A 65,530-nucleotide genomic window follows, 5' to 3' on the forward strand; every position below is an offset into this window, starting at 1 on the left:
GTATAAGTCTATTTATCTATATGTGGTTTTTTCCCTATTTGTTTATTTGGCCATGTTATATGTTGTATTAATTTTAGAGTTATTGCCTAAATTCCCACATTCATGAACTCATCCTGAAAATACTGTTATATGCATATATACTCCTTTACTGACAAAAGTGGTGAATCATCACAAAAATTGTCAAATAAGTTGTTATATGAAAAATAAATATAAGTACACACACCTCTCTCTTTCTCTGTCCAATACAAAAATAAAATAAAATAAAATAAAATACACAATCATTTTCTGTCTTGAACCAATGTGCACACAAACACATACGCACATGCCCAGCTAGAGCAACTAACATTTTGTGAACAACTAACACAACTAACATTTTGAATATCTAAAAGTATCTGTCAGCTTACTCTATATGTGTGTGTGTGTGTGTGTGTTTGTGTGCGTGTGCATGTGCATTTTGCACATGTGATGCGTTCACTAACTACTGCAGTCGTGCAGCAGTTAGAGGGAAGATGCATGCTTGCTTCCCGCCTGCTTTTCTAACCTCTGCCATTAACTGTTCAAACTGGCGGCAGATCTGCCACAGAGGTAGTATAGAACAGCTAGAAATGGAAAGGGATGTGAAAAAAAACAACGACAGAAAAGACTAAGGAGACACACAACCATGGCTGCCCCTATCATATGCCCAGCGCGCAATAAAACGTGTGGCTCAAGAATTCGACTCTACGGTCATCAAAGAACACGCCGTTAACGAGGAGGGACGTCACCATCGGACTCCACTGAACACCAGCGAGCGTGTGTGGTTCCCAGCAGGACTGCGCTGGGATTGGGATTCCTTGAGCCAAGGCCGGATCCAACGCAAATCTCGCAGCAGTGGCTGGTTTTAACGTCGCAGCTGGCAGTCAAATAAATAAACGAATAAATAAATAAACAAATAAATAAACCGCGGGTCCCGGGGTCTAGCTAGCGCTGACCAGAAGAATGGAGTCAACAAATGAAGTTGAAAAGAAGATCGAAACAGGGCATTACAATACAAAAGAAAAGCAAGGCATGTCTGACATTTGAAGAAATGTCTCTCAGTTGTTGCTGACAAAGATGGACACGAGCTGGACTTTGTTAGTTGCGACAGATGTGCTATATAAAGTACATTGTTGACATAGTTCAACACGTTGTCAGTGTAGCCGCTCCGCTATATATGGCACATGTGATGTAAAAGATGTTCCGAGTAGGGTTATTGCCCCTATTCAGTGCATTAAAAGACACAGGGAAATGAAACTAAATAAAACAAACCTCGGCAAAATAAACAACCACAGCTAACAACAAATGTTCTAAAAGTAAAATAAATATATACAATGTATTTTTGCCTTAGAATAGGTGTACTTATTGCACTAGAATAACTGTGATTGTTGCACTAGAATAACTGTGATTGTTGCACTAGAATAACTGTGATTATTGCACTAGAATAACTGTGATTATTGCACTATAATAACTGTGATTATTGCACTATTACAAATATAATGATGCACAAGGGCGTAATTTCGCTACGTTAACACTGACAGGTATGCATCTCTTTCTTAATGCTACACAGTAAAATAGCGTGTTTCCCCTGCGGGACGGACGAAGACACTGCATCAGTGACCTCTGTTGGGTGGGCATGGATGGTCAGGATGTTTACGGGTGCGGTCGGGAGGGGACACACATTGCAGAACGGGATTAAGAAAACAGTCCACGCAGGGCTCTAGGTCACAGTATAATTGTCCAGTTCCTTATAGTATTTGTCCTTTGACAAGACCAGAACAATGTCCAATACCAAAATCAACTAGAAGAGTGCACTCGGTTGAGTGCAGATCTCCACCAGGTGTATCGCCCCTTCTCCGGTGCCCGGATTTAGAGGAAAAAGCAGCTGAGGAGTTTGCGCTCGATTGTGGTACAAAACAGGTTTTTCAAAGGTTTTGAATCACCGCAACCACGAGAGGTCCTTGATCATACATTCATAACTGTGCACAAATAGCATTAGGCTGACAGGCCCAGTAGCATGCCAGGTTAGCGGCGGACAGATACAGGCACACATGGACAGAATGGGGAGGAAAGTGTTTTTCCTGCCACTATAAGACTTTTTGCAGTGGCCAAGTCGATTGAACGGGAAATATGCATAAAGTCTTTAATATGCAGTGCTCAAGCTAAACAAATCTGCCTAATAAAACGGTTTTGCCTGTCAGTCTGTGGATTTGCAGCCTCCTAGGTGGACTCTCCCACAAATGCGACAAAGTCTAACATGAACTTGCACTTTCCAAAAAAAAGAGCAGGTTTGCTAAGTGACCATTTTTGTCTGACCCTTTCCCCGGAAAAAAAAAATAAAAAAAGACAGAGGTTATTATTTTTGTTCATTCAGTGCGCCTCCAGTTGTCCTGTGCTTAGATTAGCAGTGAATGATTTGCTGCCCTTGCAGCAACACTCACACCCAAACACATGTAGTATTGACGCTGTCGCTGCCGGTCAACCGTATATGTGAGTTGCGCATGCGCACGGTTGACTCGGCGGGCAGCAGCAGAGAGCAGCGCTGGTCGAGCGAGCTAGAGTGAAGGGAGAGAGGGAGCGGCGATAGCAAAAAAAAAAAAAAATCAATCACCACAACCAGGAGAGGTTCTTCATCATACAGTCATAACTGGGCACACATTTTTAGAATGATAGGTCCAGTGGTTTGCGAGATTAACCGCGGACAGACACACACACACACACACACACACACACACACACACGCACACACACACATGCACGTGACCATACACATAATGCCCCACGCCTGGGGGCATAATAATGATTGAGTATTTTATAGCCACATAACAGACCTTCAGTGACCATAATATTATCTTTATTAGCTTTACTATCTTTACTCTCTCTCTCCCTCTCTCTCTCTCTCTCTCTCTCTCTCCCTCTCTCTCTCTCTCTCTCTCTCTCTCTCTCTCTCTCTCTCTCTCTCTCTCTCTCTCTCTCTCTCTCTCTCTCCCTCTCTCTCTCTCTCTCTCTCCCCCCTCTCTCCCTCTCACCCGGATTCCTTTCAACTCTCTTTCTCCGGACCCTCTCTCCTTGTCACACCTAGTTTCCACACTTCTTCCCTCACCCCTCTTTCCTCTACCACTTCCATATCCCCTTGTTTTTTTCCAACAAATGAAAAAATGATTATAAAACTAAAGCTAAACCTCCCCAGACATTTATAGCCCCCCCCCCACCCATTCTTACGCTCTTACCATAACCAACACAGAACTGGGTGTTTTTTATTTTTGTTCGTGATCCCAGAGTTACATCAGTCGTGTATACGCTGAGTGAGCAAAATATATGGTACGGCTGCCGGCTACGTGAGATATAACAGGTGGATGAGGGTGAAGGACATAAGTCTTTATTTTGAATAATTAAATCCTCCTTATTAATGAGGAGCAGATGGAGATTAAGAGCAGCAGTTTGTTAAAGCCCTGTAATAACAGAGACGTTGTGCTAAAGAATGTGTGACTCAACAAGCTCATGAGCAAAGAATTATTAATGTTTTCAGTACTCGGCAAAATATTCCTTGCATCTCTTGTACGCCCCAAAGACTATAGTTCTTCTAGGTAGACCCTCTCTCTCTTTTATTAAACAGTCTACCACTCTTTCTCTCTTTATGTACCTCTGCTCCTTTTCTAGCTTTATATAATGCATATTATTTATTCTAGCCTAATTGTCATCTAGAGTGCTTAACTAGCTTCTCTTCAGTTCCCCCTTGGAAAAAAAATGAATGCCCTTCTCACGATGTTTTTTTTTCCATTATGCATTAACTACTTTTGTTTCACAAACATGGTTTGTGGCGTTTGCAAGCTAATTAAAGGGATATTTTGGATTAATTGACATAAGATGGTTTGAGTTAATCACTAGTATTGATATCGATGCATGGACATCACCTTGTTCAGTGACCACTATGGTCCGAGATATGGCTGTTAGTTCCAGTTAGCAGGCACAAAAATGAACAGCTGTAAATGACGACAGCTAGTAGAGACATTGCAAAAATACCCTGTTTACCATCCACAAAACAATGCAACCTCTTTTGTGCATATCTCGTGTTCGATTCTCCTCTCAGACCACTCTATAGTGTGGAACTTCCTATTGCTGTCAAAGAACGCTGGTGTATCAATACTCATTACTACTACTACTACTATTACTACTACTACTACTACTACTTTTGGCTTCTCCTGTAAGGGGTCACCACAGCGGATCATCTGTTTCCATCTCTTCCTGGCGTCTGCATCTTCCTCTGTCACACCAGCCACCTGCATGTCCTCCCACACCACATCCATAAACCTCCTCTTTGGCCTTCCTCTTTTCCTCTTCCCTGGCAACTCCATATTCAGCATCAATATGCACCGGACCCATTTAAAATGCTTATCAAGCTGCCTATCAGTTGTTTCAAATAGAATGAACTGCTGCTCTTCATTTGGTGCTCACACTCTGTGAGTAGCAGCCAGATCGCTAACCCAGGGAGACACTGACCAGGGTAACATCCATGCATTGCTATCACTATGAGTTAGGAAATCATACCACCTTATGACAGTAAATCTTAACTATCGCTTTCACAGCATCTCCCCATTCTGCATTCTTATAGTTCCCTCCATTGCCACCAGGGAGCTTACTTCAACCACAATCTTACCACCACTGAGAGAACTGAATCCACATAAGTAGTTGTTTTGCCCAAGGGCACCCTTTCGATGATTATTTAGGAAGGGAAGATTGTTAATTGTTCACCCTTCCCATCCACATAGTACATCCCTGTGCTTACTACAAGACAACTTGGCCTTTTTTCTATGTAAGCACAATGGGCGTACATGATTGAAGCTCTAAATATAGTACAGCTAATACGGTAGTTCCTTCTTCTGATCATCTTCATTTTCTTCATCCTCTTCTGCAACACAATCATTATCATCATCATCATCTGTCCTCGCCATGCCATGCACCCTATTCTTCTTCCCCATGCTCTTCTACTGACCTCAACACATAATCGGCAGTAGGCTTCCCCTCCTCACAAAACATGCGAAGTTAACCAAGCTAACTTAATAGAGCTATATTTTCTTCCTCAGCATCCCTTTGGCAAAGGTCGCTGCCACTCGTCATCCTTATACAACGTAAGAACTCGGTTATTATGCGAGTCCCCCGGGCTTCAATACCGCATTGCACCTGCTTATCTTTGTCTCGCCTCATCTTCTTATCTTCCCATTTCCTCACCTCCCACTCTTTCCCATCATGTGTCCATAGGCAATGTACAGGTGACATAGAGTTTTATGTGCATCCCCACAGCTATAATAGTACCTCTTCCTTCCATTTTTTTTCCTCCACTTCCTCAAACAAACAGAGAAAACATTGCACATGCTTATCTCTCTCCTTGCGAAACCTACCAGAGGTATACGTCTCTTGCATGTCCCAAGGGTTGCAATAACACAGTGTGTGCCTCCACTCCGTCAGGATAACGTCATATTATTATTGACCATCAGAGAGATGACTAGTGTTGGATAATTATCTACATGTTTCACAGCCTCTACTGAGCCTGACTGCTTCCCCAGCTAGGGGACCACTCATAAAACTATGCTCCATAATGAACAACCAGATGATCTGCAGAAAGTGAGGATTTAATGACCTGGTGAATATAGAGACAGACCATTCTCAGGCACATAGGGGTAAATTCAATACAATGACCATCAAGGGAAAATGTAGGAAGTATATTTCATGTTACAAAACAGCAGATGGATTGATCACGGAAATAAGTTGTGTTGGCTATGCCGCTGACTATTCCATCCACTAAGGTGTTTGTTGATGCCAAGAGCAATGAAAAAAAATCCCAATTTCTAAGAGTTTTGTCGTACCGAAAGACTGGCACTTTTAGTAATGCAGGGTTTGGTTGCAAGACAATAGATGAGCAATAATAAGCAAAACGTGCACATGTCCACAAACAGACAGGCAGATACAAACTGTTTCTGGGAATGTCGGCTGGGAAGAGGAACTTGGTAAGAATAAGTACAAAGGTAAACAAAGCACTTCATGGAGAGTGAAACAACTTTTTTTTTTTTTTTTTTTTGTCATGTCAATAACTCAGATTCTCCACAGTTTTTCCTCAGAAATAAAATAATCGGACACTATAGTTCCTCTGCTGGGGTGTCGGACGAGAAAAATCTATCTCTTTTCCCGCATCTCCTTAGATCCCCCCTCTAAATCTCATCTGGTGTCGTCATAAAAATGGCAGGCTGCCTTGCTAAGGCGCAGGGCTTATATCAGCATGGGGCCTGGATGGGACAGAGACAAAGGCAGGACAAACAGGAACAGCACGTAGCTCTCTGACATTACATTTTGTCATAGCAGTAAACTTAAATCTTCCACAAAGTCAGTTTCTCAGGAGCTGATAAAACAAAAAAGAAAGAAAACAGCCACTTTTCCCCAATGACATTTTACAATCTATGATTAATGCTTTAACTTGGTTTCACACAGATGCTGGTCAAATAGCATTTGAAATAGATATAGAAAAATAAAGAAAATCATTACACCTTTTTATGTACCCAAGGTGCCAACCAGATGGATAGGGTGTGTGACATAACTCTATATTAGTTTCAGAAAGCCATTTGAAAGTCATTTTAGTGTACTGTAACATATACAATGTGCAATAATGGGATTATTGACAGTGGCTGCAGTTATTAAGGCAAAAGTGAATGTCTGAGTTAAGTATATGTTGACACACTTCACTCAGACATTGTTTTAGACGAAATGCATGGCCTTATGCATGCATGCATGCATGCATGTATGCATGCATGTCTGTCTATCTATCTATCTATCTATCTATCTATCTATCTATCTGTCTGTCTGTCTGTCTGTCTGTCTGTCTGTCTGTCTGTCTGTCTGTCTGTCTGTCTGTCTGTCTGTCTGTCTGTCTGTCTGTCTGTCTGTCTGTCTGTCTGTCTGTCTGTCTGTCTGTCTGTCTATCTATCTATCTATCTATCTATAATTTCTCAGTCTCCCTATGCCCCTTTATTAATGTCCATCCATCCATTATCTGAACCGCTTATCCTGGTTTCAGGGTCGCAGGGATGCTGGAGCCTATCCCAGCAGTCATTGGGTGGCAGGCGGGAAGACACTGGACAGGTCGCCAGACCTTCACACAGTGGCGACATACACATACGCACACATTCACACCTAGTGACGATTTAGTACAGCCGATTCACCTGACCTACATGTCTTTGGACTGTGGGAGGAAACCGGAGCACCTGGAGGGAACCCAAGCAGACACGGGGAGAGCATGCTCCCTCCACACAGAGGACGACCCGGGACGACCCCTCAAGGTTCGGCTACCCTGGGGCTCGAACCCAGGGCCTTCTTGCTGTGAGGCGACTGCGCCACCGTGCCGCCCTTTATTAATGTGATACTTCATTGATTTATTCTTCTCGAACTTTTTATTAAAGAACATTCCCTCTCAACCGTTGACAACCATTTTATGAGCATTATGCTTATTTGTGTTGACGCGATGCAGAGCATCGTGAGTAATATACCTGCCCCTGTATGAGGCTGGTCCAAAATCAAACCAAAGAAACCAGTTGCATGGGAAAATCATTGTGTTGCAGGCGGGTAGCAAGTCGTATAGATGAAACATGCTGCTCAGCTGTGGGGAACCAGTAACTTCCCCTACAGTAATCACATTTATTGGTGAGACAAACAAAAGTATTCCACTGAGTAATGCACTCCAGCAATGTGCTCTCATTTACCACCGCAGTACTTTTCATTAAGGACTTACAAGATTAAGACTACATTTTTTTTTTCAATCATTAAACTTCTCTTCTTTTAGGGGAATCTCAGCGAATTAAAATCTTGTAAAGCGTCCTAATAGACACACACTGATACGCGAGCACGCACATACAACCGGTTCATGCACATAAAAATGTAATTTGGGGTAGGTAAAATAAGACTGCTTGGTTTAACTGTGACACGATATCACTGTCAAGAGTTATATTTACAAGCAGCACGTAAGACTGAACATAAAAGTTGGAACCTGGAAGTGTCCTCATTTCAGTGGTGCAGACAGGGCTGCATTCACAAGCACGTTCTGCATTGTTTTACAAGCGAGTACTTGGAGATATTCCAGCTTAGATACAAACCTCTATTTTTAAACATGCACATTTATGAAAGGTGACTTTGTCTGAGTATGAGTCCGTGTCTGTCTGTGTGACTATGTGTGTCTGGGTGAGATTCAAGTCCCTTTTACTGCATTATGCGGAATGGGGCCTAACCTTCCCAAGATGATATTTCATGTCTTTTTTCTTCCTCTCTTGAATCTCGTACTGTTCTCTGACTACGTAGATATACACTCACTGGCCACTTTATTAGGTACACCTTGCTAGTACCGGGTTGGACCCCCTTTTGCCTTCAGAACTGCCTTAATCCTTCGTGGCATAGATTCAACAAGGTACTGGAAACATTCCTCAGAGAGCTTGGTCCATATTGACATGATAGCATCACGCAGTTGCTGCAGATTTGTCCGCTGCACATCCATGATGCGAATCTCCCGGTCCACCACATCCCAAAGGTGCTCTATTGGATTGAGATCTGGTGACTGTGGAGGCCATTTGAGTACAGTGAACTCATTGTCATGTTCAAGAAACCAGTCTGAGATGATTCGAGCTTTATGACATGGCGCGTTATCCTGCTGGAAGTAGCCATCAGAAGATGGGAACACTGTGGTCATAAAGGGATGGACATGGTCAGCAACAATACTCAGGTAGGCTGTGGCGTTGACACGATGCTCAATTGGTACTAAGGGGCCCACAGTGTGCCGAGAAAATATCCCCCACACCATTACACCACCACCACCAGCCTGAACCGTTGATACAAGGCAGGATGGATCCATGCTTTCATGTTGTTGACGCCAAATTCTGACCCTACCATCCAAATGTCGCAGCAGAAATCGAGACTCATCAGACCAGGCAACGTTTTTCCAATCTTCTATTGTCCAATTTTGGTGAGCCTGTGCGAATTGTAGCCTCAGTTTCCTGTTCTTAGCTGACAGGAGTGGCACCCGGTGTGGTCTTCTGCTGCTGTAGCCCATCTGCCTCAAGATTCGACGTGTTGTGCGTTCAGAGATGCTCTTCTGCATACCCCGGTTGTAATGAGTGGTTATTTGAGTTACTGTTGCCTTTCTATCAGCTCGAACCAGTCTGGCCATTCTCCTCTGACCTCTGGCATCAACAAGGCATTTTCGCCCACAGAACTGCCGCTCACTGGATATTTTCTCTTTTTCGGACCATTCTCTGTAAACCCTAGAGATGGTTGTGCGTGAAAATCCCAGTAGATCAGCAGTTTCTGAAATACCCAGACCAGCCCGTCTGGCACCAACAACCATGCCACGTTCAAAGTCACTTAAATCACCTTTCTTCCCAATTCTGATGCTCGGTTTGAACTGCAGCAGATCGTCTTGACCATGTCTACATGCCTAAATGCATTGAGTTGCTGCCATGTGATTGGCTGATTAGAAATTTGCGTTACCGAGCAGTTGGACAGGTGTGCCTAATAAAGTGGCCAGGGAGTGTATTTTTCTGTCTGTCTCTCTCTCGCTCTAAATACACATATCGTCAACGAAGAGCCGACCGATTCTGCAAAAGGTAGACATGCAAGGAGAGCGGACAAGAGGTGAAGGGAGACGACAGAGAAAGATAGAAAAATGAAGGTTGGGGATACAAAAGGAAAAAAAAAAGTTGACTGACATGCAGAGCTCCGGTTTTCCTTTCTCTCTATTTTCCCTGCCACCCCTCTTCAGCACCACATCCTCTCCATCCTCTGCCCTTCCAAGTGGGGTCAGTCATGCCTGTGTGCGTTTACATTTTTGATCCCCATTTCAGTGTTTCATTCTACACGTGTGACATTTAAAAGTCTGTGTATTTCTGTGTGTGCACGCGTCAAAGCTCAAACGTGACTCTTACTGTCTGCTGTGTCTTGTGTGCTTAGCAGACAGTGACCATCTGAGGATGACCTGGCTATAATGCTCCTTCACTGAGCAGTCCCAGTCTGGACTTATCTCACTGGAGACATCTCACTGGAGATAGAAACAGAGTCGGCGGTTGGGTAGGTGGGCAGGTGGGTGGGGATCGTCAGATGGAGGGAAGGGAGAGAGGGGACAGAGACCGAGGAAGACAGTCTTTTTCAGGGGAGTCAGTTCCCTGAAGCTGCCATACAGTGACCTCTCCGCTCCCCCCATCTCTCACACCTTCTCTCTCTCTCTGTCTGCTATTGTCTGTTGCTTGCTTTCTTTTTCACACGCTGTCTGCTATGTGCTCACTTTCATTTTTCACCCTCTCTTTCTCTGCCTGCCCATCGCCTTATCTCCCCAGCAACCTTATTGACTTCAGACTGACTGCAAAAATGTGTTTCTAAGCACTGGTGATGGCAGCCCCGGACTGACAGCCAGGGCTATTGCATTTAATCCCCCGCTGCTTTGCATTTTAAACCAAGGGCAAGGGAGCAAGAGACAGAGAAAAACAGTGTATTAGTCGTGTGTGTGTGTGTGTGTAACACTACTGCTAAATACTGAGTGTCTGGCCTTAGAAGTCTCTCTCACACACACACACACACACACACACACACACAATTTTACACTCACAATGACATGCAGAAATGTCATAATTTTTCTATTGTAAGTATTCTCTGCACACAATCCTGTAAACAGACACTCTTTGTTTTTCCGTCATACACACATACATAGATGCACAAAAATATGTAATTTAAAAGTATGTCTGAACAACAGACAATTGTAACTGATGCCATTCTGCAAATGAAATCGATCAGAGAAAAAAAGGCTTACAGTCTGTATAGTTACAGACATACAGTGAACAGAATATTGATTGTTGTAATACCTGAGCTTCAGCTGAAGAGATGGATCACCCTGAGCTAGCCAAGACTCTGTGTCCACGCTCGCACACTGGCTATCTAAGTACAAACGAAGTACTTCTCTCTATCTAGTTACTCAGCATGAGAACATGTGAATGACTTGCCGAAATAATGTATGGCTATAGAATACTTTCGTGCTCCCAGTTTCAATGTCCATGTCCATGCCAAAGTATTGTCAATGATACGTATGTATGTATGTATGTATGTATGTATGTATGTATGTATGTATGTATGTATGTATGTATGTATGTATGTATGTATGTATGTATGTATGTATGTATGTGTGTGTGTGTGTATGTGTGTATGTGTGTATGTATGTGTGTGTGTGTGTGTGTGTGTGTGTGTGTGTGTGTGTGTGTGTGTGTGTGTGTGTGTGTGTGTGTACATACACACAGGGTGTTGTGATGCGTCTAGTGCAGCAGCGTGTAGTTGGAGGGAAGGTGCATGTGTTCTTCCAACCCGCTTGTGTCCCTCCTGCCCTTAGCTTGCTGCCGCTGGCTAGCCTTTGTGGCGAATAGGGAAGCATCCTAGCGTGTAAGCCTTCCCTTGCCAGTACATAGCCTCTCCTTCACCAAGACTCCTGCCAGGCCTCCCCGTGGCCACACATGGTAACTGGGGTCTTGCGGCCCCAGGCTAACTTGGCAGGGGATCTCGGAGCAGCAGTGGGCCCCAGAGATATGGTGTGCAGGCCCACCCTGGTGGACACGCCCTGGCACCTATCAACCACTGCCCTGCTGCCTTGTGGGTGAGTCTGGAAGACATAAGGCTAAGGGAGCTTACCCCAACAGAAAAGCAAGCTGTGGCGGCATGCTTCGAGGCGGTTTCCGAAAAACTGGATTTCCGGCAGCCCCCTGCAGTTGTGTGGAGGTGCCGGTCGTCTAGGGATCCCCCTTGCCATTGGAACCATCTCCTCTACAATCAAGTCATGTGGTGTTGGGAGAAGTGCATCCCCCATGCCACTTTAAAAACCATCTCTGCGCAGGTATCTTCTGCTATCTGAGTCCCCAACCTCACAAAGTCTGGCGGCGATGGAGTATCCAATGACGGGAGCAGGTCTGAATGAGCTGGGAGCTCTTAGTTGGAACTCTGCACGCCAGCGGCACAGGGCAACGGTCGTTAGCAGCTGGGATTGAGTGGCAGCTGTTTCCGGCAGACCCCTGTGCGTCTGAGCAGCCCTATTTAGGGACCGCACTGCTCACCCCTTTCAGGGAACGGCCTAGAAAATTGCCCACTCAACACTGCGCCTGGGCAGGAAACCGCACCTGCCGAGCCATTCCACTATGCGGTCGAAAAACAAATATTATACCACTAAGATTTGCAGCATGGAACATAAGAACACTCCTGGACGTCAGCCATGGTACGGACAGACCTCAACGCAGAACAGCACTTATTGCTAGCGAGCTGAGGCACTATTGTGTGGATGTGGCGGCACTCAGTGAGACCAGGCTCCTTGAAGAGGGCTCGCTCAATGAAGTAGGAGAGGGCTATACCTTCTTTTGGAAAGGATACCCCCTAGGAGGTCAACACATCCATGGAGTTGGTTTTGCAATTAAGAACAGTCTCTTACCCAAACTCGAAGAAATACCACTGGGCATTAATGAGCGGCTTATGACTCTCCATATACCCCTTGCAAAATGTCGATACATCACCTTGATAAGTGCCTATGCTCCAACTTTACCATCTCATGATGAAGAGAAAGTTCGCTTCTACCAGGCACTCGGTGATGTACTCATCAACATCCCAAGGAGCGACAAAGTCATTTTGCTTGGTGATTTTAATGCCCGAGTTGGGAAGAATATGCAAAATTGGAATGGAGTGATTGGCGCCCACGGCATTGGAAAAGTCAACCCCAATGGCATAAGACTTCTTAGTCTGTGCTCGGAACATGACCTCACCATCACAAACACCATTTTCCAACAAAAGAATAAATACAAGGCATCCTGGATGCATCCCAGATCCAAACACTGGCACCTGCTTGATTATGCTATCGTGAGGCGGGTTGATCTTAAAGACGTGCTCCTTACAAGAGCTATGCGAGGAGCAGACTGCTGGACAGACCACCGTACGATCCTGACAAAAGTCAGAGTACATGTCCGACCCTTGAGACGCCAATCTGGGCCAAAAAAGAAACCACTCCACTGCACCAGACTATCCAACAGCGACACCCGAAACACCTTCCGTCGTTCTCTAGCCGACAACTTGGTTGACATTGAACAGCTGATCAACTCAGAGTCTGGGATGGATGAAAAGTGGATCTCTCTGAGCACCACCCTCTTTGACAATGCAGCCCAATCCATTGGCTTCAAAACCAAGAAACATCAGGACTGGTTTGATGACAATGCCGGAACGATCTCCACCCTCCTGGACAACATGCATAAGGCACACAGAGCTGCCCTCAGCAACCCACTATCCCAACCTCTCAAGAAAAAATGGCAAGACCTCCGCTCTGAGGCCCAAGCAACTCTGCGGAAACTGCAAAATGAGTGGTGGATTTTGAAAGCCAACGAAATCCAGGCTCATGCAGACAGGAACGACATGCGTGGTTTCTATGATGCAGTTAAGGCCATCTATGGCCCCAGAAACTGCTCCCTGACACCCGTTAGGTCTGCTGATGGAACAACTCTCATCAAGGATCAGGCCCTGTTAGTGGAGCGGTGGGCTGAGCATTTTAACACCCTGCTCAACCAGCCCACCCCAGTGGACTCAACTGTACTGGCAGAACTCCCTCAACAGCCTACCTTGCAAGACCTAGACCTCCCACCATCTTTTAAAGAAATCCTAGATGCAGTCAAGACCCTGAAAAACAACAAAACCCCTGGACCTGATAATATTCCAGCTGAAATCCTCAAGGAAGGAGGCTACCTCTGTACGAGGACACTGTAACTCTATATCCTTGAGGTGTGGAGTCGCGAGTGTGTCCCCCAACAGTGGAAAGATGCCAACATTGTGGCCATTTATAAAAACAAAGGAGACAAATCCATCTGCTCCAACAGTAGGGGTATTTCACTGCTGGCCATTGCAGGAAAGGTTCTAGCCAAGATCATGCTCCGCAGACTAACACTTGCATTAGCCGAACAGGTCATACCAGAGTCACAATGCGGCTTCCGAAAGGATAGAGGGACCATTGACATGATCTTTGTGACACGCCAGCTCCAGGAGAAATGTAGAGAACAGCACAAGGATCTATACATAGCATTCATAGACCTCTCAAAGGCATTTGATACAGTTAACCGGGCCCTGCTGTGGCAAGTCCTGAAGAAATTTGGATGTCCACCCAAGTTTCTTACCATTCTCGGACAGTTTCACTCAGGAATGATGGCCCGAATGGTAGTGGGGAACCGCAGTTCTGAGCCCTTTGGTGTGCAGACTGGAGTCAGACAAGGCTGTGTGCTAGCCCCAGTCCTGTTCAATATCTTCTTAGTCTCTGTTACAACACTGTTACGAAGGAGGCTGGAGAACCAGGCTGGAGTTACCATTGACTTCAGGCTTGATGGTAACCTATTCAACATCAGGAGGTTTCAGGCAACCACCAAGTTGACCTCTGAGACCATTATTGAGCTACAGTATGCCGACGATTGTGCCCTGGTAGCTCACACACCAGAAGCTCTACAAAACACTCTGTCGGCAGTTGTAACTGCATCCAAGAGAATGGGACTGATTATTAACACCCAAAAGACAGAGGTAATCTGTCAGTTGACTGCCGGCCTCCCAAACCACCCAACAACCTTCACAGCAGAAGGGCAACAACTGGCCACTGTTCCTGCCTTCAAATATCTGGGAAGTATGCTATCCGACACCTGCAAAATAGACGGTGAGATTCAGCACCGCCTCAAACAAGCCTCAACATCTTTTGGCCGTCTAAGGAGAAGGGTTTTCCAAAACAGCAACCTCAATCTCCACACTAAAGTGCTTGTTTACAGAGCAGTGTGCATCTCCACACTACTATATGGATGTGAGGCATGGACCATCTACAGCCACCATCTCAGAAGCCTGGAGGCCTTCCATGTAAAATGTCTCCAGAGGATCCTTGGCATTACTTGGGAGGACAGAGTGCCACACGCAGAGGTGTTGGAGCGGGCAGGCAGCTGCAGCGTGGAGTCTACCCTAAAACACCATCAACTCAGGTGGCTTGGGCATGTTATTCGCATGCCCAGCGAACAACTCCCACGAAAAGTCCTCTACGGCCAACTACGCCTTGGTCAATGCACTGCTGGTGGGCAAAAGAAGCGGTTCAAAGACCAAATGAAGACCACATTAAAAAGATGTCAGATCAACCCCTCTTCTTTGGAGGAACTTGCTTTCTGCCGCACAACCTGGCGCTCTCACATCTCAGAGGGAGTGAAGTACATGGAAAACCAGCGCACACAACACCGTGTAGCAAAGCGTGCAAAGAGGCATGCTCGCAAAGCTACCACTACCCCCTCCAGCACCACTTTTACATGCCCGGTCTGCAACTGCAACTGTGCATCCAGGATCGGACTATTCAAGCACCAAAGGACCCACAAATAGAAGAAGATGATCATCATCGGGCACGATGGACAACCAGCAAGCATGTGTGTGTGTGTGTGTGTGTGTGTATATTTATGTATTTGTGTGTATGTGTGTCTGTATGTATGCATGCATGTATGTATGTATGTATGTATGTATGTATGTATGTATGTATGTATGTATGTATGTGTGTGTGTGTGTGTGTGTGTGTGTGTGTTTATTTATTTATTTATTTATTTATTTATGTGTGCGTGTGTGTGTATGTATGTATGTGTATGTGTGTATGTGTATGTGCATGTGTATGTGTATGCATGTATGTATATATGTTTGTATGTATGCATATATGTATGTATGTGTGTATTTATTTATGCATGTGTGTGTATGTGTGTATGTGTGTATGTTTATATGCAGGGTAGAAGTTGTGGCAAAGGGTCAAAGCAAGAAGAGCAGCTGGGCATATGTAACACAACAACGCTAGTGCACCCACTTGATAATAGTTACATGCACACATTCCCTATGCAACATAGTCATTCACTCATCACCTGTTTAACGTAACTGCTCTAATTGTCTGTGTTTATTGGGCTTTCTTTGTTTTATTTTGTTTGGTCTGATTGCTGAGAAGCCATCAATTAAAGAAGGGGCAGATGTAGGTCAGTAGCCTGGGTGGGCCACTGGAGGTTGACACTGCGCTGTCTATTCCCCTGAGAGTTCAGCAATTGTCGCTGTTTGTCCCTTACAGGACACTGTATTCTGATATGCGTTCCATGTGGGGCAGCATGTTGCATTAGTTTGTTTTACTACCTCGTAAGTTAAGTATGGTGGCCCACAGCATCCCTGAGATATTTAAATTAAAACACCCATCCAGTCCATCTGTTCAGCTGGTTTGATAATTTAGATGTCGAACTAGACTTTGGTGTGATTTTGAGAAGTGGGCGCTTGTGATTTCTATGTGAATATTGGCCGTAATGTTTGCTAGCTTGCAGTGTACCAGTGTAGCACCCACTCAGTGGAAATGGTGCAGGATAAAGAGTTAGCTTTTCAGTTGTCTTATGTCATGTTATTTGCTTTTATACTAGATCATATGTTATGGGTCTCATATTTAATTTAAACATTCAGTTATTTGTTATTTTCTGCGTTAGATTACTGTTTTGCACCATATACATTTGCAAAAGAACATGTTTTCTAAACTTGGAGTTTGTTTGACTGCCTCGTAAGGTTGTGGACCGGCAGCTGTTGTGAGTAAATAAAGTGCCACCCGGTCTCAACCACAATTCAGAACCCCCATGTCCGGTGCTTCCCTCTCTCCGCACAATACCCCACTAAACACAAGGAAACACAATGCAGAGTCCCAGGGTGTGTAGACAGGCTCCAGCACCAGTGGGTTTCCTCTTAGGTTTACACCAGTGGATTGCATCATACATGGATACATGTATGTATGTATGTACACTATACCGACAAAAGTATTGGGACACCTGGCCATTACACCTACAGGAGCTTTTACAACATCCCATTCTAAATCCATAGGCAGTAATATGGAGTTGGTTCCCCCTTTGCAGCTATAACAGCTTCCACTCTTCTGGGAAGGCTTTCCATAAGATTTTTGAGTTTTTCTGTGGGAAATGTTGCCCATTCATCCAGAAGAGCATTTATGAGGTCAGGCACTGATGTTGGACAAGAATACTTGGCTCACAAGCTCCGTTCTAGTTCACCCCAAAGGTGTTCAATGGGGTTGAGGTCAGGGCTCTGTCTGGGCCAGTCAAGTTCTTCCACACCAAACTCACCCAACCATGTCTTAGTGGACCTTGCTTTGTGCACTGGGGCACAGTCATGTTTGAACAGAAAAGGGCCCTCTCCAAACTGTTCCAACAAAGTTGGAAGCATAGAATTGTCCAAAATGGCTTTGTATGCTGAAGCATTAAGATTTCCCTTCACTGGAACTAAGGGGCCTAGCCCAACCCCTGATAAACAACCCCGTACCATTATCCCTCCTCCACCAAACCTTATAGTTGGCACAATGCAGTCAGGCAGGTAACGTTCTCTTGGCATTCGCCAAACCCAGACTCGTCCATCAGACTGCCAGACAGAGAAGCGTGATTCGTCACTCCACAGAACACATTCCCACTGCTCCAGGGTCCAGTGGCAGTGTGCTTTACACCACTCCATCCTACGCTTGGCATTGTGCTTGGTGATGTAAGGCTTGCATGCAGCTGCTCGGCCATGGAAACCTATTCCATGAAGCTCCCGCCGCACAGTTTTTGTGCTGATGTTAATGCCAGAGGAAGTTTGGAACTCTGCAGTTATTGAGTCAACAGAGCGTTGGCGACTTTTACACACATATGCACCTCAGCACTCGTTGACCCTGCTGTGTGACTTTCCATGGTCTGCCACTTTGTGGCTGAGCTGCTGTTGTTCCTAAACGCTTCCACTTTTCAATAATACCACTTACAGTTGACCGTGGAATATCTAGCAGGGAAGAAATTTCATGAACTGACTTAGTGCAAAGGTGGTATCCTGGGAGAGTACCACACTTGAATTCAGCGAGCTCTTCAGAACGACCCATTCTTTCAAAAATGTTTGTAAATTCAGGCCGCATGGCTAGCTGCGGGATTTTATACACCTGTGGCAATGGGTCTGAATGAAACACCTGCATACAATGATTAAGAGGTGTGTCCCAATACTTTTGTCCATATAGTGTATGTACGAACTTAGGTGCATACGTATGTATGTATGTATGTATGTATGTATGTATGTATGTATGTATGTGTGTGTGTGTGTGTGTGTGTGTGTGTGTGTGTGTATGTATGTATGTATGTACGTATGTACATATGTACATATGCACATACACACGTTTGCATGTATGCATATGTGTATGTGGGTAGGTAGGTAATTTGGTACATACATACGTAGGTACATATGTATGTATACGTGTGTGTGTGTGTGTGTGTGTGTGTGTGTGTGAATGCATGTATGTATGTGTGCCTGCATGTATGTACATACATACATACACTACCGTTCAAAAGTTTGGGATCACCCAAACAATTTTGTGTTTTCCATGAAAAGTCACACTTATTCACCACCATATGTTGTGAAATGAATAGAAAATAGAGTCAAGACATTGACAAGGTTAGAAATAATGATTTGTATTTGAAATAAGATTTTTTTTACATCAAACTTTGCTTTCGTCAAAGAATCCTCCATTTGCAGCAATTACAGCATTGCAGACCTTTGGCATTCTAGCTGTTAATTTGTTGAGGTAATCTGGAGAAATTGCACCCCACGCTTCCAGAAGCAGCTCCCACAAGTTGGATTGGTTGGATGGGCACTTTTTGCGTACCATACGGTCAAGCTGCTCCCACAACAGCTCAATGGGGTTCAGATCTGGTGACTGCGCTGGCCACTCCATTACCGATAGAATACCAGCTGCCTGCTTCTGCTCTAAATAGTTCTTGCACAATTTGGAGGTGTGTTTAGGGTCATTGTCCTGTTGTAGGATGAAATTGGCTCCAATCAAGCGCTGTCCACTGGGTATGGCATGGCGTTGCAAAATGGAGTGATAGCCTTCCTTATTCAGAATCCCTTTTACCCTGTACAAATCTCCCACCTTACCAGCACCAAAGCAACCCCAGACCATCACATTACCTCCACCATGCTTAACAGATGGCGTCAGGCATTCTTCCAGCATCTTTTCATTTGTTCTGCGTCTCACAAACGTTCTTCTTTGTGATCCAAACACCTCAAACTTTTTCCAGTCTTCCTCTGTCCAATGTCTGTGTTCTTTTGCCCATCTTAATCTTTTTCTTTTATTGGTCAGTCTCAGATATGGCTTTTTCTTTGCCACTCTGCCCTGAAGCCCAGAATCCCGCAGCCGCCTCTTCACTGTAGATGTTGACACTGGTGTTTTGCGGGTACTATTTAATGAAGATGCCAGTTGGGGACCTGTGAGGCGTCTGTTTCTCAAACTAGAGACTCTAATGTACTTATCTTCTTGCTCAGTTGTGCAACGCGGCCTCCCACTTCTTTTTCTACTCTGGTTAGAGCCTGTTTGTGCTGTCCTCTGAAGGGAGTAGTACACACCGGTGTAGGAAATCTTCAATTTCTTAGCAATTTCTCGCATGGAATAGCCTTCATTTCTAAGAACAAGAATAGACTGTCGAGTTTCAGATGAAAGTTCTCTTTTTCTGGCCATTTTGAGCGTTTAATTGACCCCACAAATGTGATGCTCCAGAAACTCAATCTGCTCAAAGGAAGGTCAGTTTTGTAGCTTCTGTAACGAGCTAAACTGTTTTCAGATGTGTGAACATGATTGCACAAGGGTTTTCTAATCATCAATTAGCCTTCTGAGCCAATGAGCAAACACATTGTACCATTAGAACACTGGAGTGATAGTTGCTTGAAATGGGCCTCTATACACCTATGTAGATATTGCACCAAAAACCAGACATTTGCAGCTAGAATAGTCATTTACCACATTAGCAATGTATAGAGTGTATTTCTTTAAAGTTAAGACTAGTTTAAAGTTATCTTCATTGAAAAGTACAGTGCTTTTCCTTCAAAAATATGGACATTTCAATGTGATCCCAAACTTTTGAACGGTAGTGTATGTATGTATGCATATATATGTGTATGTAGTGTGTGTGTGTGTGTGTGTGTGTGTGTGTGTGTATGTATGTATGTATGTATGTATGTATGTATGTATGTATGCGTGTATGCATGTATGTATGTATGTGCATATGCATGTACATGTGTGTTTATGTAGTGACTGATTGATTGATTGAATTATTTATATATTTTGGATGAACGAAAATATCCATCCATCCACTCTTTATCGAAACTGCCCAGCCTGCTCTCAGGGTTCCAGTGATGCTGGAGCCTATCCCAGCAGTCATCGGGAGGCAGGTGGGGAGACACCCTGGACAGGCCACCAGGCCATCATATGGCCCACACACACACACACCTAGGGACAATTTAGAACGGCCGATTCACCTGACCTACATGTTTTTGGACTGTGGGAGGAAACCGGAGCACCCTGAGGAAACCCACACAGACACGGGGAGAACATGTAAACTCCACACAGAGGACAACCCGGGATGACCCCCTAGGTTGGCCTACCCTGGGGCTCAAATACAGGACCTTTTTGCTGTGTGGCAACCACTCTAACCACTGCACCACCATGCCTCCCGCCTTTTATAGGAGAACTTTTTTTTATTATTATTATTATCTGTCGTAATATATTTTACAACTGTTGAAGTTAAGTAAAGAGTCTGGAGACATGAAGGTACATGTTTAGAGATGATCTCATATGTTATAAATTCAGAGATTTTGTTCTTCAATTTTTCATTCAGTGCCAAGCCCTGGCAGTGTTTGGTGCCAGTATTTGCAACTCATCTTCTCAGTGGGAAATAGTTAATTGACCATATCGTAAAGTGATTTGGAAAAGTGCCCCGTTCTGGAAACCACAGGTCTCCTGATCACTTGCTGTTTGTGTGTTTGTGTGCTTGTAATGATTTGACTCAATTTACCAAAGCAAAAGCTGATGAACATATATCTGTAACACCTGCAGGGTCGGTGTGACTGAATGGGTGCATGGTTGCATACACGCACACGCACACACACACACACACACACACACACACACATGGAGCAACGGCACCCTTATCATCAGCCATAAGCCTCATCTATGATCTCAGTATCCTTTATTATTTGATCTGTGGTTCACACGGATCCCTGCTTCTTATCTAGATCAATATCATCCACCTTCAATTGAGCTGAGGCCATTTATTACATAATTAAATTTGGAGTGATAATGTGAAGCGAGCTGAGCTCCAACACCTGTGATCGTGGGTGAAAGAGGGCGGAGCGCCTGCGGTGGCTGCTGCAACATGACAAACCACAGCAGAAAGGTACTCGCATCGAAACAATACACACAGGAGATGGAAATCCGTGAAAACATGTTGTTTACAAAAGAAAATATAGTCTCCAACAATTTTAGACCCGGTTAGAATATTTTAATTAGGCTGTGCTATTCTAAGATGCTCATTTAATGTGTTTTTTTTTTCATTTTCATTTGGAATAATCTCAGAATCAGACAAATTGACAAAGACAGGTTTCCTAAAGAGCCCAGGTTTGTCTTTAATAGGGCTTTGTATACATCAGAAAGATTAGTCTACATTGTTCCCCAACTGCATCTAATATCAGCAACACTCTTTGTATTTGTAAGCTCACAATCTGCATCCTCTTGCACCCTTACAAGATAAGTATTATCAACGTAATCACAGCTCATACAGCCAATATGACCCAAAATATCCAAGAAATACCATTTTGCTGAATGGACACAACTCTACTCAGTTACACTCGATACACATTATTTTCCATCTTAATCACTTTTAGTTAATTTTCTTGTCCTTTCTTTCTTTCTTTCCATCCATTCATTATCCAAACCGCTTGTCCCGCTCTCAGGGTCATGGGGATGCTGGAGCCTATCCCAGCAGTCATTGGGCAGCAGGCGGGGGGCACCCTGGACAGGCCCCAGGCCATCACTGTTTTTACACATTAAACTCTTTATTTGAATAACAGTGAAAATATATTCAAATTCAACTTGGATAACATAATTGGCTTTACTTAAATGGGGACCACATGAGCACAAATATACATATAGCTGCAAGCAGCAATACAGAGGCAAAGCACAAATATATAAGTTGTGATATGTAGTGGAGTTCATGTCCGTTTAAGACATTCGACAGTGGGAATTAGGGCAAGCACAAAACTAAACCCAACTGAAGTATTTATAAAGACTGTTATTTCCGTTTGGCCAAAGGAGACAAGCCTACAGACTTGAAATGTTGGGTAACATTAACCATCTTGGTTGCTGACAAAGTGAATATCGTTGAAATCCCAGCAACAAAAATAAATAAGACTAACACACATGCACTTTAGGGAAAAGAGCAATTAATTGCCAGGCCATTTGTAAAGGTTTGCAGGTTCATTTTGATTTTGATTTTGAATGAAGGGTCTGTGACCTGCAGGAAATACAATAGTGCCTCACTACAAATCAATCATACGACTCAAGTGCCACTTCATTTTTCAAGTAAATGAATACAGGAGGTTAAATACTCAAATATGTGGAAGAGATAGCAACATATTAGTTTTTGTCATTTTCAGTCAGTGGTTCTGACTAATTTGTTGTGATATCCATATGGAATTTCAGATATGGTGACACATTGTATTTATGGAGAGTACAAAAAGGCATAATTGAGCCTGATACTCTTACTGTAGACAGACACATTCTATAACACAAATGCACAATACTGATCTCACACACAGCAACACAGGCAAATGTGTTGATGTGTGTGTGAGACAGTGGCATCACAACATGATCAATTGACTGGCAAGCCTTTACAATGGCTTTTAAAATTTTGATGACAACCTATAGCTGAATTCCTACATTGCTGTTGTTGTTGTTGTTGTTGTTGTTGTTTTGTTTGTTTTGTTTTTGTCTTTTTTCTTTTTTTTTACTTGACAAAGGCCAATCCCCTTGTAAAAGTGAAGCAGCTCATACATCTCATATTCTGATGATTTCACCAATTTGAACACCTCCAACGCTGTTTAAAATTTTTTTTTAAAATAAATGCACATCTATTTTTTTTTTTATTTCCAGCTGGTTAGCCAGATTGACCCAGCACATTTAAATATTGGAGTGGCCCCTTTGGCATCGTCCAAAATTGCCAGATTACCAGTCAAGGCCTGGAGACACATGAAATAACACTTTGCATTGCAAGTGAGGAAACCAATAATTATCTGGCCTGTTACATAAATGAGTTTTATAACTCATAAAGTATGAAAGCTTTCTACATGAAATTGTATGAAGTTGATTAATATGCCATAATAAGTATTCATTAAGTTGAAAGGGTTTTCTAAAATGCTCAGTGGCAGACTTAAAAAAATAAAATAAAACAATTGTGTTTTGAAATTTGGCTCACATCTCCACTATCCAACTATACTTTGATTGATTGGCACAAATACAGACATACATTTTCCAAATAGGCTGTCTGATGACTTCATCAAGTTTTGTAGCGATCTTATCACAAGCTCATTTATTGGTTGAAATGTCATAGGCCATGCCCCTCTAAAGTAATTTTGGCCAAATGTCGGATTTTGAATAATATTTGACCCAATACGTAACAAATTTCATAACATCTGGTCAATCCATTCATGAGATTCATTTGTGGTACCCCCCGAGGAGAGGTAATGTAATACTTTTTCACACTTGTTTCTCTAGCTCCCTAAAATATTCGTACAATGTGTAATAACAACCAGATAAACTGTTACAGATTCATAGACATTCTTTTGGGCCACACATTTTTTTTTCCATTTTTACTCACTAATTTCACAGCCATCTTTAACAGTATCAAATTTTCCTAAGCAATTTAGAAAGATGACCATTCCCAGAAGACACATGCCAAAGGGGATTAAAATCAGACCAACTGTTTAGGAGGAATACATAAAAAACTTTTTTCAAAAAATCCAAAATGGCTGAAAATCCAATATGGTGGACTTTATGGGTTCTATGAGGAATACTTTTCAGCCTGATCTACTGCACAGGCATTGCAATTTCCATACACATAGGTCACGCAGTGTGGCTGGGATTTTTTTTTTTTAACAATTTTTTTTCCCCTGCAAATATAGCACCACCTAGGCTGTCATTGACACTGGGCCTGGGTAAAATGTTCACCCAGTCCAAAGTCCTTAATCCCAACTCGTGCTCCAAAAGGTCCTATCTCTGAAGTGTGCTCCACACAGAGCTGAATGTTGCCCCTGGGCCAAGGTCTCTTTGTTTGGACAAAATTAACCCAAGCTTGGCAAGCCATGCTAATATTCTCTGAGAAACCAGACTCAGAATCTCACAGCTCTACTAGCTGTCATTCTTACCATGTTCTACATCTCCTGACCCAGATACCCTTAGTGCTGTCCTAGTGCATTGCCAAAAAGGATGCTATGCAGCACTTCGCACTGCAAACAAGACCATAAACTCTGACTTGAAATCACTTTGCTCTCTTTACAACTCTGAAAGGAAATCACCTCACTGACATTCAAAAACCGACAATCTAACCCACTTCCTAAGATTTGCTGATTGCAATCTAAAATCACAAAGATTTAAATGGCCACTTATTTTTCCAAACATACATGTACAATGGATTGTTAAAATTGCACCATTCCTTACATAGGGGCCCAGATTTGACAAGGCTCCTCTCTTACCCCTAGGATCTCTGAATATCACTTATTCCCCCTCTTTCTCCCCAAATGTACTTGGCCAGCTACCCCACTCTTCCGAGCCGTCCCGATCACTGCTGCACACCCTCTGCCCATCCGGGGAGGGCTGCAGACTACCACATACCTCCTCCGATACATGTGGAGTCGCCAGCCACTTCTTTTCACCTGACAGTGAGGAGTTTCGCCAGCGGGATGTAGCGCTTGGGAGGATCACGCTAGTCCCCCCCTCCCCTCGAACAGCCGCCTCGACCGACCAGAGGAGGCGCTAGTACAGCGACCAGGACACATACTCACATCCGGCTTCCCACTCGCAGGCATGGCCAATTGTGTCTGTAGGGACGCCCGATCAAGCCGGAGGTAACACAGGGATTCAAACCGGGATCCCTGTGTTGGTAGGCAATGGAATAGACTGCTACACTACCCGGACACCCCCCTGAATATCACTTTAAAAGGAATCAGTATGTGAAGGAAAGCCACCCTACAAAACTGCACGTTAATAAGATACATATATTCATTCATGTTTGGCCCCCTTGTTATTTATTTAAACTTATTTTGGGAGATGGAGATGTTGTGTCGTAGAGGTCAAGTCCAAGAAACTTTGAAGATTTCAAACTGAACAACTTAACCATAAATATGTATGCCACTTCCCATGGGTCAAGTAAACTAAAGCTACTCTTGACCAATTAACTGAGTTTCCCGACCATGTATGAAAGGTATCAGAAGATGTTAAGGCATATAATATCTCAGGTCACTCATCTGAATTGGTCATCCTGTCTGTCATTAGATAGGGGCAGTAGCTAACAAAATGTAGTAACAAAATGAAAGCAATATGAGAAACATTTCTTTCATTCTTTTTTCTTCCCTTTTAATTATAGTGAAGTGATTTGTTAAATGTGTTTGAGGCTATAGCTTTCCATGATTGCACCTATGTACAATTATTCAGTCATTCACGTCCTCTTCATACTGTTCTGAAGGTATTCTTTGGGTATGTAATTTTAATAGTTGGTGTTTTCTATCATAATATAAATGAGTGCAGTGGCCAAACCAAGTTTTAAAAAGTGCTGAGCAGCGTGCTCAGGAAGGAGCAAGAGAAACATTCACCATTGGGTACTAATGCAAAACAGCACACTCTCAGCATCCAGGTAGTGTAGCGATCTATTATGTTGCCTACCAACATGGGGATTGACGGTTCGAATCCCTGTGTTACCTCCGGCTTGGTCAGGCGTCCCTACAGACACAATTGGCCATGTCTGCAAGTGGGAAGCCGGATGTGGGTATGTGTCCGAGTCACTGCACTAGCGCCTCCTCTGGTCGGTCAGGGCGCCTGTTTGGCGGGGAGGGGAACTGGGGGAATAGTGTGATCCCCCCACGCGCTACGTCCTGCTGGCAAAACTCCTCAATGTCAGGTGAAAAGAAGTGGCTGGCGACTCCACATGTATCAGAGGAGGCATGTGGTAGTCTGCAGCCCTCCCCTGATTGGCAGAGGAGGTGGAGCAGTGACCGGGACGGCTTGGAAAATAGGGTAATTCGCCAAGTAAAATTGGGAGAAAAAGGGTGAAAAATCCACAAAAAAAAAGGAAGTAACACCACGCTGTCAGGTCCAAATGGAGATATTTTGAGTGGAGAATTTTACAGCATTTTGAATAGTTTTTCAAACACGACCTAAATACCTTGAAAAAGTCACAGAAGAATACCAGATGTCAGTTGTACTAGCAATGTCAGTTGCCAAAACTGACGGGGGTTCCCTTCCTAATCATTGTCACAGTTCTTGTGCGTGGTAAAAAGACTCACTACACTTAGAAATACATTTAAGGCTTAATATTTTCAAGCTGATCCATGCACAGTTTCTCACGTGTTTGCACATTGCTCATAACATAATTGCTCCACTGTTATTCACGAATGAAACCGAGATTGACTTGAAAATGTCTCGGGACTGTCCATGCGAGTGTGCGGTGAGCATAAATGTGGCTGTGCAAGCACAAGTGCCATGCTAGATATTGTTGGGAGTGGTATTACGTTGCAAAACACTGCCCTTATGGACGCAAGAGCAGCAGTCTCTGTGATATTGCACAGACGGTGTTCACATTTGAGCAGGCAACATGGAAGAGTCTTTCTACTCGCTGATCCCTTGTGTTTTTCATGTGCAAACATCTAGGGAAACTATAACATAATTAAAATCCATTTCTTTTCTTTTTTATAGAAGAGGAATACAAAGCATTTTAGCATCAGATGACACACAGAACTAGTGCTCTTCTATTTGATGCAGTAAAGGCTGGTAACCAGATTTAAATAAAGGCAAAACGACAAAGGAAAACATGTGTATATTTTATTGGTTACACTTTATTTTAGGGGGTCGGAGGGAGTTGGAAATTACCTGGTAATTTCCGAGTAATGAGGTGGTAATTATCACATAATTTCTTAGAAATAAGGCTGAAATTACCTTGTAATTTGGGTTAGGGTTAGGGTTAGGGTTAGCTGTAAAATCACCTGTAAAAACTACCACCTTATTACTAGGAAATTACAAGGTAATTTCAACATTATTTCTAAGAAATTATGTGATAATTACCACCCTATTACCAGGAAAATACTAGGTAATTTCCGACCCCCTAAAATGAAGTGTTACCGTTTTATTCACTGTATAAACACAATCTGTTAACATTTGACTGACAAAAACAAAAACTAAAAAAAAAAAGGCAAAAAAGAAAACAACTGTCACAATTTACAGCCTTCAATTTCAGTTAAGGGGTGGGTGACATTCTTCTATATCTTGCTTTCATAACTAAACCACCAGGTAGTAAGCGAACCCCTCTGAAGAAGACAGCCCGAGCGGAGTTTGATTTATCTTACAAAGGAAGCTCTTTTCACCATCCCCATAAAGTATAAGGTCGCTTCAACATCGAGTCAAATCCAAAGGTAACTCAAGAAATTCAAATATATGAAACCTTCTTGAAACACTTTCTTGTGACCTGCTCAGGTTTTCAGAAATCCCTTTTAAGACTGTGCTGTTTCTTATTCCATCTTTTGCTCTTTATCTTTCTCCCACACTTACACTTACTAACCTTCAGAAAACCATGTTTTATGTGTCACTCTTACTGGTTTTGGTCCTCACCGTCAGAGTATTGTTCACCATGTTGTCTGACGTCTAATCTCTTTTGTTAGCTGTTATTGTGGTGTTCTTCTCTATGAAGTGTGCCACATTGTGTCTTTGGGCTCATGTGCATTTGAGACACATGCAGCACATCCATCCATCCATCCATTATCCAAACCGCTTATCCTGCTCAGGGTCACGGGGATGCTGGAACCTATCCCAGCAGTCATTGGGCAGCAGGCGGGGAGACACCCTGGACAGGCTGCCAGGCCATCACAGGGTGCATGCAGCACATGGGAGGTTAAAAACATTCAAACCAGGCGTCCGGGTGGCGTGGCGGTCTATTCCGTTGCCTACCAACATGGAGATCACCAGTTCAAATCCCCATGTTACCTCCGGCTTGGTTGGGTGTCCCTACAGATACAATTGGCCGTGTCTGCAGGTGGGAAGCTGGATGTGTCCTGGTCGCCGCACTAGCGCTTCCACTGGTCGGCCGGGGCGCCTGTATGACAGGGGTGGGGGGTGGGGGACTGGTGGAATGGAGTGATACTCTCATGCACTACGTCCCCCTGGCGAAACTCCTCACTGTCAGGTGAAAAGAAGTAGCTGGCGACGGCGCCTGTATCGGAGGAGGCATGTGGTAGTCTGCAGCCCTCCCCGGATCAGCAGAGAGGGTGGAGCAGTGACTGGGATGCCTTGAAAGAGTGGGGTAATTGGCCAAGTACAATTGGAGTGAAAAATAGGGGGGGGGGGACATTCAACCCAGTGATGACTGTTGACCAGGTGTGGCAAGAGTATTTCACACTTGCAAACACATTTCTTACTTCAATCCACTCTTTCTCTTCTCCATTTTGTGCCCCGCTCAATCATACACACAAACGTGCATGCACAAAGGCAACGCACAAATGCAGAAAACAAAAAGCAACACACAAATGAACACACCAAAACCCAAGTAGTGCGCTCTCACACACACATACACACACACACACACACACACACACACACACACACACACACACACACACACACACACACACACACACACACACACACACACACACCATTAAACCACTACTCCCTGGAGGATGAGTTGCCCTGGCTATTCTATTATTCAAACCCTGAACATTATGGGACATCTTCAATTCATGAGACATCTTGACTTTCTGTATGCTGATTATAATTTGTGTGCATGCATATGATTGTGTACATGTGCATTTTCAGCAGGGGGAAAGTGTCTCCACATTCACACTGTGCATATGTTTGTGTAGGTTGAGATCAACTATAGTTTAACTGTTTCACTTTTAAAGTTTAAATGTTTTACATTTAAAGAGCACCCTTCAGAGTACAGCAGACTCTTGTGGTGGGAACAATACCCGATACCAGCATACAGGGAGAAAACAATGAATAGGAAATAAGCTGTTGCAGAGGATATGGTCAGAAGCTGGAAATATAATGGGAACAAATGCACTGGCTCTTTTCGCATCCCGCCGTCGCCCTGGGTTTTAAGGGAATTCAAAAAAGTTGTATGCATTCTAGCCTGTCAAGCGGAGAAGAAACTAAGAATGTAAACCCATAGCTAGTATGCACCCAGTGCCTCATAAATACACCACTAAAGAATAAGCCTGCAGGATTCAAGAGCTTCATTTAGATCATTATTGATTGAATTAAATTATTATTAACTTGGAAGAAACAATGCTATTGTTTACATGTATACAACAATTTATTCAAAGCAGAGAGATAGGTATTAAAGGTTAATTCATTGAACATTCTTGAGTCAGGGAACATGATTTTTTTTCTTCCAATTTAAGACGACTTAGTAAACAGTTGCTTGCGTCTTGGATTCAGCAGTAGCAAATAGGTGAAGAAAAAGAGAAAGAAGAGACTGCCTGCAAAGCAATAATATTTACAAGAACACACACACACACACACACACACACACACACACACACACATATGAACACACACACACACACACATATGTATATGTGTGTGTGTGTGTGTGTGTGTGTGTGTGTGTGTGTGTGTGTGTGTGTGTGTGTGTGTGTGTGTGTGTGTGTGTGTGTGTGTGTGTGTGTGTGTGTGACACAATTGGATGGATGGATGGATGGATTGCATTTATATACTGCTTTTCTAGCTGCAACAGCCACTCAAAGCACTTTAAAATGCTATGTACACTCTTATAATAAATAATTTAACGCAGACTTATACAAGGTTTTAAATGGTGGTGATGCTGCTGCACATCCATGTCTGTAATTACACATCGGAACTGTAAACTCATCTTTGTGTGTAAAGCCAGTAGTCTGCCATTACTGAGATTGACATCAAACCATTCACTCTGCAGCTTCACAGATAAATGGCCAACGGACAAAACTGTCTCTTACCCAAGGACCCTTGGCCTAAATACCAATGATCCATATGGTCATGTTGTCCATTTTGCCCAGTTTCAGTATACATCATGTTCTCCTGTGGGCCTTTAGTACACTACGCCAGAATAGGCTTCAATATATCAAATAACTGCAGTCATTGGTCCATTTCTGTGTTTTTGTGTGCATGCAATTTCGTGCCAACACTCAATGTGTGTGTGTGTGTGTGTGTGTGTGTGTGTGTGTGTGTGTGTGTGTGTGTGTGCATGCGTACGTGTGTTTTTGTGTGTGCATACATTTTGTTTCTTGTGTACAGTTGTACATCTTCATAGAAACAGGGTACTAATGCAAAACAGCACACTCTCAGCATCCAGGTGGCGTAGCGGTCTATTCCGTTGCATATCAACACGGGGATTGATGGTTCGAATCCCTGTGTTACCTCCGGCTTGGTCGGGCGTCCCTACAGACACAATTGTCCGTGTCTGCAGGTGGAAAGCCGGATGTGGGTGTGTGTCCTGGTCACTGCACAAGTGCCTCCTCTGGTCAGTTGTGGCGCCTGTTCGGGGAGGAGGGGGAACTGGGGAGAATAGCATGATCCTCCCATGCGCTACGCCCCCTGGCGAAACTCCTTACTGTCAGGTGAAAAGAAGTGGCTGGTGACTCCACATGTATTGGAGGAGACACGTGTTAGTCTGCAGCCCTCCCGGGATCAGCAGAGCGGGTGGAGCAGCGACCGGGATGGCTCGGAAGAGTGGGGTAATTGGTCAGATACAAGTGGGGGGAAAAATGTGAAAATTCAATAAATAAATACATAATTAAAACAGAGAGCAGATGAAAAATGAATAAATGAGTGACGAGGGAAAGATAAGGCAGCAGGAAAACCTACATTGAAATATAAAATATGGGGAAGAAGGCTGAGCCAAGATGGTGGACAAAACAAATCCAATCGGGAGATTGTCTTAAGGCCTCATATAGAAAGAGTGGTAGTCTAATTAATTACTCAGATTCTACATTTCTAGTTGTCTTGACACCGAGTATGTAAATTTTGAGTATCTGTGTTTGTGTGTGTGTGCCTGTTTGCTTCTGTGTCAGTACATAGAACAGAATCTCTCTGTGTCCAGGCGTACACTAAGCAGGATAAATCACAGTTTAAGTATGTTGAGTTTCTCCGTTGGGAACCCTATTAAATATTACATGCCTCTATAGCGTGTCATAACACATTCTGATCACATAGTGTGCATTTGTATGCATAGCCCTATATGTGCCTTCTGTGTGTACATTTTATGTACACTTGCATGCATATGTGTGTGTGCATATTGCTTATTTATGCTTTCAAAGAGGCTGTTGTTGTATTAGCTTTAGCACAAGGAAAGGCAACCCACTTAACCTAAAAAAAAAACTTTGCTATAAATAGGCTTCATATTAATACAGGGCCCACATAAGACATGGAGCATTTTGAGGCAAATAAAGGCTGGCCACCACTAGAAAAAAACAGCATGACCTCTTTGATAACCTCGTTTGGTCACACTTTAGTCACACAGTTTACACTTTGGTGACACACTAGCATTATTGCTAGTGATTGTAGCACATTAACAAGCCATGAACAATGTGAAATACATGTTTGTTCATAGTTAATGCCTACTGTAAGTTGGAGGTACTTACAGTAATTCAATAAGCACATATGTAGTAAGTAATATTTTCAAATCAATGCAGTGACTATGCATACACCTTGCAATGTGGCATTAATTAGAATGACAATTTTAACTAACATCACTTTGATGTTAAACGTAAATTAGTATCCGGGTAGGACGAACACTGGTGCAGAATCAAACTGAAAAAAATGTGTTAACCAAGCATTCATAAATGTCTCGCTGCATTTACAATGTTTGAACTTCTGCAGGAGCCTCTCCTTGTTCTGGATCAGATTCTGGATCAAATATGTGCTGTTGAACTCCTGCGTTTCTGTTTCCATCCATATCGGTTGTTTCATGGGGGGAAAATGTTCACTGTAACCATGGTATCAAGGAGGCACAGCCAAAAGCCCCAACCAGTTCCGGAGTGGGGCTTGGGGAGCAGAAGCTCATTTGCATTTAAAGCTATAGACACAGAAACAGCCTGTCATGAAAAGGAGGGGTATAGAGGCATGCTAGAATACTTAATCTGAATGGCACTTTCAGTAAAAAAAAAAGTTTAAATAAATTTAAAAAAAAAAATTAAGACATGTTTTGGGGACCCTTGAGACTTATATTAACTTGTTGAAAAGGAGTATAATACGGTACCTTTAAGTCCATTTTCAATTGAACTTCTAATCTTGAAACCCAATTCAAATATTTTGAGGCTCTTATTCTAGGTCCATCTCCCTCAGCCATAAACAGACTCTGCTCAGTCCACATTTGATACTCTATCGACCTCCTGGACCTTACTCACTATTTTTTGAAGAATTTGGAGACTTTACCTCAGGTCTTGTTGCTCAGTCTGATGAGATTCTAATTCTTGACGATTTCAATATTAATCTGAGTAACACTGGTGATCTAAATAAAGCCTATCTGGCGCTTGTTGATACTTATCGGTTTGCTCAGTTTGTTCAAAAGTCATTGCAGTGGTAACACCGTTGATGTGGTTTTATCTAATGGGATAGCTGTTTCTGATCTGACTGTTTTGTCAGCCACATCTACTGTGTCAGATCATTTTCTCATTAAATTTGAAGCATTCTTGGCCTGTCCTGTTAATGTTGGCACAGATGTAATTGCCATTCACCACATTGGTCCATCCACTGTAGCAGCATTTTGCCAGCAGCTGCCTGAAGTCTTGGCTCCTTTCACTGTAGAGACAGACTTTATTGAAAATCTCACTAGTGACTTAAATGTAGCCCTCTCTAGCCTCTTGAATTTAGTTGGACCTCTCACTACCAGAGCCAGGTGACTAAAGAGGCCAACACCGTTGTTTAATGATGAGACATGTACTCTTAAGCAGGCCTGAAGGAAACTGGAATGTAAATGGCAAACATCAAAATTGAAGTTTTTTACCTATCTTGGCATGAGTGTTTATTGAAATACAAGAATGCTTTAACTGCTGCGAAAGCAGCATATCTCTCTCTCTTAATCAATATTAATAAACATGATCGCAGATTTCTCTTTGACACTGTAGCTAAATTTACTAAAAATAAACTTTATTAGTTGCTCACCATTCACGGTCCATGAATTTCTAGACTTTTTCTGCAATAAGGTTGATGAGATCAGAAACCAAATTAGTTCAACTCCAGTTAATCCTGCAGATTCTGTCTTACCAGATTCATATCTATACAATGAGCCATAGATAGTTCCTGTTATTACAGCTTTTGAGATGATCTCTCTTGATAATTTGACTAAGCTTGTGTCAGCTTGTAAATCAAATACTTGCCTACTTGACCCTTGTCCAGCAAAACTTTTTAAAAACTGCTGGTCTTTTCTGGGACCAACAATGCTAGACATTGTTAATTTATCACTTAATACTGGCATTATCTGTCGTGTATGAAACACTAATAATGTTCTAAGCTGTTTGAGCAGATAACTGGAAAGTGCACACGGCAGACTTATGACAGTAACGTAGTATATTTATTATTACACTGTAACAACCTAGCTATCCAGAGTAGAGTGGAGTACCAAGAGAACTCCCTGGTGGCGATTCTGCCTTATATACTATTCAGGAACAACCAATAGCTGACCTCCACCTTATTCAGTATCAATCGCATTGATCTGTGTATATTCAAAACTAATAAAACCACACTGGTTAATATTCTGTGTTGGGAACACCACATTATCCCAGAAGTTTTAAGACTGCTGTGGTCAAACCTCTACTTAAGAAACCGGACCTCGATCCAGGGTCACGTCTATCCATCTTATATCTATCTATCGAGAAAGTCTCTAACCTTACATTCACTTTTTAAGTACTAAAGAGAGTTGTGTGTCCACAACTTTAACTCCATTTAGAGGAAAACTATCTATATGAACTTTTTCAATCAGCTTTCAGGGCCTGTCACTCCACTGAAACTGCTTTGACTAGATTAGTGAATGATTTACTGGCTATGGACCCTGATTCCACCTCTGTGATTTTATTACAGGACCTCAATGCAGCCTTTGACACCACTGATCACTATATAATATCAGACAGAATAAATTGTAATTTTGGTGTCTCTAGCTTAGCGCTTTCTTGACATAAGTCCTACTTAGCTGGATGAACACAGTACTTCTGCTTTAATAATATTACATCGAAATTCACTGATGATAAATATGATGTACCTCAGGGCTCAGTTCTTGGACCTCTACTTTTATCTCTTTATATTTCACCTCTTGGCTGCCGTCATGAAATAAATGTTCATGGCTATGCAGATAATACTCAGCTGTATGTACCTATAAGGGTTGATGATCATACTCAAATCACTAATTTAGAGGCCTGCTTGGCTGCTGTGAAAAAGTGGATGTCAGAAAATTTCCTTCTTTTAAATTTGGATATAACTGAGATGCTGGTCATTGGCTCTGCTAGACTTAACATCAATTTGATCAAGTAACAGTAATGCTTAACACCCTTGTGGTTTTGGTGTGTGGCAGCCAAAAATATTGGTGTTACATTAGATCTCACCCTTTACTTTGATAAGCACATTAAAGAAATCACCAAGACTGCCTTTTTTCACTTTTTTCACTTAACATGGCTAAAATTCACTCTTTCCATGGCTCACACAGAGACTCTAATACTTGCATTTGTTTCATCCTGACCTAATTAATGTAATGTTCTATTTTCAGGTCTACCATGTGCTAATACTAAAAGACAAGTCAAGTCAAGTTTATTTATAAAGTAAATTTTAAAAAATCCACATTGACCAAGCTGCTGTACAGACCAGAGTAGATAATTAAAACACAAATACAAGAAACAACAATATAAACAACAAGGCACATAGCTCGTAGGCATGAATAAACAACACATGGGCATAGGCACAAGCCAGAAATCTGCCACATCATGAGTATTCAAACGCTAGTGAATAAAAGTACATTTTGAGCTGGGATTTAAAAGAGTTGATGGAGGAGATAGATCTGATAGGGAGGGGAATGCTAATCCACAGTCTAGGAGCTGCAACCACAAAGGTGCAGTCACCCCTGAGCTTAAGTTTAGATCGCGGGACAACCAGGAGTCCCAAGTCAGCCGACCTGAGAGACCTGGATGTGGAATAGCGGGTTAAAAGGTTTGCAATATAGAATGAATGAATGCCTTACAGGAGAACCTTAAAATCAATTTTGAATTGCACAGGCAGCCAGTGGAGAGAGGTCAGTATAGGGCTAATATGGTCCCTCTTCCAGGTACCTGTCAGGAGCCTGGCTGGTGCATTCTGGAGCAGTTGCAGCTGGGATATTGACCACTGACTAATCCCAATATACATGGAGTTGCACTAGTCCAAGTGGGAGGATTAAAAAAAGTGTGGATGGCTTTCTCAAGCTCTTTAAAAGAGAGAAACAGATTGGCTTTGGCAATAGTATGAAGCTGGAAAAACTGGCTTTCACTACTGCATTAACTTGCTTGTCAAACCTGAAGAATGAGTCAAATATCACGTCGAGGTTTTTGACAAGATGTTTGTTTGACAAGGGTGAATATGTTGCCAAGACTGTTGGTAAAATCTTTAACAGAGTCGGGGGGGGGCCAATAGTACCAACTTCAGATTTATCTGCATTCAGTTTTGGGAAATTTTGTGCGATCCAGCACTTTATATCCCCAAGGCAGTTCAAGAGGCTGACCAAACTGGACTGGTTGTTCAGTTTCAGGGGGAGATAAAGCTGAATGTCATCAGTATAACAGTGGAAGGATGTGTTTTATTTTCTTAAATGATTTGACCAAGGGGAAGCATGTATATAGAGAAAAGAATGGAACCTAGGATAGAACCTTGTGGGACCCTGCAGGAGAGACCGGCTGGGGGTGAGGAAAAATAGCCTATGTTAATGGAGAAGCTTCTATTTTTCAGGTTGGATGTGAACCATTTCAAGGTAGAGCCATTGACACCAACCCTGTACTGGTGACAGTGTATTAACATTTTATGATCTACAGTATCAAACGCTACTCTGAGGTCAAGAAGAATTAGAATGTCACAGTCACCAGAATGAGTCAATAGAGAGAGCAGATCATTGTATACTTTCGGCAAGGCCGACTCTGTGTTATGATAAGCCTTAAAACCCAACTGGAATCTTTTCTAGATGTTGTTTCGGTGGAGGTAGAGCAGCAATTGACTGAGAATAACCTTTTTGAGAACTTTGGACAGGAATGGAAGTTAGGAATAGGTCTGTAGTTACTCCGTAGAGTAGGGTCTAAGTTGTTTTTTCTTTTTCTTTTTTTTGGGAGGGGCTGGACCACTTCATGCTTGAAACAGATTGGAATGGTACCAGTGACCAGGGAGCTGTTGATGATGGTGAGGATGCTGGGACTGGCTACGTAAAAGACATCTTTCAGGAATGCAGTAGGAACAATGTCATGGGGCAGGTTGTAGGTTTCATGGTGGAAACAATCTTTGTAAGGGTGGGTAGTGTGATAAGTTGGAAGCAGTTCAATTCATTACCATTAAAACAGCTAAGTCATTGGGGGGGGGGTCTAATATCCCCAACTTTGCTTATGACAGACTAGCTTGGTCTAGTCAGAAAGGCACAAACTGAGGAAGCCTCTTGGATGAGAGGCGAAACGTCTTCACGGATATATATCAAGTCCAGCTGCACTTGATTCAACTCCTTTGGATAACCATGACCTGGATTAATGAGAACATTCACAGACATGTTTGATTATGACATTTTTTGAAAAATTCTTTGCACTTAGCAGGGGGCACATGTAAGCTGGTACTGGGGGTAGGGCAGATGACAGAATTTTGGTACTGAATAAGACCTTGGGATTATGAGAGTTGTTGGAAATTAGGTCAGAAAATTATATTGCTCTTGCAGCCTGCACTGCTTCTTCATATTTGTGAAGATTATTTCTCAAAATTTCAGAGGAAATTTGAAGCTTATCACTCTTCAACTTTTGTGCGGATATTCTGCACGCCCTCCTCAGGGCTCTGGTGATGTCATTAAGTCAAGACAGACCTTTAGGCTTAGGCTTTTTCAATTTAAGGGGAGCAACAATATTCAGAATAGAAAAGCAGGTGGTATTAAATAAGGAAGTGGGTTCCTCGGTCCTGAGATGGGGGAGCGGTGAAGCCTCAATAGTGCAGGTATTGGGGTCATCTATGAGAGCCTCAAAGAATTAATGTAGAGAGAGCAATGTACAGGGAGATAAGATTTAGTAGAAGAGAAAGGCAGCAATGCATCAAAAATGACAGCACTGACAGCATGACCAGACAGAGAAGCATCAATTATATCCACACTGCAGATCGGGAAACCAAACGATGAGACTAGGTCGAGTTTATGGCCTAGTTTGTGACTGGGACCAGTGCTAAGCAGAGCAAGATGTATAACATCACTTATGATAGGCTTAGCAGGACAGCAAACATGAATATTAAAATCACCAAGAATCAGAACTCTATAACAGTTGGGCATAGTGTTTGAAAGAAAGTCCGCAAATTGAGTGATGTAATTTTGGTGGACAATATGCAAGAGCAAATAAGAGGGGATTGGCCAGGTCCACTTTAATTAATTGCAACGCAAAGCTGGAGAAGTAATCAGAGTTCAGTAGGTGGCAATTAAAATGCTTCTTAAACACAGCAGCTACACCCCCACGTGCCCCGAGGGTCTAGGCATGCTACAAAAGTTACAGTCATCTGGACAGAGTTCAACAAGTGACGCACGCTCACCGGTGTTCAGCCAGGTTTCCGTCACCAGTAGGAAATCCAGTCCATGGGCAGTGGAAAAGTCTTTGAGAATAGAAGTCTTATTAGATATGTATCTCACGTAGCCGCTCTGGTGGCTGAGCGGATTAAACCGCCGTTCTTGCAATCCGCTCATCATGTGGCTGGGAGGTTCGTATCCCAGATTCGCCGTAACCGGTCACGGCCAGAGCGTCCACGGGGTAAGGCATTCATTAGGCCACCCTTACCCGAGGGATAGTGGGTGTAGATCGGTGTAGTGTTTGGGGACTCATCGTTCTCTAGCGACCCCACTGGCCCACCCGGGCGCCTGCAGCCAAGCAACTGAAAGCATTCTCCCTACACCTCCTTCGCGGCTTGAAGATGATGCAGTCCATGCAAGGCTTCAGCGTGTAAAATAGCGAGAGCAGCCGACACGAGTTTGAAGGAAGCTGGTGTTATGCCTATCTCCTTCCTGTGGAAACGTGAGCCTGGGGAGTTATTCAACAAGTGTTCCGGCCATATGCCATTGGGTTAATCAGGTGGGATAAGGGGAAAAACTAGAAATACATTTTAAAAAAGGTAAAAAAAAAATGTATCTCACGTTGAACAGAGACACTTTGACTGTGACTGCAGTATAATCCAACAACAGCTCCCACACCAGAGGGTGGAGATTCTGGAGGATTACACCACCCTGCTTCACAGTTAGCCTGGCGGGGATCCCACAGGGCAGTGGTCCGGTGTCCATGTCTGTGTCTTGCATAATTTGTCCAAGAAAGGCATACTTGGTCTCGAGGGAGAGCTGAGGACTGAAGCGACGTGTTTGTCCAGGTCCAACATCATTGAGCTGAAAATGTGGGCCAGTACCGAGCGGCAGCAGGCAGGAGTCCTCAGTTTAACCAAGGCACCTGCATGTTTACTCCATCTCCTAGCTTGTTTCATACAGTGATTGCCGCAGGGCCGAGCACATACAGTGGTGCTTGAAAGTTTGTGAATCCTTTAGAATTTTCTATATTTCTGCATAAATACAACATGAAACATCATCACATATTTACATAAGTCCTAAAAGTAGATAAAGAGAGCCTAATTAAACAAATGAGACAAAAAAAATGTATACTTGGTCATATATTTATTGAGGAAAATGATCCAATATTACATATCTGTGAGTGGCAAAATTATGTGAACCTTTGTTTTCGGTATCTGGTGTGACCCCTCCCTATGCAGCAGTAACTGCAACTAAACGTTTCTGGTAACTGTTGATCAGTCCTGCACATTGGCTTGGAGGAATTTTAGCCCATTCCTCCGTACAGAACAGCTCCAACTCTGGGATGTTGGTGGATTTCCTCACGTGAAATGCTCGCTTCAGGTCCTTCCACAACATTTCAATTGGATTAAGGTCAGGACTTTGACTTGGCCATTCCAAAACATTAACTTTATTCTTTAACCATTCTTTGGTAGAACGACTTGTAAGCTTAGGGTCGTTGTCTTGCTGCATGACCAACATTCTCTTGAGATTCAGTTCACGGACAGATGTCCTGACATTTTCCTTAAGAACTCGCTGGTATAATTCAGAATTCATAGTTCCGTCAATGATGCCAAGCCGTCCTGGCCCAGATGCAGCAAAACAGGTCAAACCATGATACTACCACCACCATGTTTCACAGATGGGATCAGGTTCTTAGGTTCTTATGCTGGAATGCAGTGAAAGGAAAATTTTTAATTTCTCCAAACATAACACTTCTCATTTAAACAAAACAGTTCTATTTTGTTCTCATCCATCCACGCAACATTTTTTCCAATAGCCTTCTGGCTTGTCCATGTGATCTTTAGCAAACTGCAGACTGGCAGCAATGTTCTTTTTGGAGAGCAGTGGCTTTCTCCTTGCAACCCTTCCATGTACACCATTGTTGTTCAGTGTTCTCCTGATGGTGGACTCATGAACATTAACATTAGCCAATGTGAGAGAGACCTTTAGTTGCTTAAAAGTTACTCTAGGTTCCTTTATTTTTTAACTGCTTTTTTTTATTGTATTTGATGTAAGGTGACCTTGAGTGTCATGAAAGGTGCCTTTAAATAAAATATTTATGTTATTATCAGTATTAATGTTATATCCTTCTCTCATTCCGATCTGTGACTAATGCATTTTATTGTCTCTTCTCCCATGTATGAATTAATGTGTGTCTACAAACACACAATTTATAGTAATTCCTTATGGCTTAATTCTTCTTTTCTGCCCCTTACTCTGAGGAGTTTTGTATCTAATCAAATGTCTAAACTAATAGCCAGAGGATGTCCATTAGTCATGAACTCATTGTGCAAAAACATAAATGAACATTGTTAAATAAACATTGTTAAATGACTAATTAATGACAATATATGCTTATGAACTAATCCCTAACGGTAGTATATCCCCCATGTATATCCAAGTTAAAAAAAATGTTGCCCCCTTTATATCTACATCAATGTTTTATGAATGGACAGTTGCTAAACTTGAACTAATAGTGTGTAAGCTTAAATGAACAGTGAAAATAAGGAATTCCCATTAGTTATGGATTTATTAAAACATATTTATTTCTGAAATATGTTTTAATATGTGTTTTAAAATATGTGTTTCAAAATATGTGAAGGAGTTCAAGTATCTTGGGGTCTTGTTCATGAGTGAGGGTAAGATGGAGCGAGAGAGTGAAAGGCGGATTGGTGCAGCATCAGCAGTAATGCGGACGTTGTACTGGACCATTGTGGCGCAGAAGGAGCTGAGCCGGGAGGCAACGCTCTCAATATACCAGTCAATCTTCACTTCAACTCTCACCTATGGTCATGAGCTTTGGGTAGTGACCGAAAGGGTGAAATTGTGGATACAAGCGGCTGAAATTAGTTTCCTCCGTAGGGTGTCTGGGCTCAGCCTTTGAGATAGGGTGAGGAGCTCAGACATCCGGGGGGAGCTCAGAGCAGAGCCGCTACTCCTTTGCATTGAAAGGAGCCAGTTGAGTTGGTTCAGGCATCTGATTAGGATGCCTCCTGGGCACCTTACTTTGGAGGTTTACCGGGCACGGCCAACGGGGAGGAGACCCCGGGGTAGACCCAAAACTCGCTGGAGGGACTACATGTCCAATCTGGCCCGGGAATGACTTGGGAGCCCCTAGGAGAAACTGGAGGACATTGCTGTGGAGAGGGACGTCTGGAGTGCCCTACTTAGCTTGCTGCCATCACGACCCGAGCCCGGAGAAGCGGCTGATGATGAGATGAGATGAGATATTTCTTTCTATCAGCCATTTACAAAGAGATCATAACACTGGTATAAACCCTATTAATATGTGTGTGTGTAGCATATTGTATGTATGTTGAGTTAATGCTTACCTGACATACTGAAGAGGGCATAAAAATGTATTAATTCATGAGGAATTACTATTAGTTATTACTGACATGGGACATAACCATACTGGTTAATAATTTACATACATAACACAGTCACAACAGCCAAGGCAGCAGATCAACACAACTGACCCATTTCTCCCATGAAGAAGACACTATATCAGGTTTCTAAACACTCTAGAAATAATGACAACTGTGCAAACTGTTGCCAGTCTGTGTCCAAGACATGTTCAAAAAATGATAAGCTGATTATCACTCTGTCCATGTTATAGAGGAGAGAAGAGATGGTTGTGTGCATTAAAGGGCCTTTCAGAAATTGTATGCAGTAATGAATTGCAGTTATTGATAAGTACCTTATCTAATTTATACATGCGCAGAACTTTTTTTTTTTAAGCTGTTTTCGAGTTATAAGCTGACTGTGTCACGTGCACAAAAGCAGTAGTGGGACAAGTGTGTGTACTAAGACTCCTTCCAAGAATTTCACTCTAAAAAAAAAATCCTGTATTTTAATGGAAAAAGTTGTCTTTTCAAATCCCTCTATTTAGTATAATGTATTTTGGTATTCTTTATTGTTCAGCTGCTTATGTTTTGTTTTGTTATGTTTTGTTTTGCCTATTTTTGCTCGTGTTGGTATTGTGTGGGAAACAATATACCCAAATAATGGGTACATCTTAGCGCACAAATACGTGTTGGCTAAATAATGGGTTTCAAGTTGTCCATCAGCCACAGATATTTACTTGATTCACAAACTATGAATGCATTAAACACAAGGTTGTCATATGCTCACTGTGATGCTGCTCAGTTTAGATGGCAAAACAACTGTCTTGTCTTTAAGAAGTTTTTTTGCTGACTTTTAATGCAAAATCGGGTGAACATACACACACACACACACACACACACACACACACACACACACACACACACACACAGAGCAAGAGAGAGAAGCATGCTTGCCCACATATATTATCAGATATTAACACAGGATAAACATCTATTAACATCCATCCATCCATTATCCAAACCGCTTACCCTGCTCTCAGTGTCGTGAGGAAGCTGGAACCTATCCCAGCAGTCATTGGGCAGCAGGTGGGGGAACACTCTGAACAGGCCACACACACACACACACACACACACACACACACACACACACACACACACACACACACACACACACACACACACACACACACACACACACACACACGTTCACTCCTAGGGACAATTTAGTACGGCCGATTCACCTGACCTACGTGTCTTTGGACTGTGGGAGGAAACCGGAGCCCCCAGAGGAAACCCACACAGACACGGGGAGAACATGCAAACTCCACACAGAGGACGACCCAGGATGACCCACCAAGGTTGGACTCTATTAACATGATGCATGACATTTTCAGATACTTCTTTCTTATCTGAGTCAATATGAGCAGTCTTGAGTTTAAATTGCACACTTTCACAAACAGAAGCCCCACATACGCCACACCGTGCTATGTTTAGACTACAGGCAAATCTGATTCGTATCTCAAACCCAATCTTTGGGGCTGACTTTGTTATTTGCAAGTGATCAGGTCAGATTGTGTTCAAGCATGATTAACCTATCTGCACTGGTTGCAGTTGTAATGGTGTTAGCATGTGTACGTGTGTTACTCGAAACCAAAACAGTAAACAGCAGGCTGTAAAGAATCGAGAGGAATCCCCTCACTCTCCAAACCACAGCAATGTCCACATGTGGCGCAGAACTCCTCTGCCATACCAGGCAGCACCAGCGACAGGACGTTGATAGATGCAGCCACGTTTTGTGCTGCAGTCACAGCTGGCATCACTGGGTAGGGTGCAGCACCACGATGGGAGAGACGAAGGGGTTTCCTATTCTTTGTTGAGTTTGTCATATGTTGTGAGTAAATTTGCATTGCCAGACCTCCGTCTCGATGTTATGTGATGCTACATTGCCAGTGATGTTAAGGACAGATTGAAATCCAGTTTGAGTGGCCAGACTTGGTGGTATATCTAGAAATGCAATTTGAAAAGCATTTCAAAGAAATTACGAATGTGGTTTGAATCAAATTGTAAAAATAAGTCTCCGTGTTTGTTTGTTTGTTTTTTGTTTTTTTTGCTGTCGTGGGTTCCTATCAGGATATGGCAATAATCAGATTTGAGCTGCCAGTCCGACAAGGTCAAAAAGCACACAGACTCGGTAACGAAACTGAAACAAGATTCAAGTAGCCACTGAGCACGCAGAACACCTCTTGAACTCTCCCACAAGCTTCCTTTAAAAGATAAATTCCATTTTTGTACAACCTGGATCTTATTTTTGTAGTTTTTCTATTCATTGAGGAGCTCTTGGACACGGAAACACTGCCGGACGCAGCTTTATAACACTTTGTTATGGTGTCACAGAAAACAATCCATCAACAACAAAAACCCCCAGTACCTCAGTTAGACTGCATACAGGATTTTTCATAGTCTATAACTTCTCAGTTGTGCTTGCTGGGTTGTTTACCGGTGGTTACGAATACCTACAGTAAGCATAGGCTGCTCATTCCTGCAACCAAGCTGAACCAAGTGGCCCAGCCATGCAACTGACCAGTGATAGTATTGAACATTTTGAATAAGAACTTTTGACTTTAATTTTCACTTCCAAATATGTGGTTTAGATAATTGGGTTAAATTGAACTTGTTGAAACATGTCTACTGCTTGTATGTCATTGCACCAAATGACGCCATTGCAAAGCTGTGTCCAGTGGGCGTCCTGTATCTAGGATCTCCGAAATGAAGCCATTGAGTAAAAGGATATCATAACCAATATGTGCTATGGAAAAAATAACAAAAATAAGACCTAAGTTGTTAAAAAAAACAAAACAAAATGAAATGTATCTTAATTCATTAGTTGGTTTGTGCGACATAAGCATCCCCTCTATCTAGCTCACCTCTCTCAAACACACACACACACACATGTACGTACGCATGCATGTAAAAAGAAAAAAAAAGAATCTACAGCGTAGTGGACAGAATGAGGTCAGTCGTCTCTAAAGGTGTGCCTGAGTGCACAGGAGACGATCAACATGTTTGCTCACAACTACCCTTCTATTCTACTTCCCCGTGTTTTCCATTTTGTTGTCCTCTCTTCAGCAGTTTACTATCACCTTGACATGTATTAAGTGATTTGCTTTTCTCTTCTCACTGCTTTCCCTCTCTACCCCTGTACTCCTCTCCTCCCCTTTCATTCTCTATGATCTAATTGTCTAGTGCTTTGTTGTTGTTTTTTTCCTGTATGACATGTTTACTTGTGTTGTGCTGTGGGCCTTTTCTCTACCTGCGCTATACACAGGTGCTCCTATCACTTCTTGCCCTGATTTTCTATGTCTGTAGCTCCACTGCCCCCTACAATTTCATTACTCCCACGCAGTGACAGGGTCGGGACTGCTGCTTGCCTGACCCCAGGGCTACATCAGTGCACATTTAAGCCCACACACACACACACAGGCACCTGGTTTTGTTTTAAAATGGGTGAGTAAACTTGGAAAGATACATAATGCCCCCCCCCCGAAAAGAACATTGTAATTAAAACCAAATTTCCTGCATTTCTACACCACCTAACCTCTTGGATTAACTCAAGGAGCAGCCACCTGCACTAGTCTAGATTAGTTAGATTGAGGGTGCTATGAAAACAAAGAATGCATCTTTCCTGCGTGCGCACAGTGCGAGAGGAGAGGGAGAGATGCTGCGCTGCTGCCAAATGAGCCGGGAACTGAGATTACTCTGAGCAGCATGCATATGAATAAATTGTAATAGAACAGATTTTTGTCTTTTTCTCGCTTTCTCCCTGATGGCCTGAATAACTCGCTGCTGCACAGTGCTGCTCTGTCTTGTCTGTCTGTGTGCTGTCAGTGTCGACTTTTCATGCCATGATATTATCAAGTGAAATAAACATTAGAGATACTTTGCTACAAGCAGAAACTGCAGGAGCTACTTCAGATAAGGTGTTGCAAGTCACTCCTCTTGATGCTATTTATTGGTGGCAGGGTGGTCAGAACATTCACATTGCTGGGAACTCTTCAGCACCTTTGGCAGGTATCCCAGGGTCACAAGTGTTTCACCCCTTAGGCTGTACACCTCGCCTGAGTGGGCCAACAAAGACCAAATTAGCCTTAACCTGCAGAAAGGTTCCAACTGCGGGCTCATCAACCACAGCCATCTTGAGCTGGTCTCAGCTGCCATGGCTATCTCCCCACTTACTTTCTTCAGTTGTTTGGGTTCCAAATACACCTTCTATAAGAAAGAGCGCACTGATGTTGCTGGGAAACCACGGCAGCTGACTTAAATGGGAAATAAAGTTGTGTGTCATCTTTTGATAAGAGCCTCATCGATCAAATCCTGGTACTTGGCTTTCTTCTGTTGGTGAGAGGTGGATAGCCTGTCCTCCCAGGCTAGGATTGTTTTTGTGCCCCTGAATAGAAGAACTGTGTGTGGTCACAGTGAAGTTACTGCCAACTCTTCTGGAAAGAAAAGTCTCTTCTTCAAGTCCGCTTGCATCTCCCAGTCAGAAGCAGCTGTTCTTGCCCAAGGAGACTTATCTCCTTCCTTTTGGAAATTGACAACTTTGGGTGGTAATGCCTAGTATTTATTGGCTATGATCCTCTGCAGGTCTGTTCATTTGGCAACTTCTATAAATTTATTTGTGATTTTTTCCCTTTTTTCTTCCAATTTAGTGGCCAATCGATCTCCATTCTAGATCAAACACCTACCCTTGTACTGCATGCGTTCACCGACTGCATCTCTCCGACCGGCAGTGTTGAAGGAACTGCCTCACCACCTCCGTGACAAGGTGAACCAAACCAACGCCTGCTTTCCTGGCACACACAGAGATGTATATCATGTGACGAACACAAGCCGACTTCTCCCCCCTCCTGAAGCAGCATTTGCCAATGTTGCTGCTTTATTGACTCTGGCCATAGTTGGATCTGGGAAGACCGAGGTGTGAACCCTGGTCCCTCATGTGCAACTACATCGACACAAAGCCGATGCTCAGAAAACTGCACCACCGTGGAGGCTATTTGGCAGTTTCTGTAAGGACCTTGTTGTGCCTCCACCTGTATTGGCCTTCTCCCAGTGCTTTGGAACATCATCTCAAGGTGTGATTCAGGGTGTAAAGGGTTGCTCCACACTGCTGGTAGGATTAGCCATCTTCTTTGCCCCAGATATTTAGACTGTTTGGAGTTGGCAAGAGGTCAGCCACAGCATGCAGGAAGAAGGTTAACTTGCCCTGGTTGGTACCCCAGAGTTCCTTCCAGGACGACTGCTTGAGTGCCTGGTCCCACTGCATACACTGTCCCTGGCAGGCGAGCCCTACTGCTTTTACACAGCGGTCTTCCTCTGTTGCCTCTTGTGCCCTCTGCACCATGAGTCCTCTCTTGCCTTTGGCATTGGCCTTGCTCCATTTCTTGGCGTTGTAGTTCCCAAGTCCTAACCATCCTTGACAGACCATCCCAATGATCTCCTTATGTATCCAGTACGCTTCTGCTTCCCTCACTGCTTCCTGAGGCTTCCACCTCCTGCCACACTTGATGGTCTTGTTAGTGTGTCTGATTTTCTCATCCTCAGACAGTAGCAGTGCTCTTGCCTTGGTGGCTTTGAGTTCTTCCACCACCAATGAAACTGGTAAGTGGAGCTTGATGGTCTTGTTGTACAGGTGGACCGAGCTGAAAGTTTGGGGAAAATCCAGCCATCTTATTAAGAATTTGCTGCACAGTCTCTCCATTGCTTCTACTTGAGTCATGAGGAAGTCATACAGCAGGAATTTCCATTGCATTCTGGGTATGATGCCACACTGGATGCACTACACCTTAAACACTCCAAGAAACTAGTTGTTGTCAATTATCTTGAGCCAGATGTTTAGTTGAGCCATGATGTGTCTGAGGTTTCAACTTTCCTTCAGGGTGCTGTCATAATTATTTCCAAGTCATCAGATTCCTAGTTCTTGAATTGCTGGACTATCATCCTCTTGAATATTGAAGAAGCATATTGAAGAGGCTTTTTGTCGGCTTTCCTTTCAGGATACATAGGCTCCTAGATTTTACTGGGCTTAATTGCCAGCACCCATGAACATGTAGCCATCTTCTCAAGCGAGCTTAGGATTCACCGTGTTCCTTGGATCTGTGAAGTCATCACAGTTATATCATCCATGAAGACTCTGCAGGCCTGATGTCTTATGCCATCATCCACGTTTGGCCCTCATTATTGCATTCCTCCTGCCTTTAGCAGTAGGTTCAAGGCACCCAAAAAAAGGACCACTGATATTGCGCATCCTGCCATGATGCCCTTCTCAAGTCTCTGCCATTTGATGGTGAAATGTCCAACAGTGAACCACATCTTCAGTGAATCGATGTGTGACATCACAAGCATGACTACTTCTGATGGTACTTGGTTGTACTCCAATGCATTTTGGATCAGCTGGTGAGGTACACTTAGGTAGGTGAGAGATCTAACCATACGATTGAGAGTGTATTGTTGTTGCTCTTTGCCTTCTTCATGACCTGGTTGATCACTGATGTATGCTCCAGACATCCTGAATACCTAGGGACTCCTGCTTTCTGGACACTCATGTCAACGTATCCATTGGCAAGTAGATAAGATGTTAGTCTTTTAGCAATGATGGACCAGAATATATTCCCTTCAACGTCTAGCAGGGAGATTTCTCGACACTTGTCAAGTCCTAATGAGTTCAGTTCTTTAGGGACAAAGCAGCCCTCAGCAAGTGTCCAGAGCCAGAGCCAAGGTTTCAGCTTTTTCTTCCAGAGTGTCCGTAAAAGCTTCAGTAGCCTCTTCAGTAGCTGTGGGCTGTTTTTTGTAGATCTTGTAAGGTGAGCCTGATGGTCCTAGAGCAGAACCTGCTCAAGCTTTTTCCACTACTGCCCTTACTTCATCAAGAGTGAGGTCTGCCATGTTGAAATTGGTGTGTGGTTTGAATGTTGGTAGCTGGAAAGGACAGTACCCCAGTGGAATGTCTCAGCCAGGGTCACCATGAGCTGCTGCCACACTATCCTCCACTTCCTCCTTAGAACATATCAGTCTCCCACTTTTAGGCTTTCCACGGAGGTCAGCTGTAAACTGGAAGGGGTTGTTAAATTAAGCTTTCCTCTGTCGACACTTCTCTCTCTGTTTTTTTTCTGGATTGTCTCTGTACTGTGAAGCCTGGGTGAGTTTGTTCACAGTTCCGAGCATAATTGGTTCAGGGCTGTTTTTTTTTTTCAAATCATCTGCTTTCTGCCACCTTTTCTTGAGCACAATTAGTTCTTTCCGCAACTCTGTGATCTGGTGCTGCCACCTACTGGGACCTGCCGGTGGCTTGACAGTTTTGCTTTCCTTCACACCAAAAGCATCTTAGCATGCCTGATACATAATTTGCATCATATTCTTTATCTTCTTGGTTGCATCTCCTTTCAATATGTTGTCCAGGATGATGCTCAGATCTTCGTCCAAATGTGCCCATCTGTGATCTGTTGCTGGTGGTAAATTCAGCCACGGTTTCCTGTCAAGGTCCTCCATACTTTCGGATTCACCCCCTTGTCTTGTGCGCTGAGCAGGTTGAGTAGAGAGGTAAGGGGCACTGTGATTTGCCTCTCGGCCCTGGTCCTCCACTGACTGAGAAGCAGTGTTAATAAACTCAAGAGATAGCTCTCTGTGTAGTATCAGGTGCCTTGCCTTGCTGTAGTTGCTCTTTGCACTTGGACTTGCCTTGGTGAATTTTCACACCCCGTTCATTCTTAAACATTCCCCACAGTAGTGTTTGGCAAGTTACTTTTGAAATGTAATACATTGCATATTATTGATTACATTCATTTGAAAGTAATAAGTTACTTTACAATATTACTGTCTATGTAGAGTAACCCATTACTGATTACACTACTTTTGCATTGCTTTCACAAAAATTACCACAGAAGATTTACTAGGCATTATAAAATGGAAGAGGGGAATTATATTTCATAGTGGGTAATCAAAGCACAGAAGCTCAAGTTTATTTAAGCAATAGTTCATGACAGGCTGTGGTATATTGTGATATAATCACAATATATCATGTCCTGGAGTGAGTGATTGCTTTTATAAAACGGTTACCAAGTAGGGCAATATGAAAGACCATTTTTATTAACATGTTGATAAAGCATTCATTAAGCATTGTTCTTACAAAGAAATAGTGCCTCCTGACTGGCATCACTTAGTGCAAGGTGGGTGCTACAACATGGGGAGTGATAATGAATATGTAAATGAATTAGACGTCTTGCCGTTGTATACGGTTATTGGATCATGGCTAACAATCAATCAGAATGCTTGATTTGAGCTGTATTATAATGCAGTTCAATACAAATCCAGCAGTAGGCGATATTGTATAGCCTAATGAAGCCGTAGTCCCGAAACAGCTCGTATTAACTGCTTGTATTAACAATAGTGTGATGAGCATCATCATCATCAGCAGTCACTCAGGGTCGAGTATGACTGTCCTCCTTCTGGGTCTTCAGGTGGGCATAGAGGCCGATCCTAGAGCCACATAATGGGAGGACGCCTGTGCGTGGTAGCTTTTTATGTGGAGTGGCTGATGTGCCTGCAGCCACCACACGGTCCTTGGCAGGGGGTGGTCAGAGTCCAATGGCATGGAGAACCAAGACGATTGGGCTCCACCCTCTGTTGCAGCCTCCGTCCGCCTTCACTGCCATTGTGACCTGGAGACATCTTTCGCCAGTTCCGCCGTTCAGGTCTTTGTTGGATCACACTTCGTCTGGAACCTCCCTCCCCTTGACCTATCCACCTTGGGTGACTTAACCAGGAGCCAAGCCCCGGATGGCATAGCACTTGGGATCATTAGTAAACGCAAGCTTCTCCATCATGGCAAGGTGGCGATCCAGGAGAAGATGTGATGATAGGAGTGTGATGATATAGAGCAATTAAATAGCCTAGACCTTTTCCAATTAAAAGAATGGCCTTGGACACAGGGATGGGCAGACAAACCGTCAAAGTCTGATAACTTATGTTCTTGTCCTTTTCTTTGATGATCTGAAAGTAATTAGAGTAGAGAGTCTGATTGCAGCCATCAAATTTCGCCAACAGGAAGTTCTACGGGGGATTTTTTATTTTATTTTTTTCTGGTGGCGCACTGGTGAAGTGACGCAGTGTGGATGAATTATTTAAATAAACAGTAAACAATTTATGGCCTAAATACACCAGGGATGCACACAGCGCGACACGTCTGCTGCAGCAGAACATGTCCATTATGGTCTTCTCAGACAGGGAGCGATTGACACGCCAAAGTAATTCATTTTCAATGAGGGGCAAGTGGGCATGTAGGGAGGCCCGGGCAATCTGTCATGCAGAGCAACAAATGGGCACAATCCCATGAAATACTGTTGGCAAACGATCAGCAACGGGCTCGACTAAACCAACTCGAATGGTGGTCCAAAAATATGTGATTTTTTTAAAATTATTATTATTACCTGTTTTAGTCAGTTGCTGAAAATAGTAAAGTGATCATTGTCACAGGCTGATTCAATACATATAATCACCTGATTGTGGGGATTGTATGATGTTATGTTTATTTTCTTAAAAAGACAAGAAGTGGGGTAGCAAAAATAACTTTGCTCACCCTAATTGAATAATGGGGATGCATTTACTCCACTTGCTCCATTTGCTCGGGTCCTTATGCGCGCACACACACACACACACACACACACACACACACACACACAACAAAATCAGACATTTCTCCACTCAAAGATACACTGAGAGGTAAACCTTACTAGTAAAAGCCAGATCAACCCTTCTGTTGTCTTACGGGTTAAAAAGGCCCATAACAGTGTTTAACAGCAGAGACAATACTCTAAATCATTTTTTCAACCTGACATTTGATGACTTTTCCGAGAGTGACCCCAAATTTAGAAAAAGGGAAGTGTTGTTTTTGTTCATATTTCCATGAAAACTGCACATAACTAGGATACTAAGATTGTCTTAGGGTCATGTTTGACCCTATAAAAATGAGTGGTGTCCACTGATTAAATGCAGTCTTTCTGCACTGTGAAGAGACAAAACCCAGATAGTCACAAAGTTTGTGATGAATGACAGGCTGTTTCTTCATGCAAAATAGATATGGGGCTTAAAATTAAATTAAGTTGCCTTAAATTAGAGGTTAAAATGAAGGCGGGTCATAAATGACCCTTAGGACAAGGGCAGTATACAGAATATGTGGACAACACAAGGGTTAAGGTGAGGCATGGCCTGTTAGAGTCATTTGGTTGGAGTGTTTTGTTAGAAACAGGTGAAAGTAATGAGGGTGAGGTTACGGTGTTCGCTAAGGTCCTACTGATTTCGCAGCAGACCAGAGAAGTGCACTTGTCGTTCAAGAATATAGTGCAAAAAAGACTAACACATAGTATATATATACACAAGCACACAGTGTGCAAATACACACACACACACACACACACACACACACACACACACACACACACACACACACACACACACACACACACACACACACACACACACACAACCTCTCAGTGATGCTCAGTCTAATACAAGGCCGAAAGCCTGATTCTGTCATTAGGCTGTACGTATCAGTTAATAAACTATCTGCACATTTATTACCTCCCTAAATCCTGCCAAGAAACCTGTAAGTTAAGCACTGACTGTATTCCCCCATATGCCCCCCCCAAATGTGATGTTAATTTGAATTTTAATGTTTTTTTTGGGGGGGGGGGGTTTAACAAGAGCTGTTCCAGAACTAGAGCTTTGGAGGGGCAAGTCAATCACGACTATATAAATGTAATAACATTCTGAAGTGCACCTATGCCACAATTATTTTAGTGCACATAGCTGAGCCACATTTTATGAAATATGTTGCTGCCATTTCAAATCCAATCATACAACAAAAGGACCTGCCAAATTGCTACTGATTTTTTTTTGTTTTCCTATCGCATCTTGCGTTATCGCAAACAAACACACTTGCAAAGAGAAAGATAGATGTACACACAGGGACGCTCGGACACACAAACATATATTACACTCTTGCACACTGTACACAGACACACATCTTCAAAGCCCCTTATACCACATCGAACAGGTCAGACTAGATTATTTAGAGTCACTTTGTCTTTCTTCGTGGATTTAAATGCCAACATATCAACATGCCTGAGTTAGCCCATGTGGGGTGTGTGTGTGTGTGGGGGGGGGGTAATTCAAGCACGTCCACACACACAGGAATGCATAAACAATACCATGCTAGATATCTCCTAAACACAAAGGCACATTATTAAATTAGATGGAGCAACACACGCCCGGCGCCTTACAGACAACAGCCTTTCTCTTTGCACCTAATCCCAACAAAGGGATACTTACCCCTTTGTTCTACACTTCCTCTCTTCTCTGCTCGGACAAGGAGCGAAGGCATCCAGGGAAGGGAGGAGAGCTTGCCAAGTCCAGGCAGAAAAGAAAAATCTCTCCCTCCCTTTTTTTTCTTCTTCCCCCATTTGGTTTTCCTTGGAGTTAATCTCAGCCCTGGCGATTAGCGGGTGGTACAGTGTGTGTGCACGATGCATCTCCAAGAGGACGGGTATGTATGCAAGAAGGAAAGAAGGGAAAACAAACAAACAAACAAATAATGAATTCCTCCATCTCCAACTGACTCTGGCGAGAGAGACCCTCGCTCCTGTCACGCGAATACACACAGACAGACACACACGGAGACTTGCACACACAAAAAATGAAGTCGGTGAAATCTGAGGATGTCCTGTGGCCTCAAACAACAAAGGATTACTATTACAGAGGGCTAAGCTGTTTACATGTTTAATCGCCTCCGTGAAAGCCGAGCCAACCAGAATACAAAAGTTAGGTAAGACGGTGTCCTCAAACAAAAAGGACAACTCAAAACTTTGTGTGATTGCTCTGATGAAGAGTATCTGCTGAAGATGACTGATCCCCTCACCAATAACAAAGATGTTCATTAAAGTGATGATGGTAATGATAACCTGCTGATGAAGATGATAATAATAATTATGATAATCATTACACTTATATAGCACTTTTCTAGGCACCCAAAGTGCTTCACATTAAAGGGGGGGTAACTCATTTTTACCGCCAATGTGTAGCACCACCTGGATGATGCACGGCAGCCATTTTGCGCCAGAACCCTCACCACACATCAGCTTGTGGTGGGGAGGGAGGAATAACTGAGCCAATTACATGGGGGGGGATGATTAGGTGGTCAGGTGGAGAGAACCATGTTGGGAATTTTGCCAGGACACCGGGAGACCTCCTAGTCTTTGCGATAAGTGCTATGGGATCTTTAATGACCACAGTGAGTCAGAACCTCGGTTTAACATCTCATCCGAAGGACGGCATCTCCTACAGCACAGTGTCCCTATCATTGTGTTGGGGCATTGGGATTTGATAGTCGTTGTTTTTATTAGGACCAGAGGGAAGACTGCCTCCTACTGGTCCACCAACACCACTTCCAGCAGCAACTCAGTTTTCCCGGGAGGTTTCCCATCCAAGTACTAGTCAAGCCCATACCTGCTTAGCTTATGTCATTTGGCAGAGCCAGGGTACATGTTGGTATGGCTGGCAGCAAGTGGTGATAAGAATTAGGGGAGATGGTGATAATTAGGAGATGATGAAGGATGAAGAGACATGGATTTAAAAGGTTGAGAAATAGTAGCAGATTTTGGTTAAATGAGAAAAGACAGGTCACAAGAATGCAAAAAAAAAGAAATAAAAAAGAGAGGAAGAGCAAATAGTACTGCAATGCTTATTTGCACCCATAAATTGGACTCAGCTGAAGGGATGCAGGATGTTATGTCAGACACAGAGATTCATCTTCATTGGATTAAAGCTGTCTGCTTGTGACCCTGGTGGTCCACAGTGTTCAATCAATCATCCAAATAGATGATTGTCCAGGGCCTGGAAAATGGAGCGAGTAGGCTTAAACACGAATTGAATACCTATGAGGAATTCAGTCATCGTTTTTGGGGCCGACAAAGATAAATTGATATTTTTGAGAATATGCCCTAACACAACTGGGTATTTTATGATGATAAGCCTCAAGAAGGTTTCTTTGTTCCTGTTGTGATTTGCTTGGTCCTGAATTTGTTTCTTCCCAAGGTTGGGTTTAAGGACATTTTACTGACACACATCTATGTTGGCTGAAATATTTGGTGCAGATGAAACCCTGCATCGGAGCAACAGTAAGCACAGCCACAAGACAGAAAAAAGGTGCAGATTGTAAGGGTGTCATATTAACAATATACACATTTAAGTTGGCTATACGGGTCTGTTTAGTGAGGATCTAAAGGAAAGCCCCGGTGTTTTTGAAATGAGGTCTGGATTACTTTTTCTTTGAGAGTTAATGGAAAAAAAAGGTTAAAAAACAAAGCAAATCATCTGAGGTGCAAACACACTGGGATCCAAAGGTGCATGTTTCTCTTTCATCAGGTTATCTCTGTACACCTTACTATAACAATGGTTGTGAAAATAAAAGGTGGATAAAGTCACTCAAGTGCTGGAATCTCATCATCCTCTGCTACCTATCTCCAAGGAAAGACCAAGAGAGCAAGTGTGTGTGTGTGTGTAAGAGAGAGAGAGAGAGAGAGAGAGAGAGAGAGAGAGAGAGAGAGAGAGAGAGAGAGAGAGAGAGAGAGAGAGAGAGAGAGAGAGAGAGAGAGAGAGAGTCAGAGTCCGAGTCCAAAATGTGCCCCATCTCAGAACACTCCAGTGTCCACCAGAGCTGCTTCTAGATGGCTGTATCTGCCGTCTGATAGGATCGAGAAGGCTCTCGGTTACCAGACACAGTTCTCCGTGATTGAATAAAGGCACTAGGGAGTCTCATAGATCCAATTCCTAGTGTGACCAGTATCTTGTGCATCAGGAGCTCTCTTTCTCTCTTCTCTCTGCCATTCTTCCCATCCATCCTCCCACCCTTTCTCTATTTTTCTCTCTCACCACTCCCTTGTTCTTTGCTCTCAGCAAGTTTCTATCCATGGAACAGACATCTGGCAAGGGTGCTGACGTCAGAGCGGTACCATAAAAGTCTCAGGAGCAGCAAGCTCTCGGGGCATTTCTACTCAGAGCAGCTCAAACTGAATGCAATGATTTATGTAATCCCCCCCACCCCACCCCACCCTCTCGCCCAACATAGATAGCTTGGTATGTATAACATCCTAGAGAGACCTTCTTTGGTTTCCTTTTCTTTCAAAAAAAACCCAAACTTCTGAAAATTTTGAATTGGTTTCAGTCATTCTGGAGAAAATGGTTTCAAACTTTGTAAGCCACAATATATGTATGTATGTATGTATGTATGTATGTATGTATGTATGTATGTATGTATGTCAGTGTTGTAGTACTCGAGTCCAGGACTCGGACTCGAGTCCGACTCGAGTCCTGATTTTCATGACTCGTGACTCGACTTGGACTTGAGCACTGATGACTCGGACTTGGACTCGGACTCGCGAATTTACTGCATTCGGACTCGGAAGTTGGAGACCCGGACTCGTGACTTTTTAATTGATAAAGACTGTTTTTGTTAGATTTTTTTTAAATAATAGGCCCTATTAAAATATATTGATAGCTATATTAATACTGTAACATTATTCAATTTCGTGTAAGGGCAGGCACGTGTGTTCCACCTACATGCGGATTCACGTGGCGTGCATACCGTCATGTTCAGTAGCGCGAAGATGCCTAAAGAGACAACCTGAATTGTGCGCTTTGCTTACACAGATTTTACAACAAATTCCAGCAAGATCACTGCTAGATGTTCGATATGTAAACGAACTATTGAGGAGAAGACCGGGACAACCTCAAACTTCAACAGACATCTGTCAAGGATGCACCCAGAAAAGTAAGTGATATGCAGTCAGCTGATGATATGGTTGGTGATCAGTTAACGTTAGCTAGCTAGCTATCTAGCTACGGTAACAATAGCCTCTGAAGTAACTCAACCACTGGTCCAAGATGTTGGGTCAGGTCGTGTGGCGGGTATATCATGTCACTAGAACCGTTGGGTTCGGTGGTGTGGCGGGTATATCATATCACTAGAACCAAGTGAGATTGTATAGGTAAGTTAAGTAACGTTACTGTTAGCATGCTAATGCAGCATTGCACAGAAAAGTCACAGTACGGTTCGCTTTCGGTACGAGCGTGCCATCCATCTCACTAATGATGAGTTGGTAAGTAACACGCAGCGTCTTCGTGTTATAGGGAGATTAAAACTGATTTTTCTTATTTATCATTTAGCTAATTACCAAGTAGCATACACTTAACGGAAAAAACACACCACTCTGAACTACCGTGTTAGCATTAATCTTAACTAGCAACAACAAATCCGCACATTGCAGATCTCCGCCATGAATATTCTCCAAGTGCGGAGAAGGAAGAAGTCTAGCCTATATGCATCCACAAATAATGTTGATAAAATGTGCACAACTTTACAATGCAAATAAAAATAATTGTAGGCTATCACTCGCTAAATGGACTAATTGAAGAAAGCTAATGTGGATGCCGCCACTGGTTTTCTTGAGAGCTGGAGACGGTACAAGATTTGACGGATGTGGCATCCCCCCCCCCCCCCGATGTACCGAAAACTACCGAACCGTATGGTGATTGGTGACACCGCATAGGCTACTGTAAATATGGGGATATTTTTCTTTGCATATATGCAGCATTGGGTGTGCCAAATTCTAAAAATAGACACGCGCGACGTAGCTTTTGAACAGTACTATGAACTGGCTCTATCTTCTAACAAAATCACACCCTCCCTGACCCATACAGAATAAACATACAGACTCACGGAGGATAGAGAGTTAAAGCTCAGCTAGGTAGCATGTAACATACTTAAATCAATAATTAAATGACTGGGTTTTGCTAATTAATCCCTGTCCTGTTAGTCTCATAAATTATGTATCTTTTCTCATACTTTTCATTTATCCAGCTAGTTTACATTAGTTAATCTACTAATATGGTAATGTTAGTTATATAGATAACTAAATATGTAACTTAACTGGTTATGGTTCAAACCACTATGTGTATAATGTGTAACATTTGTATTGTTATTGCATATTGTTATAGCTATAACGTTACACATTTTTTGCTGTGAGAAAGATTACTTGAAACAGTTTGGCATCAGCAAGCTAAAGTGTGTATCCTATCTTCCCCTAGGTTCCAAGAATACCGTGCCTCCACTGCTTCAGATGTGATGCCAGCTGCTCCAGGTCAGAAGACTATCACATCATTTTTAAATGATGGACAGCAAAGGATGTACGACCTCAAACATCCACGTCAGAAGGCAATAAGTGATGCCCTTGTAAAAGATCTAATCATTAAGTGCTGCTTGCCACTCTCCATCGTTGACAACGAGGACTTCAAGCACTTCCTGCATGTCCTGGACCCTCAGTACCGGCCCATAGCAAGATCCACAATTTCCTCTGTGACCATTCCAGGAATGGTGGAAGTCAAGAAAGAACAGATAAAGAACCAGCTGGCAGAAGCATCGAGTGTTGCTGTTACCACAGACATTTGGAGTGATCGAAAGATGCAGTCATTCCTTGGAGTGACAGCACACACAGTGGCAATGGATAAAAAAAACAGGAACTCAGCCTTCAGTCATATCTTCTTTCCTGCAAAAGAGTGCATGGGAAACACTCAGGAGAGAAGATTGCAATGATGTTTGAATGCTGTGCTGAAGAATACCTGATTAAGGAATAGATCAACTTTGTCATAACTGACAATGCATCCAACATGAGAAAAGCTTTCCAGGCCAGCTTTCCCCTAGAGGATCCTTGTGATGCTGAAGCTCATGATCCCAGCACATTTGAGGACGATGATGAAATATGGCAAGACCTGATGCCAGAAGATCAACAGACAGTCAATGACACTTTGGCTGAGAACTGTAAGATGCAGAGACTATCATGCTTCACACATTCACTGCAGTTGGTCATAAAAGATGGTCTGAAAGACACCAGTGGGCTGTCAAGCACCCTAGCAAAGCTATCCCGTGCAGCCAACCTCCTCCACAGTGGCACCTCGTTTAAAGACTGCTTTGAAGCGTGTTCTGGTGATGCAACAATTCCAACAGCGAATGCCACACGATGGAATTCCACTCTGAAGCAGGTGAAGGCTTATGTGCATTTAGACATGCAAAAGCTGTCCAGTGTGTTGGAATCAGTGGGGCACAAAAGCCTTATCTTATCCCCGCGAGAGTATGCTCAGCTTAAAGAACTGATCGAAGTTCTTGATCCGTTCTTAGAGGCAACCAACCTAACTCAGGGTGAGACTACTGTCACCGTCAGTGTGATTGTCCCCTGTGTCCTCACTCTGCGCTGTTACCTGCAGGAAATAAGAGGAAAAGCCAGATACTGTGGGCCTCTGGTGAGAGCTCTGGAGAGCTCCTTGAAAACAAGGTTTGCAGAGGTTTTCAGTGCAGTCAAGATACCAGGATGTGAGCCGGCTGAAGGAAGAGGCCCCACCAAATTTCCTTTCACCAATGCCTACTTCATAGCATCTGTGTTGGACCCAGCATTTGGCTTCCAGCGGCTAGAACATGATGTGCAGCTGGACAGTGACGTCAAAGATGTGCTGAAGACTGAGATCAAAGGTGAGAAATGTTTTGATTAACGTTAGTTAAGTGATTAACTATTTGATTGTTGTGATGTTTATATCATTGAAGGTGTTACAATAAAGCACATAGGCGTGTCATTTGTCATGTAGGCCTAGTCAATAACATATTTGTAATGAGTCCCCCATGCCCCCTCTCATTTCAGAGTATATAAAGGCAGAGGGTGACAAGCAAGCGGTATCAACAGCAGATGCAGCGGAAGCAACAGGACCAGGGGAAGGTGAACTTTCAGAGTCTCCTCCTGAGAAGCAGTTGAGAATGTTCTCCCACTATAGGAGGACTCCCTCCTCCACCGAGAAGAAGCCGTCTGGCCAGGCTCAGTTGACTGCATACCTCAACTTGATCGCTGAGCAGGACTCTGACTCAGTCCCGTGCCTCAGGTTTTGGCAGCAAAACAAATCCAAATTCCCTACCCTCTATCAGATTGCCACACAGGTATTCTCTATCCCTACCTCCAGTGCACCCATTGAAAGGGTATTTAGTCATGGAGGCATTTTGATGAGGCCTCACCGTGCAAGGTTGAGTAGTTCCATGCTGTCAGATCTTATGTTTTTGAAATGCAACGTGTATGCTTAAAACTAGTGCCACCAGCCTTTTGTTCCTAACTATTCCTGAGAGACAATGTCTTTTGACTAGTTTTTATGAATGTATTGTATGCTGTGGAACTTACTTCTGTATACTGTTTCCACCATTTGCTAATAGCATGCTATTCACAGCTATCAAATGTGTTTTGAAGAACATCCAGTGTTCAGAATGTCAAAGAAATTCAGACTGTTCTAAAAATGTGTGTGTGCGCGCATGCTTGCGCGTGCATGTGTGCGAGTGTGTGGGTGTGCATTTGTTTGGCTATCGTGTCACAAAGTAAATAAACTCCCTTTGAAATGGTGACAGCTGTGTCATTTTTGTTTAATGTAGACCTTTTTTATTTGTATGTCAGATCTTTGACTGTGCCCGAGTGGATCACTGGAGCCATCTTTGAACTCGACTCAGACTCAACCTTGATGACTCGGACTCGGACTAGGGTAATAGGGACTTGACTCGGACTCAGGTAATGGGGACTCGACTCGGACTCGACTCGACTTTTCTTTGGTGACTCGGACTTGGACTTGGACTCGAACACTGGAGACTCGAGACTCGACTCGGACTCGAGGTTTAGTGACTCGACTACAACACTGATGTATGTATGTATGTATGTATGCATGCATGCATGCATGCATGCTATGGTTGCTTTAAAGGAAGGCTGCACTCAAAAATAATGTCAGAATCAGTATTTAGAGCACCATGCAATCACATGGACGATGGTGATTTGCTTGACCAAACCCACTCCATGTATATAGACTAAATCATTCTCTATTAGCATTGCTAAAGGATAACACGTTAAAAAAAAAGAAAAAAGAAACTAAGAGACTACAGGAGAAACAACGCGCAGCTGTAGCGGTTTGTCAAGACGGTTTCGTCCTCGTGAAATGCTTGCTGGTACCTGCCGCATAACTGTGGATGGGCCTAGGACCACCCACTTGGCACTCAGGCCCACCCAATCAGAAGGCTTCCTTTTTTGCTGGATCATCCACTGAATAGAAGTCAATGAATACTGTTTCAATTATCTGACTATGCGACCAATAAAAATAAAATAATTCTTGTTTACCACAGGATGATGATAGGTAAGATTTTTTGAGTGACAGTGCATTTCGCAAATGCCAGATTGTGAGCAACCCCTTTTCTTTCAGTCAGTGTACATTCTGTGCATTGCACAGAGGAGCAGAAGCCTACTCTCCACTAGCTAGCTGCTTCTAATGTAGGTTAAGATAACAATGATGGCTAAACAAAGCAGTTTGCTTAAGTTTGTCACAAAAAGACGTGAGGAGGAGGAGAATTCAGCTCAAATTCAGGTATCATTCTCAACTCGCCACCCACACCGAGCCCTGTCGTCTCCCACTGTAGTCATCAAAAGTAAGCTAATTTACAATTTCAGACTGTAGTAGTCTATTGCTACCATTGCCTATTGCTATTGTAGTAGCCTATGTTGTTGTTTATTGGGTATAGTTTTTGTTGGGTGTACAATTGGATTGTATGTTGATGTTGCTGTCTCTGCTGTGTGTGTGTGTGTGTTTGTGTGTGTGTGTGTGTGTGTGTGTGTGTGAGTGTGTGTGTGTGTGCAGTGTTGTGCAAGTTTACACTTGACAAGAGCTAGCTCAAAGTTCAGTTCACACAGATTACATAGTCCATCCATCCATTATCCAAGCTGCTTATCCCAATCGGGGTCGCGGGGATGCTGGAGCCTATCCCAGCAGTCAGTGGGAGGCAGGCAGGGAGACACCCTGTACAGGCCGCCAGACCATCACAAGGCCACTTTCATAGTCCACAATTTAAAATTTTGAACTAAGTTCACAGTCCCAAAAAATGAACTAGTGGTCGTTCACTTCTTCCTTTTTTTTTTTTTTTAATGAGTATCTCCGATGGTTGGATGCTTCAATTTGCTGTGTTGTTTCATATTCGTTGCCAATGTGGCTGACATTTGGACTTGTTTTTTTAGAACCAGTGGGAACAATTTGCATAAAATTGTGTCTTTTTTTCCAATTGAATCTTATTGATTTGTTCATGAAACTCCTTCAAATATTCATATGAACTGGCTTCAGCAGTACCACTGGCTGCATCTGAATTGGCGGTTGCACAAGCCATGCCCGCATGTCGGATACCGTAACACACATCGCGTGAGCGTCATTCACTCTTGTGGGAGTGAATGATGCTCACATTCACGTTCATTAGCTGCAAGCTGAGAGGTTCAGTTCACCAAAAACATGCATGTTCAGTGTGTTCATGCACAACACTGTGTGTGTGTGTGTGTGTGTGTGTGTGTGTGTGTGTGTGTGTGTGTGTGTGTGTGTGTGTGTGTGTGGTTTATGTAGCTATGTTGCTCTTGCCCAGAACAAGAAGATCTCCAAAGCCACCACCCCCTGATCCCGGCTACACACAGGTCGCTGACTGGCCATAACACACACAATGCTTGTTCCATTTGCATACAGTAAAAAGAGCTCTCCTCTCGCACACGTTATTTAATCCAAATATAGTAGGCTGATTAAAAGTGTAGCCCCACCACCAAAATCCAGTCATATTAGAGACATGCTATCATTCCCAAATCCCAACTTTAATGCTTTAAAATTCCATCCATCCATCCATTATCCAAACCGTGTATCCTGCTCAGGGTCGCGGGGATGCTGGAGCCTATCCCAACAGTCACTGGGCGGCAGGTGGGGAGACACCCTGGACAGGCCGCCAGTCCATCACAGGGCCAACAAACTCATTATTTAGTAATCTGAACATACTATACATCAAATTTACATGGGAAAAACATACATACTGGGACCTTAAACAGCCCAAACATAGGCAGTGTGCATGTAAGCCTCTTTTCTAGTTGGGACCTCAATCCTGACTGGGCTCGTGCGGGTCCCCCTGAACCTGCCATGCTATGCAGTGTCTGGCGTCAAGCGCGGTGAGGACTGCCGTCAGAGTTGGACCCTTCCTTGACCCAGAGCCCAAGACAACTGACCCGGTGTTACTCTGGTGTCAGCATCCCTGTGTACCTCTATCCATGGATAATGATTAATAATGCTGTTGCGTTTGTCAGCTGTGTGTGTGTGTGAATATGTGGCCGCCGTGCCAGGCCATGTGATGCTGTTAATGTTCATCTTGGTGCGTGCAACATGACCTCTGATGATGTATAAGCCTTGTGTGATTGAACTGTGGTGCAATCAGGCAAGTATATTTGTAATGGCCTCTTTTGGTTAACATATTCATATCCGAGCCTATCAAGAATGACTGGTCTTGGACAGGCTAGGCCCACCTGTTTCTCTCTGTGCCCACCCAGACTGTGACCTCTGCCTACGCCACAGGCCGGTATGCGCAGTAACTAGAGGAAAGGCTCTCTGAACAGGAAAATACTATTTCCTAAGTAAATATGAGTTTCAAGTTTTAATAGACAATCGGCCAGGTGACAATCTGGCGGGCTGTCCAGGGTGTCTCCCCGCCTGCTGCCCAATGACAGCTGGGATAGGCTCCAGCATCCCCCACGGCCCAGAGTAAGGATAAGCGGTTTGGAGAATGAATGAATAAATAGCCAATATAGACCATAAAACTCAATACGCACATTATGAGCGGTGGAATTGCCCTTTAAGCGTTCCCATATTCTGCTGCCATAGAAAAGAGTGTGCAGAATATATTGGAAGTAGGAAGTTCAGCCATATCAGAGCAAGGCGCATTGTGTTACATAATAACCTACACAAAACCAATGTTAAATTACAGCAAAGACTCCCATAGATATGTAAAAAATAGCATTAAAATGAAGAAAAAAAAACATATTTTGAAATTGTATGCAAGTCTTGTCACTGATGAGGACTTTCTAGTACTGTTGCTTCCTATAATATGCCTAGGGTGTAGCAATGAGTCAATGACAGAAATGTCCCTGGCATGATACATTACCTTTGGTCATTCAGTTATGCAATAAAGTAAATATATCTATGACTAATGTTGAAGGGGACGTCATCCCTCACAAAGGACTGGCCGATAGGAGACATTCTGTTTGATGTAATGCTTGTGTACAGGACGTTTCACCCAATGTATTATTGTCGATGTATGTGATTATCAAGAGAACCATATAGGACAATGTAAGCATACATTTATTTTTAGCATGTGTACTCTCAGATGCAATCTGAGTATTAAAACTGGCAGTTCCATGAGCCCTAAAGCTTTACTCAAGACAGTGAAGCCAAGGCAAATCATTTATGTGGCACGTTGTAGAGATGCTACAATGAATTAGATGCTTTGCACTTCAGAGTATTGGAGACCAGAGATGTTGATAAGAGCTGGAAGGACTTTCCAGGAGCTGTGGCAAGTCCAAATAAAGTCTTATACTAAATGTATTATGTCCTTTTCCCTCTTTGCAAGCAGGAATTTTAGGAAAGACATGTTTGCGTTGTTAAAATCGTAAGTGACAGGGATCAACATTTCTCATGACAGCATCTACATCATTTTATGAAGACATCCACCCATTATCCGAACCGCTTATGCTGCTCTCAGGGTCGCGGGGATGCTGGAGCCTATCCCAACAGTCACTGGGCGGCAGGTGGGGAGACATCCTGGCCAGGCCGCCAGGCCATCACACAGGGCCAACACACACACACACCTCGGGACAATTTAGTATGAATGTCTTTGGACTGTGGGAGGAAACCAGGGCACCCAGAGGAAAACCACGAAGACACAGGGAGAACATGCAAACTCCACACAGAAGACGACCCCCGGACAACCCCCAAGGTTGGACTACCCCAGGGCTAGAACCCAGGACCTTCTTGCTGTGAGGCGACCACGCTAACCACTGTGCCATCGCGCCGCCCTTTATGAAGACATGTTTAGTTATAATTTATTAAATAATTGTGTTTTATTTGCAACCTCCATAAGATGCACTTTCCACTTAGTCTATAAAATACTTGTAAAATTAACCGTGTTCCTTTTTTTCCATTCAGTATACAAGTTATTTGATACTTTAATTGATTTGAATTTTAAATGTAATTGAGTTTGCATGAGCTTTGATATTTCCATGAGCTCAGTCATTAAGCTATTGCCTCGGAACTGTTGAAAAAAAAAGATATTCAAAGGCCAGTTATAATCTGACAATACAATTTGTTATGGGAGAAACAAACATCTCTTGCAATGGCTCCCGCTGCAGCAATTTATGTATAACTCATCTGTGTGGCCACAAATGCAACAAATTCAAAATGTCTGCCCCGTGGTACTTCAACAGGTGTACACTGTGGCAACAGCAAGTACAGTAAACTTGACTGGGTAGCGCTGTTTTTATCACATTTCTCTGGTTGATAGCATAGTAGCATAGCAAGAGCTTCAATTCCACACCCCACACCCCTTCATTTATGAGAGCATGAATTATTTCCTAGCCAAAAGCATTAATCTGGTAAACTGTGACCCTAACTTTAAACAGATACGCAGAAACTGGTGTTAAATCTGTTTTCTGGTTTTCTTATCTGGTGATCGTTGAGATTCTCCCTGTGGTAAATTGAAGCACCGGGGAGACAGAGAGAGGAATCAGTCACCTGCCACTTCCCTTGGTGCCCGCTGTCATGGCAAGCAGATTAGACACACTGCAGTTATGTTTTCCTTAATGCGGTTTAAAACACAGACTCCCATTGGGGCAAAAGAAGAACACAAACAAATCTGCGCGCACACAACAACACAAAAATATGCACACACACGATGAGAGGGTCTAATGACAGGATGTTGTGTCGCTGTAAAACCCACTGAGGCATATTTGTAATTTGTGATATTGGGCTTTACAAATAAAATTGACTTGACTTCACACACACACACACACACACACACACACACACACACACACACACACACACACACACACACACACACACACACACACACACACACACATACATATGCATATACAAAATTACAGACCTTTACACATGCATATACACTCACCGGCCACTTTATTAGGCACACCAGTCCAACTGCTCATTAACGCAAATTTCTAATCAGCCAATCACATGGCAGCAACTCAATGC

The 65,530-nt window shown here is 43.1% G+C and overlaps 1 protein-coding gene across 1 annotated transcript; it reads left to right on the forward strand.

Moving 5' to 3' along the window:
* The first annotated feature begins 47,947 nt into the window (after window positions 1–47,947).
* Window positions 47,948–59,579, forward strand: LOC130115245 (uncharacterized). Its single transcript, XM_056282860.1, has 4 exons — window positions 47,948–48,156; window positions 48,487–48,491; window positions 58,674–58,925; window positions 59,092–59,579. The coding sequence occupies exons 1-4, from the start codon at window positions 47,948–47,950 to the stop codon at window positions 59,520–59,522; spliced, it is 897 nt and encodes a 298-aa protein (XP_056138835.1). The 3' UTR covers window positions 59,523–59,579.
* Window positions 59,580–65,530: the final 5,951 nt, after the last annotated feature.

The sequence above is a fragment of the Lampris incognitus genome, chromosome 7 (genome assembly GCF_029633865.1).
Source record: "Lampris incognitus isolate fLamInc1 chromosome 7, fLamInc1.hap2, whole genome shotgun sequence".
Classification (NCBI taxonomy): domain Eukaryota; kingdom Metazoa; phylum Chordata; class Actinopteri; order Lampriformes; family Lampridae; genus Lampris; species Lampris incognitus.

Coding starts and splice junctions, on each gene's coding strand:
- LOC130115245 (XM_056282860.1), top strand. CDS start 47,948: ATGGACCAGAATATATTCCCTTCAACGTCTAGCAGGGAGATTTCTCGA. Junction 58,926..59,091: donor GCTGAAGACTGAGATCAAAG/GTGAGAAATGTT, acceptor CTCTCATTTCAG/AGTATATAAAGGCAGAGGGT.